General features: G+C 39.2%; 2 protein-coding genes across 7 annotated transcripts in view; both read right to left on the bottom strand.

Moving 5' to 3' along the window:
• The window catches only part of prkab1a (protein kinase, AMP-activated, beta 1 non-catalytic subunit, a), a 7786-nt gene extending 3027 nt beyond the window's left edge, over positions 1–4759 (bottom strand). For 2 of the 4 annotated variants that reach the window (XM_083568850.1, XM_083568848.1), the window contains exons 1-6: positions 4590–4756; positions 3219–3419; positions 2428–2594; positions 691–784; positions 479–593; positions 1–87 (exon numbers count right to left, since the gene is read on the bottom strand). The exon at positions 1–87 is cut by the window's left edge and continues 71 nt beyond it. In XM_083568850.1, the coding sequence (XP_083424976.1) occupies positions 1–87; positions 479–593; positions 691–784; positions 2428–2594; positions 3219–3368 (613 nt within the window). In that variant the 5' untranslated portion in view covers positions 3369–3419; positions 4590–4756. Of the gene's footprint in view, positions 88–478; positions 594–690; positions 785–2427; positions 2595–3218; positions 3420–4589 lie in introns of all 4 variants that reach the window. The other 2 variants (XM_083568849.1, XM_083568851.1) reach the window with 2 other exon arrangements.
• A 7994-nt stretch (positions 4760–12753) lies between these two features.
• phf24 (PHD finger protein 24) lies at positions 12754–51138 on the bottom strand. Of its 3 annotated transcripts, XM_083568800.1 has the most exons (9): positions 50642–51138; positions 38039–38430; positions 31542–31727; positions 21368–21446; positions 20878–21080; positions 19404–19570; positions 16005–16040; positions 14159–14251; positions 12754–13843 (listed from the first exon to the last, which is right to left on the bottom strand). In XM_083568800.1, the coding sequence occupies exons 2-9, from the start codon at positions 38426–38428 to the stop codon at positions 13747–13749; spliced, it is 1251 nt and encodes a 416-aa protein (XP_083424926.1). In that variant the 5' UTR covers positions 38429–38430; positions 50642–51138; the 3' UTR covers positions 12754–13746. The 3 variants fall into 3 exon arrangements, 2 of the variants coding, with proteins under 2 accessions (XP_083424926.1, XP_083424927.1); XM_083568801.1 differs by lacking the exon at positions 16005–16040; XR_014537869.1 differs by lacking the exons at positions 12754–13843; positions 14159–14251; positions 16005–16040 and adding exons at positions 17064–18324; positions 18490–18677 and having other exon boundaries at positions 18757–19570.
• Between the last annotated feature and the right edge of the window lie 20951 nt (positions 51139–72089).

Raw genomic sequence — 72089 nt, 5'->3', positions numbered from 1 at the left:
TCTCATCCTGTTTGGGGACGTAGGCATCCTGATGGTATGGTCCAGGAGGAGAACTTGAGAGATCTGAAGGAATATTAAGGAAAAGGCCTGGGACATCAAATAGAAATTATTGAGCTGATTATTTCACAATAACAGTAAGTTTGTATATTTGTTTAAAAAAAAAAAAAAAAAAAAAAAAAAAGACAAAAGCATCAAAGGCTGTTTAAATATTTAAATATTCAAGATATTTATTTTGAAGTATTTTCTCAGGCTTTGAATCCATGTGTCTTAAATTCAAGAAACTTTCAAGTACTTTCTAGAAGCAGAGGAACCCTGAATTATATATTAATTAAAATATTCATAATATTTTTTTTAATTATCACATTTTTATTTTTGTACTAAAGTTCAGGACTAGATTCGTTTTTTTTAAATCCAGTATCCATTAAAAAAATAATAATATCGGTTGATTAAAATCCACGATATAAATGATGAAATCTACCTGACATGTCCGAGCATTTTTGCGAATCCACCATGAGCGCATCGAACACCTCGAAGTCGGTTTTCTTCACCTGGATGATGTTGTTTATGGTACCCAGCTGATTGGTCACTACAGGCTAACGTAAAAAAACAACAACAACAACAAAAACGAATGAGGAGATTGCGCTGAAAATCTGCGTGATTTTCCTAAAAGCATGAATGCGGGTCGGTCACCTCGGACGGGTCGTGCGTCCACAGTCCGTCTACGTAGAACTTATACTGGTGTTCACCTTCAGGTAAGTCCACGATGGTGACAAAATTATTCTGGCTGGATGAAGGAAAAGAGCAGGGTCAATACGCAAGTACAGAATATGAGACACCTGTAGAAGAAAAACAAAACGTAGGTTCGTTCCTTTAATTTACAGTCGTCTTTTAGTGAATCTTCTCAAGGGACAAAACTATAGAAATGAGATTTGGATACATTTTAGAGGAGTCAATGTGCAGGTTGTGTAGCAGTACGGATTTACTGTCCTCTGAAAAATAACATACAGCCGTGCAATGTTCTATTCATCATGTTGATGTTTTTGTCTGCTTGACAGGACCATACGAATTTGTGTATCTTGTATTAGAGCAGTTAAAATGTGGTGTTTTGAGTCCAATTCTCTCATACTGACCACTGGATGTTCAACATGGCACCTCATGGTAAAAACTCTCTGAGGATTTGAGAATTAGAATCGTTGCTCTCCACAAAGATGCCGAGGCGATAAGATGATCAGTACCGAGTTACGGTACAGTGGTCATACAGAGGTTTTTCCGAGACAGGTTCCACTCAGAACAGACCTCGCAAGGGTCCTTCAAAGAAGTCGAGTTCTCATGCTGTGAGGACTGTGTCAGGTGTGGAAGCTGCTTCAAAAAACAGACGCATGAGTGCTGCAGCGTCGCTTTAGAGGTTGCTGAAGCAGAAGGTCCACTTGTCAGTGCTCATTCCAAGTCGCTTTGCAGGCCTCGCCCCAGAAGGAAGGGTTGAATAAAAATGGAAGTCACTCTGGATAAGAGCACCTGCCAAACTGATACACTGGAGACTCCTTCCATACATATTAACTTATCTATTTGTTGGTTAGTTCATCATTCTTCTAAAGCCAAGCCAAGCATTTTTATGGCAGGATCAACGTAGTAAAAGGTATGTATTGTTGAAATCGACAACAGCAGCTATACGAGATCCTTCACTTTAATACTCAATCAGAACTTTTTCTTTTGAGACATTGTGAACTTCTAAATGTATTTTCAGAGTAAAAGCAGTTTCTGGTGTTGTTCTAGTTGTTGATACGTGTTTAAATGGTCCTTTTTGTTCTTCAGGAAGCACGTGTTTGGGGTTCTTCAGAGTTTCCAAGGGAGGCATGAGTAAAGCTTTGAGGGTCCGATTTGACATCTTGTGTCTGGATTCAGAAGGGGATGTTGGGGAATTGTCTTAAAATGGTCATGAATGCACTGGTAAAATATCGAATATATAATATGTCTTGGCGGAAAACTTCTTTTCTTTTTAATATATATATATTTTTTTTACATCTTTTTAATTAAAAAGTAAATGAAAGGTTACTATAAAAATGGTAATATATATATTGTGTATATGTGTATGTGTATATATATATAAACATTATGCTCCATTATTACTTTTGTCTTATCTCCTCTTCTCTTTACTGTTTAATATTTGCTGTAGTTTGCCGTAATTTGCTGTAGTTTGCCTGTAGCCTCACTTGAGCATTGAACATGTTTGAACATGAAACATGTTTTAGAAGAACAGCATAAATATTAAGTGATTTCAGAGATTGGAGAATTGAACAGTGCTGTGATATAAACTTAAGTGTCATTAAAAACAGAGTGTGTCTTTAGATGGACTCCAGCTGACTCCACATCTCATGTCCGTGTGGCCTGTTGAGATTAAAACCGGTTTAATACCATGTCCTTGTTTACCTCCTGGTTAGAGGGATCTTGTTTGCCCAGTTGTCGAAGGATCCAGAGAGATAGACCTCTTTTCCTGCACCTGTCCAGCGAAACACTGTGGGTCGTGCCAAGAGCTCCTTATCACCAGCCTCGAGGTCCTGCCTCCAGGCTAAAAACTCCTCCTTCTCCAAGGGGGCCTGAGGTGAAAAGCAGGACAAGTGCAACACAGCACAATACATACCTTTAACACAGGTACACAAACTACCTTACTTTATCTAAAAAATAAATGCAGAAATGTAAACATATCTTTAAAAAATGTGCTAAATAAAACAAATATGAATATATTCATTATATTAGTAAATATTGAGGAAAATAAAAAGCATGCATTTAAAATTAGACAAAAAGTATCACACCAAATAAATAAAAAGTTACAATTTATAATGAATTAAAAAAAAAAAAAAAACCTTCGAACAGAATGTGGTGTGGGTGATTTGCCTCTAGAGGCCGCTCTCATACTGTAACGCAACCCGGAAAAAATATTCGGTCGACCTCTAATAAGGACATTATTCATCTGTTCTGTTCTTCCGTCAACAACTCACAGTTTTGCGCAAAACAAAGAGAAACAAAGTGATAAATAACTTTTCTTTGCGTTTTTAACAATGTTCAAGTTTAGTTTGAAAGCACAATAAAGTGTGAGAACCTGGTGTTAGACAATCAAAGAGACTTATTCTGAAAGGAACTTGAAGACTACTCAGGTTACTCTGCAACCCCTGGAGACATGATGTTGTCCTTTTTTTGTTTTGTAAGTAAACACTCAGTACCTTGAGATCCTCCCCATGAAAAATATCTGCGTCCTCAGGGCTGTCCATGAGGATTTTGGGCCGCTCCCCCTCTTTGGCACCGCGGCTGTCCCTGCGGTTGGCCTTCTCGCCATGCCCCACTCCTGACCTCTCACTGCTTGTGTTTCCCATGGTGCTTTTGAAAGTGGAGCCGTGCGGTCAGCAGATAAGACCTCGATTACTCTGTGGGTGAAAAGATAAAAAACAGCAGAAAAGACCTCGATTACAGTGTGGACAAACAGATAAATCACTTTTTAGTGCAGCTGACGCTTATATAACTTCTCTGCATTCGGTTTCCAGTGTATTCCTAGAACACGGTTAACGCCCTGATGACTCTGTGTGGCCGATCTCAGAGATCTCACACTGCTGTTAGATTCTCCATTCATCAGCAGCTTCTTCAACAGAAGCTAATTTCCTCAAATATTAGTATTAAAATTCTCAAACTTATATATAGCTGGAAAAGTCCGTTTACTGACCAAATACTTGTCCATATAGTGAAGTATAGTACAGAAGAAAGAAAGAAAGAAAGAAAGAAAGAAAGAAAGAAAGAAAGAAAGAAAGAAAGAAAGAAAGAAGACAGGCAAAAAGAAAGAGACAGACAGACAGACAGACGACAAAGAGAGAAACAGACAGACAGACAGACAGACAGACAGACAGACAAAAAGAAAGAAAGAAAGAAAGAAAGAAAGAGGGTTGATAGTGTGACATCACAAGATGAAACAACCAATCGGATGATGTGCTCATGTTTTTTTTTGTTTTGCGGATCACTTTATTTTCTCATCACTCAGGAAAGTCCAGCTCAAGGACACTGGAGGACACACACACACACACACACACACACACACACACACACACACACACACACACACACACTTCCTCCCAGGAACATCAGGGCTCGCCCCTAATCCCACAGCACACACAGTGCACTATACAGGAGGAGTGTACAGACTTATTGCACTTTGATTTGTACTTTTGCCCCTTTGGGGTGCAATAACTCATTATTTTCTACCCTGATTATTGACCTTGAATGGCACGAGCCCACTGAAGTGTACACTATGTAGGGTGTATAGGAGGAATTTGGAACACGGCCACTGCGGGCGCCTATGAATATATTAGTACATGGTTTATTTATGCAAACATTATTTTATAATGGGCACTATTTATTTTTAAATCTACAAACTCATGGTGAGGACGTGTTATAATCTAAAAGCCGTTAGTTTTATATATTTAAAAAAAAAAACAATGTTGGTAAGCAATAATGCTAACAAGTAAACTAGCATCGCGTCCTAGCATCAAAGGCGCCGTGCAACTCACGCATGTGCAAAATACATTCAATTTACATGTAAATCTTACCTTTTTTGCGTTATAAAAAATAACAGTTGCGTTTCAACAAATGTTAAATTTCATCTCTAATTTTTTTTGCATTTATTTCTATTTTCAAATCCACGTCGTATTTCGGTGCAAGACATCAGAACGGCCCCGCCCCCTGCAGCGCTGCGCGTGGTTGCCAGATTCCAGTAACAACAACAAAATAGCGCTTTATAAGTTGCCAAATCGTTTATAATCGTTCGATTTTTGCAGATGCATGTTAACATAAATATAAAATGTATATTATCTGGTTTTACATTACATTTTAAATAAGATTAGAAGTAAGGAGCATTTTTCTCACGTGTTTGATCTGCGTTTATCTGAAAATAAACTACATAATAAATGCATAACTTGAGTTGATCATTAATTATTATTAATATTATTATTATTAATATTATTATTACATAGGACATTTTTTTATCCTGTTTTTATTTTAAGTCACATGAATATAGCATTTTGTCATTTTTTGTTATTTAGCTATAACTTTTCGTCATATTCATTGCGCATGCGCAGGGAGATTAACCTGTCATTCCTCTTTGTGGACGCTAGATGGAGGTATAAAGCTGACAGAATAAAGGTAAAGGTTGTACCATAATGAAAATGAGGTCTTTTGGAAATCATTCTAACTGGATTATTGAAGGTGTAAAATAAAATCCAATGATTCTAGTCATCACATTTGTAGAATTTCTACAGGTTTATATATTAATGCATTCTAATACCTTCTCCATATTGTTATCATTAGTAACAGCTTGTTCTTATGGACTTGTAAGATGGACATTTCATTATAATCGATTAAAACGTGCATAATTGTTTGTTAGTTTGTTTGTTTACACTGTGTACAATGTTTAACGACTGTTTGACTGGTCTCAACATCTCTAAGGATACAAGGATAGTATTGAAGTATGTGTTACTTCAATACTCTTCTCTGTTCTGGGACCCTGGTGCTGGTGGAACAAACTTTCACTTGATGTTTGAACTGAGTCTCTTAAGCAGTCTTTAAACCATGTTTAAACACTTACAGTACTTTTATCAGCAGTATTTTATTTTAAATCTTGTTTTTAAAAAAACACTTTTTCTAACTACATAACCCTAAACCAAACCCTAATTCCAACCCTCTAACCTTAACCCTATCCCTAACCCTAATTCCAACCCCCTGACCTTAACCCAAACCTTAATCCTAATTCCAACCCATTGAACCTTACCTTAACCCTAATTCCAACCCCCTGACCTTAACCCAAACCCAACCCTAATTCCAACCCCCTGACCTTAACCCAAACCTTAATCCTAATTCCAACCCATTGAACCTTACCTTAACCCTAAATCTAACCCCCTGACCTTAACCCAAACCCAACCCTAATTCCAACCCCCTGACCTTAACCCAAACCCTAACCCTAATTCCAACCCCTTGAACCTTATCTTAACCCTAATTCTAACCCCCTGACCTTAACCCAAACCCTAACCTCAACCCTCTGACCTTAACCCTAACCCTAATTCTAACCCCCTGACCCAAACCTTAACCCTAACCCTAATTCTAATGCCCTGACCCAAACCTTAACCTTAACCCTAATTCTAACCCTCCTGACTTTAACCCGAACCCTAACCTCAACCCTCTGATCTTAACCCTAACCCTAATTCCAACCCCCCACCTAAAGGATAACTCCAACCCCATAACCACCAATCTCCTAACACCTAACCCTAACCCTGTAAACCTAACCCTAACCCTCTAAACCTAACCCTAACCCTAATCCCTAACACTAAACCCCCAACCGTAACCACTAACCCTAACCACAGCCGCCTAACCCTCACCCCTACTCTACCTCTAACCCCCAACCACAACCCCCTAACTCTAACTCTAACCCCTAACTCTATTCCCTAACCCTAATCCCCTAACCTTAATCCCAACCCCTTAACCCGCTAACCCCAGTGATAATTCCCTAATCCTAAACTTAATTACAGGAAATCATTCAACATGTGGATGATAAAAGTAACACCCTTTCATGGAATCACAACACTGTTGATTACTTTCGTGTTCCCCTCAATACATTTTGTTTTTCCAAATCAATATTTACTTTCACACCTGAAACATGGCTGGTGCGCTTGTTAAATCCGTTCACTGAAGGTTAACAAGCAAGAGGACCCTCCTTTCCTTTTTTTTCTTTCTCCATTAATGCACTCTTCTCCTTCTTCTAGATAGATTCCTTCTACTATAAGAGATTAAGTAATAGATTAATGTTCAGGTCATGTGATTTTCTGTTTTCACTCTTTTTTTAAGCATATGGATGTGAGTTCGCTGCAAGGGACTGGTCCTCCAAATGTGTGTGTGTGTGTGTGTGTGTGTGTGTGTGTGTGTGTGTGTTTAAGACTTTTATCATGTTTCAGAGTTATGTAACAGTGCTGCTGATGTGATGCTTCAGGGAGATAAAGTGACTGATTCCTCTATAAATACGACTCCAGTCGTAAAAGATTCTTCTTTTCATAGGGGATCAACCAAAGTATTGAGACACCTGATTTTTCCAGCCATATCTGCTCCTTAACCAAACTGTGCCCACAAAGTTCAAGGCACACAATTATCTAGAAAATCTTTAGATGTGGAAGGATCAACTTTTTCCTTCACTTGAACAAGGAGACCCGAACCTGTTCCAAAGCCGGCTCCATGAAGATATGGTGTTCTGTACATCAGTTGGCGTGGAAGATCTTCTGTTATAGAGCTCCAACCCTATTGAACTGATAGATTGGGACACGGATTGGACCCCAGTCCTCCTCACCTCACCTACATCACTACCTGAATTTGTGTCTGAATTTCCCACAAACCTCCACAAACACACTCCAAAATCTAGTGAAACATCTTCCCAGAAGATGGAGACGAAATGTGGAATGGGATGTTCAAAAAAGAAGGACATACCTATCTTATGGTCAGGTGTCCAGACAGACCACATAGTAGACTTTTGGTTGGACCATCTTCATCCTCACACAAGAGACAGGCATTTGCATAAAGCATACAATTATGGAGGACGAGTTGCGTGTGTGTGTGTGTGTGTGTTGGGGGGATGCACATCTGTGACCCATAAAGCACTATAGGCCTGGTTCTGCTCCCGTTTTTTTTCCACTTCATCCCAAATCTCAGTACATTTCCTGACTCTGAGTGCAGTCTGTAAAAGCTCGGAGAGAGAATTGTGTGAATGTTTCATGATGGCGTCCAAAAAAAACAAACAACAAAAAACAGATGAAGTAAAGAAGTATGAAGTATGTTCACTACTCTATTAAACAGTGAAGTGTGTGTGTTTGTAGGTATGAGTATGTGTGTGTGTGTGTGTGTGTGTGTGTGTGTGTGTGTGTGTGTGTGTGTGTGTGTGTGTTCACTACTGTGATAAACAATGAACACTTCTAAACACTCACCTTTTCATCATGTGTGTGAGTGTGTGTAAGTGTCTGTGTAGGTTTATAGATGTGTGTGTGTGCATGGGGGGGGGGGGGTGTAGGTGTGTGAGTGTGTGTACACTACTGTGATAAACAGTAAACTCTTCTAAGGACTTTCTTTAAACACGTGTGTGTGTGTGTGTGTGTGTGTGTGTGTGTGTGTGTGTGTGTGTGTGTGTGTGTGGGTGAGTGTATGTACCTGATGCGGTGTTATGCTTGTGTGGGTGACTCTGTAGCAAAATTCACACCTCTCCTAGAAACCAAAACGCCTGTCTTTCTTTTTTTCTTTTTTTTTCTGCTGCTGAACAAGGGATAAAAATAAACGGCAGCAACTGCTTTAAGAAGGAAGCTCTTTGAAAAAGAAACGAGACACATGGCCTTTTCAGGGCTGTTAGTGCTGCCGGGATGCACCGCTGCAGCCATGGTTCCTGTTCCGCCGAGACTAATTGGTGGACTCGGATCGGATCAGAACCCCCACGTCGTGACCTTTCGAAAAAAAAAAAAAAAACATCTCTCTGTGATACCCAGCATGCCTCTGTAGAGTGGCGATGCTACTAAAGCTGAGTCCACATTAAAAAGTGATGCGTTTGTGATGTCGCATGCTGAGCGTGTCATCAAACTGACATACTGTAAACAGTTACAAGTATATTTCACTATATACATTCACTATATGTTTTTGATCAATATCTGCTTTTTGAACATCCCATTCTACATTTAGTCCCAATTTGCTCTTAAAAAAACCTCCACTCTTATGGGAAGATGTTCGACTAGCTTCTGAAGTGGCCTTCAGTTCGCTCCAAACCTTCTGATGCCACCTCATAGTTCAGTTTTGTTTATGTTTGTTCATAGAAAGTAGCCACATTCGCTTTGGCGCTCCAATGCAAAGCTAAAGAACAATCCAAGCACATCGTTAGTGGTATTTACACGACTAGCAAAATGTCTAGGATCCAGCTCACACAGAGGTGCTTACAAACAAACTACTTTGCTCTGTAATGTTTACGATGAACAAAATAAAGCGAAGAGCAGCGATTGCAAACACCTGGACTGATTCAGGTCGACATGTGAATTTGATCCCATCCATACAGAGTTATAGCGCATCTGATATCATTTACCAATTCTTTAATTCCTGCTATTTCTATCACAAAACAGGTCATACTGGAAGAGGTTTAGGTTTCCAGGTTTCATGCTACATTACCACATGTAATGGTCATGTGTCAACAAATATTTGCTTATGTGGTGTAAGACCATAAAATATCTTTCATCATTTCATTAAAAAAATGTAGCTGGTAAAGTCATTTACAAAATAACCTTTGATAGATGAATGATGATCAACAATACACTGAGGAATAACATCATGACATTATAACATTATGACTGGTGAAGTGAATAACACTAATGATCTCTACATCATGGCACCTGTTAGTGGGTGGGATTTATTAATCAGCTAGTGAACGTCTTGTACTCAAATTCGACGTGTTAGAAGCAGGAAAAATGGGCACGTAATTTGTCAAGCTCGGATTTGAGCGAGTTTGAAATTGTGATGTCTAGACGTCTAGAAGTCTAGACGTCTGGGTCAGAGAAGAGAAGAGAAGAGAAGAGAAGACAAGAGAAGAGAAGACAAGAGAAGAGAAGACAAGATAAGAGTGGAACTTATTATAGCAGCAAAGAGTAGACTTAATCTGGAGTGTTTAAAAAGTATTATGGTTTTAATGGTTGATGTCCACAAACCTGTAGACCATATAGTGTATTTTAAGGTTATGTGACCAGTCATGGCCACCATGCGCAATCTTCTTCCACCTCCTGAACAGCAGGGGGCACCCAGACTCTTTTTTATTTATTATTTCTTCTATTATTGTGCCACACCTGGTTGCTGTTCCCCTGATTAGTTTTTCTATATAAGTTCTGTGTTTTTCTCTTGTTATTGTAAAGTGTTGTGTATCTGTTATTCTCCCAGGCTAAAGTCTAATCCTGTTTTTTTTTCCCCTCTTTTTTTTGTTCTTGGTTCAGATATTTTTTCTTGTTTATGATTAAATTTGGTCATATTAGTTGTTTATCATTGAATCACTCAGCACTTGCATTAGACTCCCCATTGGAGTGAATCTTGAAAAGTGATAATTTAATGCCATTGTGACCTCATCAGCCAAAAAGTTAGAGGATGTAACAGTACAAAGCCAAAAACACGAGATGGCCACAAATATGCTAGTGCGTTTGAAAAAAGAAGGAACCGTCACAATGGGATAAAATGATTTGTATAAATATTTATTCTACATAAGCTTTATAAGAAAGCTCAGACCCTTTGCATGAACATTTGCTGGGAGCTCCAGTGCCTCCCATTTCTCTTGATTGTTCCTGAGATGTTTCTACACCTAAATAAGAGTCTACCTGTGGAAAGGTTAATTGGACATGATTTGAAAAGGCACACATCTCTCTATTGAAGGCCTCACAGATGACAATGAATATCAGAGACATGCCATGAGGTCAAAGAAACTGCCTGCAGAGTTCAGACACAGGATTGTTGCACACATCTGGGGAAAGCTACGAAATAGATTGTTGCGGCACTGAAGAGCACAGTGGCTTTATATATATATATATATATATATATATATATATATATATATATATATATATATATATATATATATATATATATATATATATTGCTTTTAGTCCAATTTTGGCCAAATTTTACTTTTAAAATGTATCCATAGTTTTAAAAAAAAGTAAATAAATTACAATGAAATACAAATAACTTCTGAAATAATTGTTAGAATCTATTTTTTCGAACATGGCCATATTGGTATTTAAAAAAAAAAAAACATCCCCCGTCAACTATGAGTATAAAATCTGGCTGGAGGCAATCAGACACAATTCTATGATAACCCATTCTGAATAAATCAATCTGACATTCGAAACGGACATCTGATATTTAACAGAGAATGTCAGATCCAGGATGTGTCCTCTGGGAGTGAAAGACTTCTGCCCTCAGAGCAAATTACTTTACACACACACTGTGTGTGTTTTGTGAAAGAAAAGAGAGAAAGAAAAAAAGTGTTCAGCCTGAGGTCAAGTTTTTCCATCCTCTAAATCTACAGGAGCTTTTTCATATTAATAAGATTAACATTAAGCTTTTTTAAAGTGCTGCATTTGTCTGAAAGGTGTGTGTTTGAGTGTGTGAGAGAGCGCGCATGTGTGATAATATGAAAAGTCAAGTTTATTTCTATTGCGCTTTTCACAACAGACATTGTCTCAAAGCAGCTTTACAGAAATCAACAGTGAAGGTGAATGGTGTGTATTTATCCCTGATGAGCAGCCATGGAGACTGTGGCAAGGAAAAACTCCCTTAGATGTTATGAAGAAGAAACCTTGAGAGGAACCAGACTCAAAAGGGAACCCATCCTCATTTGGGTGACATCAAGAGTGTGATTATAGTCTTTAAACAAAACACTGGAACACTGAACACAGAACACTGGAGAGTGAGAACTAACATCAGCACTGGAGTGTGTGATTATGAGTGATGTTCTCTCTACAGTCTTATACAGTCATTTGAGGTTGTGGAACCAGGAGCTACTGAGCAACTCATAAAATAGTTTAACATTTGTGATCATCACAGATCCAACACCAGCTTCCCCATGCCAGAGCCTTTAAACACTCAAGGAGGTCCAGTGTCCAAACTCCACATGACGTGGGATTCAATTGGTGCTGGTACGTCTCTAGATGGTTTGGGATGTTTGCTGGGTCGGCATCTACTTCTTTAAAGGTCCACAATCTTCATGAGGTGTGTGTATGTATGCATGTATGTATAAATATATATATATATATATATATATATATATATATATAATTGTGTGTTTGAAGTAAGGAAAGTTCCAGTTTAGGTTCTTGTTAAGGTTCCTTGTTGACATTTTCTGTTGAAGTAATCAGCCTTAGCATCCTGGGCTAAAATACCTTCAGAATTTTGGGCTGATTTAAAAAATCTCAACTATTAATCCCCACTTGCTGAGAAAGAACGAGGTTGAAATGAATCACCTCAAATATAAAATAATTTTTTAATAAACATTTTTTTTTCTCATTTAACTGAAATGATTTTTCTAAGCAAAAGCCAATGGGCTAAAGTTATTCTGTGTCTAGTGAACTACTAGTTTTAAGCTTGTGGGCAAAATATACTGGACCATATTTCTTTAAATACAGTTCCTGGTCAGGTGTCTGTCCATTATTTCTATGAATAAGGTTCCTGGTTGGGTTTCTGGACATTATTTGTTTGAGTAAAAGGTCCTGGTTGTGTTTCTGGTCCATATACTATGAGTGAAGTTCCTGTTCATGTTTTTTAGGTTGAACTTTTTTTAATAAAGTTCCTTGTTGGGTTTCTGGCCATTATTTTTTTTTTTTTATGAGTAAAGTTCCTGGTCAGGCTTTTTGAAAAATCAGAGCTATGAAATATAGAAACTAGTAGTTTTCACTTGCTGGTTGAAATAAAAATTCAACTGCCAAAATTCCAAACAGATTTTTGGAAAAGTTTTGTATTTAAAGAAATTCCAGGCTTCATGTTTCTGGGTTAAAACCTCTGCGTAAAGACATACTTAATGTAAAGTGATCAAGTTTAGTCATAATTGCTAACCTGGTAATTGTGAGCCATATGAGCCATAGTTTTTGATGAAACTACTTGAAATCATGTGGAAAATCTAAATCTAAATCTAGTTCAGTTCAGTAAAAAGACGACACAGACAGCCCACACTTGTGGAGTTAATGCCATGCTTTTATTTCCAGTAGCTGCTGCAAAACTTGGATCGTTGCACTTTCGATCGACTCAACAAGTGATCACCACTGAAGCAAGAACACTGAGCCGGACCCTCAAGAATAACAACTGTAAAAGCCACGTACTGTTTAGAAGAGGGGATTGTTATAGCGAGGCTTGTTTTGCTTTGAAGTAGGGTCTAGACAGGGTTTCATCATATTGATCGTTGGGATTAAACTGGATAAAAAAAAAGAAAGATTCACACCTTTGGGAATGTTCAGGAGAATTTTAGCCAGGGATTTTAGATCATTAGTGTGCAGATTTAGGCGATAGATTCAACCCCTATCATTATAACAAAAGTCATAACAAACATTGTGCATCTAAAACCAGGACATATTTAAAACTGTGAGGTTCGGGAATAAATACACACATATAATACATATTAATATTCACATTTATATATTATATATATAATATATATATATATATTTTTTATATAATATGCAGATAGCTTTCTTTCCTGTTAGTGCTTGTGCCACTAAGTATTTTTTTATTTTTATATATTTTTTAAATGGCTTTAAAACTGGTCAAACACTGTAAATCCTGCATGGATTATGATCACAAGTGACTAAAACTGTATATTTAAAGGCAGATGGTTTAATACTGTGGTGCGTTTTTGCTATTGTATACGCAGTAAATGGCAGTGCTCCTTATAGCTTACATACAGAAATAGCTGTCAATCTTCTCACCCGACCGAGCGCTGAGCTGCGATCTGTCAGGTTACCGTGTGTTGCCAGAGATACATCATAAATTAGATTCTTGATTTTTTTTTTTCAGTGTGCTGCTATAGAAGTAATCGTGTTCTGTTTGAAACGGGGTGCGTCGATGGTTCGTCCAGCCTCCGAGCGTCGCGTCCTTCCTCAGTGCCAGGACAAACGTCTAGGGGGCGCTGTGCTGCTCTCCAGCAAACCCCAGCCTGGGTTTGGAGTGGGATTACAGGGGCAGGCGGATATGCATGGCACTGCTGTTGGGTCGAGCAGCCAGGATGTAGATGGCGCTCTCACGCAAGAACACGTCCCATGTGACCGGCCTGGAAAGACATGTAAAGAATAAGAAAAACCAAGAGGCTTTGTATGTACATAATATGGACAAATATTTGTGGACAAATAAATATATAAGAATCATATATGTTTATGAGCATCCCCTTTTTTTGCTCATTTTGTTCGAGGCATATGACATTGCACCCCAATTGCTGACTCATCAACTGTTCACGTTCCACTATCACTCTCCACAGCAGATGTTTATTTAGCGTTTAGCAGAACATGCGCTGGACCAAGAAGGAACACAACTATGACACACACACACACACACACACACACACACACACACACACACACACACACACCTGTTGTCGTTTTTCTCCATGGCCTTGTCTCTGCTCTTGTCACTGCTTGAACTGGCAGGACTGCTCTCTGATATCGGGCCTACGTGACTGATGCTGTAAGAGAGAATGAGTTACATCATCAATTACAATTTGTGTCTTGCGTGTACACACACTAGTTCATGCGTTCATGTGGACATAAGAAAAAAAAAAAAAATCATCAACATACTGGAATAATTGCCTAAGGAAAGAGACAAACAATATAATGTCAAGGGAAATTATTTATCAGGGTTTATATTTTCATTTTTGTCTTTCCTTCTGTCCTTTAACTTCTGTGCTTTCTCTCCTTTTTTTTTTTTTACAGAATAAAATACCTCGATTAGAAGAACTGTATGCTGATTTGCATCGACCTCTTCCCCTGAAGGGTAAATAAATAAATGCATTACAGTAAAAAAAAAAAAAAAAAGGAAATAAATAAATAAATAGAAAGCAGTGGACTGCACGAAGCACAAAAATTGCACTCGGGACTCCAAGCTTTTGTATTTATTCTCAAGACGATTTTAATGAGCTCTGATTGAAAGGCATTATTCATCACGGCGTGTAAAAAAAAAAAAGCAGAACGAGCGTTTAACCTGCAGCGGTTTATAAGCGCTTCCCAAAGGAGAACTAACCTCTTATTTACCCAATAATTATAGCACGACTCTATTGGATAACTAATAAACGTTATAAGGACCAGTTCCTGTAATGATGATGATGATGATGATGATGATTAGCGTCAGATGATACACACACTCACCTGCTTGTTTTGTAATAGAAATAGCAGGAATAACAGATTAACTAATATCAGATTCACTACAACTCCATATGAATCGGATAAAATTCACATGAACCTGAACCAATCCTGGTCTTTGCAAGTGCTGCTCTTTTGCTTTTTTTGTTGTTGTTGTTTTGCTTTTTACATTACAGACCAAATTAGCTTGTTTTTAAGCACCTATGTGTGAGCTGGATTAGACATTTTGCATTAGAAAAAGGTTTTTATTCGCTGTTACTGTATTATGTTCGAAACATTTCTCCAGTGGTGAAAATGGTGCAACGTTGTGCATGGTTTGCTTGACTAGCTTTGCACTGGAGCTACAAAGCTAACGTGGCTACACTAATACCTCGGTACTCGTCGGCTGTGGAACTGCTCGCGTTCTGACAACTGAAAAATGTTTCCACACTTGTCGCACGCTAGGAACTCGAATCCGACTCTCGTGAGCGATTCAGTTTCGTGGTTAAACAAACGCATGAAGAGTCTTGTGTTAGCTGGTGAACAGCGCCATAGAGTTCTCTTGTGCTTTCAAGATTAAATCATCTGTCCTGATGTGGTTAAAATGCTAACACCTACTTGAAAGTTCTAGCACTTGAGTTTTGAAATTAATTAACGACGAGTACCGAGGTATTACCGTATTTTCTAGAAACAAGCAGGCACAAAATTTTACCATGTAGCTACAATATATGGACACCTGGAGGCGTCCAACTGTATTGCACCCAAACCTGTTCCAGCATGGCAATGCCCCTGTGCACAAAGCCAGCGCAATCAAGATTTTCTCTACATGGGTTGGAGTTGAAGATCTCCTGTTATGAAGCTGACCTCAACCCTACTGGGATTAACTCAAAAAACTGACTGCACCCCAGGCTTCCTCATCTCGCCTACATCGGTATCTGATTCTCCACGAATCCAAAATCTAAACATCTTCCCAGAAAAATAGAAATTCTTATAACAGCTTATATTATATTTAAAATCTTTTAGATCTTAATATTCCACTTTTGGAAAAAAAAACATAAGTGTGGTAAGGAAAGGGTTTTTTTTGTTTAGACTCTGACTTACCCCATGTTTGTTATTGGAGAGCACATTCCCCTGAGCCTGAGTGATCACACACACATGTAATACAAGCACAATGGGAAAATGGAAGATGAATGACAGCAGTGAGACAACATGGAAGACAAAGACACACAGGCAGAATCCATAACAGCCAGGTAGAAGCCATGCAAGCAGTGAACAGAATGAACTTCTAGCGAAGTGTGAATATTATGAGCTTTCATATTTTGATGAGGCATATTATAATCATACACTATCATGGGAACCGGTCAGGCATAACATTATGACATTATAACATGACTGGGGAAGTGAAAACACTGATTATCTCTTCATCATGGCACTTGTTAATGGGTGGGATTTATCCGGAAGCAAGTGAACATTTTGTCCTCAAAGTTGATGTTGGAAGCAGGAAAAAGGGGCAATTTGATTAAGGATTTGGGCGTAAGGATTTGAGCAGTTTGACAAATTGAGACGTCTAGACGTCTGGGTCAGAGCATCTTCAAAACTACCACTCTTATAGGATGTTTCTGGTCTGTAGTGGTTAGTATCTATAAAAAATGCTTTAAGGAAGGAACAGTGGTGAACCGGCGACAGGGTTATGGGCGGCCGAGGCTCATTGATGCACGTGAGAAACGAAGACTGGTCCGTGTGGTCCGATCTAACAGACGAGCTCCTGTAGCTCAAACTGCTGAGACAGTCATGCTGTTGATGCTCGAAGGATCAGAACTGTTTTGCAGCAAAATGGGGACCAACACAATATTAGGCACATGGTCATAATGTAATGCCTGATCGGTGTATAATTTATAAGGGGAGGGTAGTGGAAAAAGGTCATGAGCTTAAATCCTAGGTATACTAAGCTGCCACTCCAGGGCCCCTAAGCAAGGCCCTTGACCCCATAGTTGCAAGCATTTTTACACCAATTGAAAGTAGTCAATCAAACTACATTGATCTGAATCTTATTGTGATGAGACTGAAAGTTGGTAAATTTATAATCTATAAAATAAAGTATCAGATTAGTGAGGATTTATTGCTGTTGTTGAAGGTTTAACAGCCTGATTACCTCGGCCAGAAGGTTTCAGCTTGGTCGTAGGTGTATTAAAGCTCTTTTTTACAATAGACTTGTACTATTAAAACGGACATAAACATTAATTATACGAGTCAAGCAATCTTCTCTGCCAATGCTTGCAACTTGAAGTGGGTTGGCTTCTAGGCAGAACTCTTCATCACACTGGCACTCATTATTATTCATGAGTGAGTTTATTAGCTTTTTTTTTACAGCAGGCTACTTGAAATAGAAAAAAAATTTGAGAAATGCTTTATTAATGCCAGGCTTTATCTCTCAATCCTTTGTCTCTATTGTTGCTTTTACTTAAACTTGTCGAAAATTCACGCTATCTATAATCTTCAGGAGGAACTTGTCAGCAATCAGTCAGTTATAAGAAAGAAAAGATGCAGTATATTGCCCTCAAATGTATCAAATACCAACTAGCATCTCATTTATTCCCTAAGAGCTAAAGACTGATTGATTTATATTTCTTACCCAGAAGAGGATCATTTTTATACTCAAACTCTTGGTAAGACACTCAGGATCTTGGCATGTCTGGTCAGATGTCTTTTTTCTCATGTATTGCAGCTCATCAGTTGGAGCTTAACCCAGCAAAATTGATCTATTGTTCATACCAGTCAGGATCATATCATCTCTATGGACAGCTCTCAGATCTCACCTGTATTCACTGTAAGTGGTGCCATGGTAACCATAGCAATCAACTGTCATTTTTTCTTACATTGCTAATCCAACTAGCTAATGTTGATAAAAAAAATTTTCACAAGGGCAACTTGTCTGGTTTTGTCCACACTGGCCACTCAGGTGCTTGTTCAGTCCCTTGTCTTCTCAAGACTGGACCTACTGCACCTCGTTTCTTGCAGGTCTGCATCTATAAGACATTTGACCTCTGGCACTGATCCAGAATGCATTTACACAACTTTCCAACGCTGCCATTCATTTCGTCCACTGGCTTCATGATGCTCCTCAACAAGGCCGAAAACGGATCAGGACCTGTCTACCTTCCTAGAACCCCTGTGCTGCATTACGCTCCCACCCTCCTCTGCTCAACTAATCCCTCTGTCCACTATCACTGCTCCACTGATCCCTCCATCCTCTACCACTACACCAGTGATTGTTCTATCCTCTACCATGGATCCCTCTTTCCACTAAAACTGCTCCATTGATTCCACCATCAATTACCACTGTTCCACTGATCTCTCCATCCTTTACCACTGTTCCACTGATCCCTCCATCCTCTTCCACTGATCCCTCCAGCCTCTACCACTGCACCAGTGATTCTTATATCCTACACCATGGATCCCTCTGTCCACTACCACTGTTCCACTGATTCCTCCATCCTCTACCATTGCACCAGTGATTCTTATATCCTATACCATGGATCCCTCTGTCCACTACCACTGCTGCACTGATCCCTCCATCCCCTACCACTGTTCCACTGATCCCCCCCATACTCTTCCACTGATCCCTCCACCCTCTACCACTGCACCAGTAATCCTTATATCCTATACCATGGATCCCTCTGTCCACTACCACTGCTACACTGATCCCTCCATCCCCTACCACTGTTTAAATGATCCCTCCAACCTCTACCACTGTTTAACTGATCTCTCCATCCTCTGCCATGGATCCCTCCATCCTCTACCACTGTATAACTGATTCCTCCATCCTCTGCCATGGATCCCTCCATCCTAACACTACACCACTGATCCCTGCATCCTCTACCACTGTTCAATGATCTGTCAATCCTCTACTACTACATCGCTTCCATCCTATACGACTGCTCCACTGCACCCTTCACCTTTAAGGGTATAAGGAAAACATGCTTCCTGACTCTTCATTATTGTGGCACAGAAGTTGTAGAAGAATCTTCCACTTAATGTCCAAACAGAGTTTCTAGCAGTCATCAAACAACATCTACAACGTCCAGATTGGTTTTAGACTGTTTTTTGTGTGTGTGTCCTCAAGAACCAGCATTAGAACTTAGTAATTAGTAAGTTGCTCTGGATAAGGAAAATCACCATAAATGTAGAAATAAATGTTTTTCTATGTGTCACTGTCATTTCTGAGGGGTTCATTAGAAATCTTGATTCACATCTGGATATTATAAAAGCAGTTCTTGTGAGAATGTTTATGTGTAAGTGTAAGTCGATCTCAAATAAAATATTCCTGAGTAAGTCAGAATTCACATTCAGACAATATAATTTCATTAAAAATGGCTCCCCTTCTCTCTTAAGGGCTCTGATGGACCACAAAGGACTTGAAATAAATGCGAAACTGCATACTTATTGCTAATTGTTTAAGTGCTGATCACAAACAGTGCATTAAGCGGCGTCTTGACCCACCTGACGTTGCATGACTGGGGCTCTTTGCTGTGCTTTTGGAACCATGAGGCTTGAGCTCGCCGACTCTCTCCACCCGTGATGACACCGTCTTTATCCTGGTCAAGACTCTGGAAGACTGCACGTGCTCGATCACGCTCTTTAGCCGTGAGCAAACGCACAAGGGAGTTCTGGGAATCAAATCAAATATTCAAATTAGCTTCCTAAATCATTTTAATTTCAAACATAGTGAATCTTAGATCATGACATTAATAGTATGCATTATGTAAGGATTAAAACACTTGGTCACATTCATGTTGCTTTTATTTTTATGATTCCTGTACCAACATGGCAACCCTTCTATAATTCAACACGATGCAAATTCCGTCTGGGCTGCAGCTCACTGGAAACAACTTTACCATCCAACAAGACGATGAGCCGAAGGGTACGTCCGAGTTCTGTAAGCGTTATTTACAGTGTATCCCATATAATGGGATAAAACATCTACTCTAACTCTAAATCTACTCAAACATCTTATTTTTTGTTTCTTAGTAACGTTCTTGTAGTTTATTTTTGTAACCAGTTTCTTGTTAATTAGAATAATATATGTATTGCATCTTCTTTTTTAACATTGATTTGAATGTATAATTTCCACACTATTTTTTTTTTCAGAGTAAACTAATTTTCCTGGTATGTACTGAAAGCCTGTTTCTAAAATGTGCAGGCTGCCACTGAGAGCAGCAGATGGATATTAACAGCCGTAGCGAGAATAAAATATGTGCTTAGCATTTAATCGTCATTGAATTAATGAAAACAGTTTCAGCTACTATGAATGTAGACAGGAGGATTTTATATTTTGAAATGTTTATTTAATATGTAAAACAGTTTACAATAAATTAAGCTGGTTTTAGAGAATAAAATGCAAAACTTTTATTAGGATTAGGAAGAAAGCCTTATTAACAAGGGTAATTGGAGCGGTGATGGGAGCAGTGTCTGTTTTAAGGAGCTCTGGATTAGTCTCAGTGTGGCAGTTGTGATTGTTAGTTTCATTAAAGGAGGTGTGGCCTCTCTGTTAGTCTCAGTCAGGGGGTGTGGCCTTTGTAAAGGAGGTGTGGCCTCTCTGTTAGTCTCAGTCAAGGAGGTGTGGCCTTTGTGAAGGAGGTGTGGCCTCTGTAAAGGAAGTGTGGCCTCTCTGTTAGTCTGAGTCAAGGAGGTGTGCCCTTTGTGAAGGAGGTGTGGCCTCTCTGTTAGTCTGAGTCAAGGAGGTGTGCCCTTTGTGAAGGAGGTGTGGCCTTTGTAAAGATGATGTGGCCTCTCAGTAAGTCTCAGTCAAGGGGGTGTGGCCTTTGTAAAGGAGGTATGGCTTATATGCCCCATGTACTGATATCACAGCTTTTCTTCATCTAAAACATAATCATCTCTACTAATGCTTGGTGAAAAGCAGAGCTTTAATAAACAAATCCACACACACAAACCATATCTTCCACTCATCTCATACCTCTGTCCGAAATTTCTGCAGCATTGACAGCGACTCGTGATACAGAAAATCTGACCATTCTATCTGTCCCTTCTTTTCTGGGTCAAGAGCAGCGAACTGAGCCAGCACCTCCTCCTCCTGATCGTCCGTTAGATCCTTATCAAACAGCTGCTTAGACACAAAGTGCCTGTACTGAAGAAGCTCATCTGAGACGAGACAGGATTCTGCAACAAAGCAGCAGAGTACTGAAGTGCAGCCGTCATCAATCCTGGCGTGGAGACACAGAGCTAATTAGCACATGCTGTGATGAACGAACTGATGTTTTTAATAAGATACCACCATCTGGGGTGCACGCTTACGCTTTCCTACAGCGCTGCACAACTGAGTACAAAGGGGTCATGACGCACGTGTGTGTGTGTGTGTATATATATATATATATATATATATATATATATATAGTATGTGTCTATGTGTATAATGTATGTATGTATGTATTAGTGTAAAGATATACCTGGGATGATCTTGCACTGCTTAAATGTCTCCATCAGGCTGTACATCTCTTCTTCAGTCAGCAGCAAGTTCACATTGTCCTGGGAAGAAAACAAACATCTGCATATAATGATTCAGATTGGAATTCATGTCTAAGATGCTACTAAATCATCTTCCTAAAGCAGAAATGTATTGATAATGTCAAAGCTTCAGGTTGATGAAAGAATATTGAGGAACCATGTTTTGGATGAGTTAATAAGCCTGGCGATTTACTCAAATCCACAACATCCACAAAAAATCTACAACGCTGAAGGGGGCTTATCTTCTACAGAGTCCTCTTAAAACCCTTTAGAGCTAATTAATTAGCATTTGAGAGGTTAAAGTGGGCAGTGAAGAGACAACACTCTCGTCTGCTGAGGACACCGCAGTCTGGTCTTGGAGTAGAGAACTTGGTGGCTAAAACGATGCTAAGAAAAACAGACATTGCACACACTGTCCGAATCAAAGTCATTATTTCATTTACACTACACTGACATATACATTTTGTGGACACCTTTTAATACATTTCTACAGTAGTTGCGTTTAAATTTGTGAAACATCAACAAAACTATTTCGTTCCTGTTACTGCTTATGTTGTAGCATTCAGGTACATCATTCAGGCGTAACATTGAGTGGTGAAGAGAATAAAACCGATTATCTCTTTATCATGGCACCTGTTACAAGTGAACATTTTGTCCTCAAAGTTGACGTGTTAGAAGCGGGAAAATTGCACGAGTGTAAGAAATGGAACGAGTTTGACAAATTGCGATGTCTAGACGACTGGATCAGAGCATCCCCAAAACTGCAGCTCTTGTGGGATGTTCCCGGAATGCAGTGGTCAGTATTTATCAAAAGTGCTCCAAGGAAGTAACAATGGTGAACCGGTGACAGAGTCGTGGGCGTCCAAGGCTCATCAATGCATGCGAAGAGCGAAGCTCGAAGTCTTCCAATAGATCCAATAGACGAGCTCCTGTAGCTCAAACTGCTGAAGAAGTTAATTCAGGTAAAACTTGATGTGTCAGGACTCTTTTAGGAGCAAAAGGGGAACCAACACAGTTTTAGCAGGTGGTCATAACGTTACAGTTCCCTCAGGTTTCCACCTCTGTAAATAAGTGAAATCTTTCTCGATCTGTTTTTACTTTAAAGACTTCCTGATGGTGGAAAAACCTAAAGTTGCCCCTTTCCATCACTGAATCCATTAAAAAAATGTTTTATCTGCTTTATAAAAATCAAGGCATGTGGCAAAAATCATGCATCACGGCCCCCAAGTCCCTGTAAATGAGCTTTTACTATAGTAAAGATAACATTAGTTGTATCCTAATGAGTGAATATAATTCTGTAATTTGAAGCTGCATTATATTCATTCAGAGCTGCTTTTATTGAAAATTCAACACCTTCTGTCCAATTAGATTCAAGAACTGAGCAGCACTCAGGCATAAATAAGAACCATATTAAATGGTTTGCGTAACAGATAACGATGAACTTTTCTTTTTTGAAGCACATGCTCTATTTTTCCCTTTGTTAGAGCTCACTATTCTCTATAGTCTTGTGAAAGAAGTGGGTGAGACGAACAGGAGATGAAGAGAGGATTATAATCACACTGATTAATTGGACTTTAAAAAAAAAGAAAAGAAAAGAAAAAAGAGGCCTGATGAGTTCATGGTCCCTGAAGGAGGAAGCTCTCGAGATCAAATGCCGCCAGGACTCTTTGATATCAAGAGCTGCTCGTATTCAGACAGACCTTTCACTTCGCCCTTACTAATGCACACTTTTAAAGGCTGTTAACACCAGAGGTGAACGAGACGCACACTTTATCGTCTCCCTTTTAACAATAGTGAAGAAACCTGTGGAGAAAGCATCAAGCGTGGTGCCATGATTAAACTTTTTATCCTTAAACAAACAGTTTTTACTAATATAGAGTTGTTTAAATACTGACTGTGGCATATATTATCTGGGTTATAATTTATCCTAGTATTTACAGATGTGATTTTTGCTTGATAATGCAAAAGCCATCACCGGACATTCATTTTCACCTCAAAGCACAAGTTGTCGTTGGTCAGACGAGCGTTTTGAGGTGTCACATGACTATATTTGCCACTATTGTTTTTATGTCAGTTTCAGTGATGTCACTACATTAACCAGCAATGACTTTCAGTGGTATAGTAACGAAGTAAATGTAATTTCGTTACTGTACTTAAGTAGATTTTTTTCTTGTGTCTGTACTTTACTGAAGTATTTCCATTTGGGGACACTTTAACTTTAATTTCACTATATTTGAAAGTCAAATATCCCACTTATTAATCAACTACATTTTGCAAAATCAGTCGTTCTTTTTTTATTTATGAAGATAAAATCTTCATTGGTCAAACACGCAGCAAGTCACCAATCCTAGTCGAGGGCAGGCTCTGTTTTGAACTTGTATTCATTGGGGCTTGGTGATATCTACTTATCACCAACATACAGTTCAACATCAGTTCAACAGCAAGTAGAACATTTTGAGAGGAATAAATGATGGAACAAAACTGCAGACTCGACTTGCCACAACACTTGCCACTTCTTATCTTCTTTATCTGGTATTGTAACTGATATTATACACTGTTTTCTCACTTCCATTGTGGTTCCTTCATCCTTTGATCATACACCTCATATACCGTTCCTCAAGGCTCTGTTTGGGGCCCTCTTTTATTTATCATTTACCTACTAACGCTTGGTCACATTTAAAAAAAATATGGCATTAATTTTTATTGTTACACAGATGATACCTAGCTCTGTTTGTCCTCTAAGCCAAATTGTAACCTTCTTTCCTCCTCTCTTTTGAAATGTTTAGATTGGATTAAATCTTGTTTCTCGCACAATTTTCTCAAGCTAAATATTGACAAAACAGAAGTTCTTCTGGTTGGCACCAATTCAAATTTGCCAAAATTCTATATTTTCTCACTTTCTATTGATAACTCTATGATGTCCTCGGGTAAAGAGTCTGGATGTCGTCCTTGATAGTACATTGTCTTTCAAAACGCATGTGAACAATATTACTCTGTCTGCATACTTCCATCTTCGAAACATCAACCGTCTTCTCATCTCTTGAATTTTCTTCTACAATCAATAAATCATTTCAATCATGTCTGCTAACCCATCAGTTCAGATAAGCTGTTTCTGATTAATCTTAACAGTTAAATAGCTGTTTGTTGTAAAAAAAATTATTATAACACTCACAGCCTTATTTTTTTTTGGAGTATTTGAACACGATTTTTTTGGAGTATTTGAAAAGAAGGTTTTGGGCTCATAATAACAAATAGATATCAATCAGTGTTTGACTCATTAATATAATTTTATTAATAGATCAGTGTGTTAAAAGTAACATTCGCATCTTTTTACATAAACTGAGTTGATTAAGAGTCTTGTGACAAAAATGATAATAGGAAAATTATAGCCATAATAAATCATAGTACTTTGGATATTTAAGTACATTTGAAGGCAAAAACATTTTAAGTGAAAGTTTAAAGGGAGCATTTTTTACTTTTACTGGAGTCGTATTTTACTGAGTGTATCTCTACTTTATCTTAAGTACATGGTTTGTGTACTTTATCCACAACTGATGACATCATGCGGCATCAATATGGTACGCAGAGAGCTTTTAATTTTGTTATGTTATAGCAAACTGCAGTTGCAGTATAGGGTTGGTCACGTGATGTCACTCTATAACTCCTTCCATTGTGCGGTGTTAAATTTTACACATCCATGTTGGTGCAGGTTTGTTTAGTTTGTAAGGTGTTTGATTTTTGGCCTTGACAAAGACTTATGTTGGTTTGACTTTAAAATGTTAAGAAAAATTAAGTTTTTGCAAAATCTTTTCAGTTGATAGCTTTGCATTGTCCTCAATAATCCATTGTTTTTTTTATTGGTCGCATGCACTTTACAGCACAGTGAAATTCTTTCATTGCATGTCCCATTGATGTTTTGAAGCTGGGTTCAGTCATGATACAGCTCCCCTGGTAGCACTGAGCATTAAAGGCCTTGCACAAAGGCCCCAAGATTGGCAGCATAGTGATACCGGGGCTTGAACCCGTGAGCTTCCAATCAGTAATCCAAGCTAATAAACCACAAAAACAAGCAAAAATTACAGTTTAAATGGTGAAAGTTATCCTGAACCAACATGGCTACCATTCTATACTTCTATACTTTAACACTGTTCATTGTATTGATTATGGAATCCGCAACGAAATCCTGCTGAACTGCTCTGGGATCAACTGGAGCACAAGAAAGAAATCTCCATCTAGTGAAGAGCACCTTTGGCAAGTTTCGCAAGAGGCACAGCAAAGAATTTCAGCTAAAAGTTTGGAGAAACGAGGATTTTTTAAATAAAGTGGAACCTATGGACATTGATAAATTAGTTTGGTCAAAGTAAATCTTTATACTGTTAAATGACAGTTTGTTGCATAGAAACAAGGGGAACATGCACATGTCTCTCAAAAACCATAAAAAGACTAGGCGTTTCCAAAATGTTGACAGGTGCTGCATCTCTTTATAAAATCTTTTGTACTAGGTGTCTTGCTTCTTTATTTATTTCACACTCAGGGGAGTGTATGTGTTCAATCCTATTCTATACAACAGACTCCTACCAGCATTTTGCAAGACAAACTTGCAGAGGGACAACAAATGATATCGGGTCAAAACTGCAGGCGGTTGATTTGGCTGCAAGTGTAAAGGAAACAAAGAATGGTGGACAAAGTGCCAAAAAATGAGCATTCTCAATGACTGACTAGATATACAAAACAACAAATATAAATAACCTGTGTATTTTTAGGGTGTTTTCCAGCTCACCATGTGACATACTGTAGCATTTTAACTGTAGCTGCATTCAATCATTCTCAATTCCTCCTCGTTATCTGTTTCCAGAGCTACGACAAAAGACAAACAAACAATACATCGATCACGATCTACCGGTCGATGACAAAGGTAATGTGGGTAGATCGCATGACAAAAAAATAGATATTTAATTTATGCATTTTTATAGTAGGTAGATCATTTTGACTTGGTCATTTTATAAGTAGCTTCCATGTTGAAAAAGTGTGTGCACCCCTGCTGTACACAAACTCCATGCATTCAGAGGATAGGGACTAGAGCCCTGCCTGGATTATTTTCTTAACCCATCTTTCGCCCAATCCTTTATGTCTTTGACGGCCCACTACCACCCACAGCAAAGGTTAAACTGGCCACTCCCACAAGATTTGCGTTGGGTCCCGTGGAATACCCATCCCAATGCAGCCCTCTAGTGGGGACCCACATTTAAACTGTGATATTAACTGGTTCTACATCAGTTGAGTGACAGTTATTTTTTATCCAGTCGACAAAGAGTCTAGTTTTACGCTGCTCAACTTGATTTGTGAACGAGTGTATACTTTTGTTATTGTTATAGATGTTCTGCCTCCAAGCCCGAGGCCCTAGGCAATTGACTGCTCTGACTACAGTTAGCACCAGCCCTGTAAATCAGACAGAAAACTACAGAGGACAGCCTGGACTGCTGCTCAGAAAATTATTGGTGCTGATTTGCCCATTGTCCACTAACTGTACAGCAACAAACAAGCATCTATGTCAGTGGTGCAAAAGTAGGACCCAAATGCAGGACGCAGCAATAAAGCAAAACAGAAGTCTTTAATACAAAATAATCAAGAAAGCACAAAAAACAAAGTGTCCAAAAACTTATGGTCCTCAGGGTAAAGTAATTCACACAAAAAAACCCCACAAGAGCAAAGTGTCCAAAACTTATTTATCCCCTGTGTAAAGTAATCCACAAAAAAACACGGAAGCCAACGAGACAATCTGGCAGCGAGCGTGAGAAAACAGTGTCTATTTATGTGATGGCAAGATGGCGGCCTGGACGGTTGCGGGTTCGCGCTACCCCGGAAGTGGAAGCACCGGAAGTGCCCGCGCCGCTGGCTGACAATAAAAAAAAATCCCCATCACACACACCCGGCTCACCACCTCCCCCAGGCACTCGACCTCATGAACACACACTTAAACTGGTGCTTTTCTGTCCACGTGCGTTACCACGTCTGTGATTACATCATGGACAGCAAGTTAGAACAACGAGCAAACATGAAATTCAGTGTGAAACTAGGCAAATCTGCCGCAGATAAGTTTGACATACGACGATGCTGCAATGAGTCGTTCGAGGTGTTTCGAGAGGTGGTTTAAGAGTGAAAGAACACCACTGGAAGACGACGAGATTCAACGATCTCAACTCCAGAAAATGACGAAACCATTTGTTAACATGTGCACGATAATCGTCAGAAAACAACATGATCTCACTTCCGCAGACACCATAGTTGCCAGATTTGGCTCCTCCTAAAGTTGAAGATTCTGCGATCAAAGGTCACCGTTCTGACACCGTTGCAATGATCCAGTCTGAAGCGCAGAAGGTTCTTGACACCGGGACCGCTGTATTAGTGTTCAAGGGTACTCTTTTGAAGGTGATTTAAATAAAGTACTTTCTTGTAAACAGAGCTTGTCTCGAAACTCATTGATACCACCTCGTAGTTTAAGGCTCTGAGTTACTCAGAGGTTTGGGGGTTCAAGCCCCAGTACAGGCGCAACTGCTGGGCCATTGAGCAAGGCCCTTAACCCTCTGTACTCCAGAAGCACTGTATCATGAATGATCCTGCGCTCTGACCCCAGCTTTCTAGCACCATTGGATATGGAAAGGAAAAAAGAATAGAGTAGAGTTTTGGTCCTGGCAAGTTACTCATTTTGTCCATGTTTTGGCCCCAGCCATAGATTTTGAGTAATAAACCCTCAGTCAAAAGCTATATTGATCTTTTAACCAGATCATATTGTGGCTCCTTGTTTATTGTTTCCTGCTTGAAAAATTTTTTTTCCACCCAATAATATTATCAGGAAATGTTTAATGGCTGTAAAATGAGGTGCAAAGAGTACATGATTACTGGTGCAGGAAGCTCTATAACAGCTTAATGTGTATTGAAAAGAGCTCTGCTCATGATAAGGGCAGTTGCATCATCAGAGGCTGGAAACCGTTTCCCGAGACGCCGGCCATTGGCGGAAAAAATCGATGTGACACCTTGGCTAAAAGTCTCCTCAAGCCAATTTTGTGTGTGTTGCCGAGTTTCATCTTTCCACCATGCTGCTGTCGTTCCTTATTAGCCTGAGGTTCATCCTGACTCATGGTGGCGCTCGGGTCTTCTCGGCTACCGTGTGGAGTAATATGCCAGAAATCATGTAGGTGTCAGTCGGCTGGGAATTGCGAGGTGGACAAAATCATAGAAAATAGGTTTTCTGATGCTTTCTTCCCCCCCACCAACACACACACAGACACACACAGACACACACACACACACACACACACACACACACACACACACACACACAGATTATCCAGAAGCTAGTATGAAGTGAGAAAATGAGAAGCCGTGAAACAACTCCTCAGAGGAAACATGTGCAAGACAAAACAACCATGATAATGACAAACTGCTGAGGGAATGCGGGATCACAGCTGCTAACAGGCTTTTGTGATCCAACCTGTTGGAAAAAAATTTGCAAACAATAGATAAGCTAGCAAAGTAGAGACATGAAACACAGCGCTAATATGCTGCCTCAACATTATCTTTCTCATTATCTGATGTATATCTAGAGAATGCTAGCAGGCCAACGAATGCATTTGTTTGCATTGTTTATTTACACTAATACAAACAAGTACATTAGCATGCTCGATAAAAGTGTTCTATTTATTAGAAACCAGTAGGTATATTTACAAATATGATAACATAAATAGTTTTCATTTGTAATAAAAAAAAAAAACTAGCATTATTTGTCATTTAGCATGCAATACTTAAAGGCTATAGCCTAGTATAAAAGTATGCTAGCTAACATTTGAGCTCATTAGTTTTTTATGCCATTAGTACAACTAGAAAGTTTGCTAGCGATGTGTTTAATATACAACTTTGTGTCTATTTTTTAGGCTAAAATAACATATGTTTAAATATATTATATAAATAAAAATGTAAATTAAAAAAGAGAAACTACTTTCGCTAGCAACTTATCTACAGTAACATTACTAAGTACTAGACCCATTTATTAATATTAAATAAAAAATCAAGTCAAAACAATAGGCCAGTCTGCTAGTAAGCTACTTTTGTGTAAAAAAATAGTTTAGCATGTGATTAAAACAAGTGGTGAATCTATTATCAAGCAACATATTTACTTTTAATTTGCTAATAAATCAAATAATTGAGAATAATTTAATCTAAATGAAAATATGACTGGATATACTACAAATGGCTAACATTTGGTTAGCTATTAGACCTAGCATGTGTGCTAGCAAAATTTAAAATATAAATGTCAGATAAAAATCTATACCATTTAAAATATAAACTAGAGGCCATGTTTTAGCAGCTAGCAAATCTAGCTAACGTTAGAGCTTACAGGCCATGCTTGCTAATCTATACATAATATAAATTATTTTAATTTTATTTAAGACTAAAGGCTAAGAAGATTAGCAAAAAAGCTAAGAAAAAGTCAACTATTATATATTTTATTATATCATTTAAAAAAGTAGCTACATCAATTAGTAGGATATTTAACACAAGGTAAACTTTTTATTGCGATATAAAACTTTGTTTACCAGCTACAAACTAGTAATTTGACGTGAGTAGCTACTGGAGATGTTTGCTAGCTATTATTAAATAATATAAACCAATTAATGACTAGAACTAGACAATTAGACAATTGGTGTGGAATTATAAACCAGTGGCCAAGTATGCTACTAAGCTAGGTAAAACGTCATAAATGGTTTGCTTTTAATGCTAAACAACATGGAACTTTTTTGTCTCGCTTGCGGGACATTATTTTAATGGAGCACTGATCTTGGTTACTGAATACCTTTTACATTGCAGGAATCAGGATCGGCAGAGTCTAACAAGTGCCTACACAGAGCCATACATTTATTCATGAATACACATAGCCCTAAGTGTGCACATGTAGACACGCTCTTTCACACTCCTGCAATTAAACAACACTCTCCACGCTCTCCGTTGCTCTTCACCAGCTGGCCAATTTCCTTAATCCTCGGCGGGCTGCGAGGCTGAGATAAGCCTTGTGTTTCAATCTGAAGCACGTTGGCGGCATCTGACATACCTCACCGCAAAAATCCAGCTCTATAAATCTTTACCAGTCAGACAAGATCAGCCTTCACAAACATCCAAACACTGCAATATGACAAGATAATCCTCACACACTTATTTCCTATTTAACCTTAAAACCCCACAGTGATTCATCTGATTGGAACACTGTATTGGCAGGTTGATTGGCTGTTGTGCAGCAGTGGATTAGGCTAATGGGGAAATATACAATCGTTTTGTTAATGTTTTTTTTTTTTGTACTAATTACAACAACTAAACAAATCCCATCATGAAGATTAAAGCGCTCACAATGTTGTTGTGAGTCCTGGATGATGTTCATGAAGATATCAATCAGGCTTCGGTTGAACGAAGAAAACAGCATCCAAATCTCTACATGCTTTATTAAGTCATAACTGTCAATTTGGGTACCAAAGTCCAGGACATGTCTGAGTGGGGATGGGGGTGGAGGGGATGGTGGGGGGGTTATTTAGCAGTTCTTCTGTCCAACTGTTAAATTGACATGTATATTTTTTTTACATTTATTCATTCATTTTCTCCCACTTATCCGTAATTCGGGTCGCGGGGGCAGCAGTCTAAGCAGGCCCCCGCCTTCGACTGCTGCCCAATCCTCACAGCACCGTCCCTTACGGTCCCTACTGCAGTTGGTGAGCCCACGGGAAGGCGGCCCCACGTCACTCCGACGTCACGGACCTTGATATTTCCCTCGTAAGGGACCCTCGGAGCATAGAGGGTTAAGGGCCTTGCTCGAGGGCCCAAGAGTGGCAGCCTGGCGATACCGGGGCTCGAACCCCAGACCTTCCGATCGGCAACCCAGCGCCTTAACCGCTGGAGCCACCACGCCCCTATTTATAATTATTATTTAATTTTGAATTTTTTTGTTATTTATTTTGGCATGAAAGCAAAGGTCACTGACCAGAGGAAAGAAAGAGCGTATAGATAGAGGGAAAATTATGAGAAAATTGTCTTGACCATTTTTAGACATATGTATTGTGAGCGCAGACTCACGCAGTAGTAGCAGCTCCAGCCCGTGGTGGTGTGAGCCGTCTCCCTCATCTCCTGCACGGTGTCAGCTCGCGAGTAACCAATCTCCTTCAGGCAGCCATCATGAAACACCCTCGTACATGTCCGGCACGGGAACAGATCGTCCGCCGTCCACACTTCGCACACCTCGCACATTTCATCGTTCACTGGCTGCAAAAAAAGACATTTGGGTCTTACAACCTGCAACGGCTGCAATAAGCTGATAATGGCTTATGTTTAAATTTTTATAGTCGATGGCCGCAGACTAAGAAAAATTGAGCAGTAAAAGGAACTTGGCCTGGATGTTTAAAGTCATTTCATTCTGACCACAAGGGAACAGGGTGTTTTAATGCCGGATAAGACTTTTTAATCTGCATATTTCAGCATATTTGGCCTCTTGACGATTGATTTGTGAAGGAACTAGTCTAGGAGGTGATGTCAGCTTTACAAAAATGAGCCTAATAGTACAAGGTGGTATCAAAAAGTCTTAAAACAAGCTTTGTTTACAAGAAAGTATTCTACAGTATGTTTACACACCATCACCTTTAAAAAGTCCCCTTGCACTGAAATAAAGCACTCCCAGTGTTCCATGCTGTTAGTTAGGTTTTAAATGAGAGCCCGCGTTTTTTCTGAGCTGCGAGTTCCAAACCGTCAATTACCATAGGGGCTGCGGGGGTGCGTCCAAAATTCACTGATTTTTGTAACTCGTAACGTCTTAAAACTTGACCCCCACGAGTCCTGGGGGACCACTGCATTTGATCCAAGGTTCAAAAACTATTCCAAAGAATGAATAAATCTCAGATGTCACTTCAAAACACTTGTTCGTCGGAAAGCTCTTCAGGGTAGAATGTTATTGTAAGACTTTTACAGTCTTCAAAGGTGTAGGTATTGATATATCATAGAAATAAACATGAATGGAAAAATTGTATGACCTCTGGAAAATGTACAATGCCAATGGGAAACAATTACTCATCTTTATTGAGATTTAATTCTAAATCGGATCCATAATAGTTCATTCAAACCAATAGTTCATTTATTCCAATGCATTAAACTATGGAGCCAGAGTACCATAAATGTGTTTAAACACTGTGTTATTTAGAAATATTAAAGATTTAGGAAGAATATCCAAAAATACAGGTGAAAGTGTATTTAAAAATTTTATTCGAGTGAAAGGATTGTTTCTTCGATGAAATTTTACTTAAGTTCAAGTAAAGTTACTGGACTAAAAATGTACTTAAGTAAAAGTGAAAAGTAGCTCATTTAAAATGTACTTGGATTGGTGGATTCTAGAGTATGTCAAACAAAGGATATAAATCTCAAACTAGTTTTTAATTGAAGAAACACCATATAGCGAAAAAAAACAAAAAACAAAAAAAAAAAAACACTACAGTCTGAGTAAAAAAAAAACTCCTGCTACATTGTAATTTATGATACTGAGAGAAATAACAAATGCATTTCCCAATTCAGACAGCGAGCGCACGCATTGAACAACTTTTGATTCTGGGTCTGTATCGTCTTTCTTTCCTGTGAGTTAAACACGTTTGTTTTCCGCCCATCAATCAGTACAGTAGTTTCCGGGGCGTGATTTCTTTCCCCTTGCTTAATTTTTTACTTATTATTCTTTTACTCAGTAACAGATATGATTTAAAATGTACTTAAGTACTTCAACAAAATATACTTAAGCCAAAGTAAAATTACAGTTTAACCACTTCAAAAAGTAGAAGTACTCAAAAAATCTACTTAATTACAGTAACGTGAGTAAATGTAATTTGCTACTTTCCGTCTCCGCGGAAATGAAATCAAACAAAATTCAATAATGAGCTAATCAGACAAGCCCTGGTTAAAAGAAAAAAAAGACATTGTGTTTACTGGAAACTAGGATGTAATATAACCTTCTTTTCTCTGACTGCTGGGTAATAAAACTGAATAACCGCTTTATTTCTACATTTAAAGGAGCCGTTGATCCGTTTAGTCTAGCTTCTTGAACCTCGTGTGAACTTGAATTTCCATAATCAAACTTCCATAATTACTCCATTAACCTTTTTCCATTTCCGAGGTTTAAATATAGCAACAATTACCCGCACACCACTAGTGTATGTAGGTACACTGGCAGAGATGTCTGTGAGAAACCTTATAAAATGCAAATACATTATTTTTCAAAAGTTTGCGGACACCAGGTCATACGTATGGTATGTGCTTTTTGAGCACCACATTCCACGTTTTACTCTTAGTTTACTTTTATAATTCCCTCCATTCTCCTGGGAAGATGTTCCACTAGATTTTGGAGTGTGGACATTTGTGTTCATCAGCCACAATTGTGTTAGTAAAGTCAGGTACTGATGAAGGTGAGAAGGTGAGGAGGCCTGGGGTGGCGTTCACATTCATCCCAAAGGTGATCAGTAGGGATGAGATCGAAGCTCTATAGCAGGCCACTCAAGATCTTCCTCTCCAAAGCATGTAAACCAGATCTTCATGGAGCTCGCTTTGTGTACAGCGGCACTGCCATGCTGGAACAGGTTTGAGTTTCCAAGTTCAAGTGAATGCAAAATTTCATTATAGCGCATCCAAAGTACAATTCTGTACCTCCAGCTTTGTGATAACAGTTTGGAGAAGAACCACATATAGCAGGAAAGGTGTCCCAATACATTTGTCTACATAGTGTCCTGCAGAACCCCACACATGGTTAAAGGTCAAGTCCGATAAACAATACAACAAGATATGCTTTGGACCAGAACGCACCAACGTTATTTTTTTCCCAACCTCAAGAGCATATTTTCATGCCGACCTCATAATAAGCACAGAAATACTTGTCTGATTATTTGGCATGATAATTTTCTTTGCACTCTCCATGCCAGAGCTGCCTGACCGTGTTAATGCCAAGATAATCAGCATTGCAATTAGCATCCCACAAGCCCCCTTGTAATCCCAGCACTCGCAATAGACAATCTGTGCTACATTTCCCTTACGAAAAACAGCCCATGTATTTAAGGTGCCTTGGGAGTTAATCCGTCCTTTCACATGCCGATAAACAATATCCAGCCTTTTCTCTCGGCGGCACGCAGGAGGGCAGGCGAGTGTAAAAGGACGCGAGTGCCAATCAGCCTCCCACGGGTGCCATCAGTGAAACAGAGCAGGATCTCAGGGTCTGAATGTGATGAGGAGGTGTGATGAGATTTCTTTCGCAATCTGGAGGGATGCAAGCTGCCAATAATGCTGAGAAACCTTTAAAGGTGTTGCCTTAGCAAAAGTTGTGTTTGTTTTTCATGGGGGAGGGTGGGGCTTTGGCCCTTAACCAACAGCCCACCTTTACTAAAGTTCAAAGGAAAGTCATTGGATTCAAATAGTCATTTCCTTTTCCAGATGATGAGGTTATTTTTTTTTTACTTTATTATGAAAATATTAAGGTGAATTTTGGCTTCAATACCCATTATTGTTACATAATATTTAGGTTTTTTCATTTTTCTCCTCCATGTACATTTTTCTGGTGATCCCTGGGTAATTTGTTGTGTTGGTTTTCTGTTTTTTGACACTTTCCTGTACAGTTTCTATGTAAGTAATCAGGGCTGAGAGACGCTTAATGTAAACTAAAACGAAACTGTTGTTTTTGATACATAAATACCGCATATACAATGTGTATATACAATGTGTATATGCGTGTGTGTGTGTGTGTGTGTGTGTGTGTGTGTGTGTGTGTGTGTGTGTGTGTGTGTGTGTGTGTGTATTGTATGCTGATCTTCTTGGACATCAGAATGATTTTTTTTATTTATTTAAAAGACCGTGATTTCAAATGTTATAGTTCGTTTCCAAGCTCCCTCGTTTTGTTTTTCAGTGAGTGCAATTCGATCCTTTCGCAATCTGTGTCATAACGAATCCATTCACTTCCAGCTCTCCAGCCGAGTGCTCCACACCTTTATCACGGCTTCACAAAAACCCATACAGCAAACAGTTGCTAAGTGAGTGGAGCCTCTCCTACCACTCTGCTCACTTGGTTCTCCGCTGAGAAAGAGTGGCTCGGTAAACAAAGCAGCTCTGTGGAGAGTTCTCATCCAACACTGTGGAACCGGTGACCTCGCTGCTGTCAGCCTTAATCAGCTGAATTAATCAGCCTGGACACTAACAAAATTTGTCCCTTCAGCTTTGAGCTTTCTCACCCAATTTGGGCCCCTTGACAACCCGCCCACAGCCGGCCTGGTGCCAAACGCGCCGACGCAACCACACAAACAGTCGCTCGCTCTTCTCATGGCTCCCGGGAGAGGTTCCCTTTCAAACTGAGCCAGAATCAAAATCCCTTATTCAGAAGGATTGAAGAATCTCCACAGCCTTAGAATTTCACCCACACTGTATCACTACAATGGGTTTGATATGTAAGTAAATATTTACAAAGATCAGAAGCCACATTTCATTTACCATGACTGACAGGCCACTAAAAATAAATAGACCACACCTCTTTTACAATGACTGTCAAGCACACAGGCAACACCTCTCTGATGTTTAGACAAATAGACCACACCTCCTTTACAATGACTGACAGGCACACAGGCCACATCTCATTGATATGAAAAAAAATAGGCCACACCTTTTTTACAATGTCTGTCAAGCACACAGACAACACCTCTCTGACATTTAAACAAATAGGCCACACCTCCTTAACAATGACTGACAGGCACACAGGCCACACCTCTCTGATATGAATAAAAAATAGGCCACACCTCATTACAATGACTGTCAAGCACAAAGGCAACACCTCTCTGACGTTTAAACAAATAGACCACACATTCTTAACAATGACTGACAGGCACACGGGCCACACCTCTCCGATATGAATACAAAATAGGCCACACCCCTTTACAATGACTGTCTGACGTTTAAACAAATAGACCACACCGCCTTAACAATGACTGACAGGCACAAAGGCCACACCTCTCTGATATGAATAAAAAATAGGCCACACCTCCTTTAGAATGACTGTCCAGCACAAAGGCAACACCTCTTTGACATTTAAACAAATACACCACACCTCCTTTACAATGACTGACAGGCACACAGGCCATGCCTTCTTGACAATAGCATAAACTGACCACACCTCCTTACCTGACAGGCATCAGGCAATGCCAAAACCCTAGAAATTGACACGAACAGAGGCCACACCTCCTTTGCCATGAATTACATTCAAAAAGGGCTACACCTCCCTGACAAAGCCTAATAGGCACTTTTCCTTAATACAATGATAGAGTTATGCTATAAATGTTAATACTGGTGCAACAGTGAATCTTTCTCACACACACAAACAAACACATGCTGGTGTTTTTGGTTGATGTTAGAACAAAAAAGTCTGAGGGACATTTTGTGCCTTGGGGCAGTGACAGCTGAGTGTGTGGAGAAGGAAAGGTCTCATTTGTAAAGGTGTGATATGAATCACCAGCACTTGTCAGGTACCTCGGCTGTGAACCTTGTGGACTAGATGACATTTATGCAGGTGAAGAGAGGCACAAGTCTGATAGGCATGAAAAGGACAAGAGGAAATCTACGATTGTTGCCATGGTAGCACTTGATAGCACCTTTGTGATTTTGTGGGAACTAGTATGTTTTGTTAGCAAAAATGCCCAAATTCAAAAGAAGTTTGAGAAAAGACGCCTATGAGTAAAATGCAGCATGTTTTCTGTCTAATACAAACCGACATAATGAGGTTTTACATTGAGGAAATATTTATATAAATTCAAATTGATCTTATTTGTTCTATGATGCAATGAAGCCCCATAGATTTTTTGCCGCTACCAAAGCTGTTCAAGATGATAATGTTTTATCATTTTACAATAAATGCTTTACTCATATCATATCTGTATTTAATAATAAAAGTTGGCTTTAAAACAAAAATTAAAGTTATTAATATAGGTCGAGGCACCAATAGTTGATAGTGCTGGAACTAACGTCAAAAATCAAAACCAATAGTTTTTCCGGTTTTCAGTCAGCTGTCATTATGAGAGCGGCCTCTAGAGGCGAATCACTGACGCCACATGCTGTTTGTTTTTACACGCGAGACGGCGCGCGGCACGGAGAGTTTTATATTTATTATTTATAATTTATTAGTTACCTAATTAGATTTATTAATATATTCATATTTATTCAGTAATGTTTTCTATTGTTTTTTATTTTCGTAATAACGTTTGGTACTATTTTACATAGTGTTTGTTTATTTTTTTCCACTATCACTCAACCTCTATTTATTAACATAGCCCAATTATTAGCCTAATTTTTTGTTAGATTTACGTATTTTCAAGTAAGTAAATGTTTAGATTTCAATAGCAATGAATAAAAAAAAAAAGGTATTATAATAGTATAACAAAATAATAAACTAATCTAGAATTAGGAGGCAAAATCATAAAATGTACATCAAATATCGTAATCAAATCTCCTCAAAAAAGATTTGGCCCTCACAGAAAAAACGTAAATATCTTAAATGGTTCTCATGAGTACGGTCTGACCTGTTCTCTCTTTCCAAGCTCGGTCTGTATGGGCTGGTCGTCATTTGGCTGCCTCTTCGGCCTTATGAATGCTGGCGGCGTGAGCTGGTGCACTTTATTTAGCTCCTCCGGCTCTACTCCTTTCCCATCCCGTAAGCGGCCCCAAGCCTCCTGATTCGCTTTGTTCTCCTCCTTGGTTAGAGCGTTGGAAGGCCCAGGTTTCCCGTCCTCCTCTTTTCGTCCAGAATCTTCCGACTCCAGCTGGTTTGGAGCCTCGTCTTTGCTCTCCGAGTTGTTTTGAGTCAGAGGGGCACTCGGTTGGTTCTTCAGACCCTCCCGAAATGCTGAGACCACCGCATTGCATTTCTGGACCTTCTCCACCTGCTGTTTCTTGGACATCAGAACGCCCATGGCTAGAATATAAAAAGAGAGATGGATTAGATGCCTGCTGAATGAGTTACATAGAGGAGAATGGAGCTCGTTATCAGGTCTCATCTGGTACAACATAAAGCTGTTTAAACTGTTGATATTATAATATCAAGCTGTAAAATGGAGCATGGCCCATCTCAAAGCAAAACTTGAAGCTCATTCATTCACCTTCATTACTGGCTTCATCCTAGTTAAGGTTGTGTTGCGAAATTAGACATAAATTATATTGAGTTATTAACTTAAATTGATGAAACTTTATTAAGTAACATAATCAATCAGAATATCACTGATATGTTTCCATTTAAAAATACATACAGGCAGCCCTCCGAGTTACAATTGTTCCACTTACGATTTTGTGATCTTGCAATGATAATGACACCAAATTTTTATTTATATTTTACATTTCATGTGACATTTTAATTTCCGTAGGATATGTTTGGAAGCTGCCTGGGTTCAGTTACCTCCCTAATAGAGCGCCTTTTTTTTGGTGTTTCAAAGCATAATGTTAGTTCTTGTGTCTCTCCTTTTTAACGGCATCACTGAAACAGAGCACGTCGAATTTACAACAGTCGACTCTGCTGAAGAATTGCCCTGTGAGTGCACTCACACAGTCATACCATATTTTACAGAAATACTAAGCAGTATATGTCACTTTAATGGTGTTATTACTGAAATTAGAAATCCTGAAATATAGTTATGGGGCAGGGAAACGCTCTGTAGTCAAGTCAAGTCAAGTCAAGAAGCTTTTATTTTCATTTCAACCATATAGAGCTGAAAAATTACACGGTGAAATTTAACAATGTTCCTCCTGAACCCTGGTGCTACATACAACAACAAAAAATTATATGAAAGTATAATTGCACTTAATTCAGCTTGAATATTAATAATCATATGTACATTTAGTCTCCAATTTATGGTGGAAATGTGTTCAGATGACACCTTCAGTCAGATGTAACTTGAAAATATCGTAAGTCGACACCTGGCCTACCCAGGAGTCTTAAATGAGTTCATACTCATAAAAAAATGTAAATAAATAAATAAAAAACAGTTGAACCTAAACAAATTCGAGTACATAATTTAGCAAAACAGAGCAATTTAGACTTCCGTAATGTATATACGCTTTATAGCATATATATATGTATGTGACGAGCGCCGGTTCACGAGTGGAGGGTGGAGCCGAACGCGCTCTGTTTTAGTGCTTGGTGAAGCCGATAAAAAGGAGAGAAAAAAAGAGCTAAAATTGAGCTCTGAAACACCAAAAACACAGAAAAAAATACGTGCTCCATCACCGAGAGAACTCGACTCTTTTGACCGCTTTCGAGAATACGGCATCTCACAAGGGTGGACGTGTACAACCGGGTAGCGTTCCAACGTATCTTATCAACATCTGCTGCTGCGTAAAATATTTTCACCCTATTTTTCTTACCGCTATCGTCATCGTAAGACCGAAAAATCGTAAATCAAACTATCGTAACTCGGGGACTACCTTGTAATTGGAAATATAGTTTCATGTGCCGTATTTTTCACGAGCGAAAACATAACCGCAAGTTGCCAAATTTCAAAACAAGCAGATAAAAAATCTTCACGCTAAAAACTATTATACAGACATAACTTCACTATCAAAAGCAAAGTTGGATTTACATGAGGAATCTGATTTCTCATTAACCATATTACGGAACCCCTTCTGTATTGTGTATAGGGTATAAACCTGGGAGTATTTTGCGACTGAGTTTAGAGGAATTTGCAACCTTATCTCTGAAAAAGAACAGTTCAGTTTATTCAATGTGGCTAGAATTGTAGACGAAATTTCAATCGATTTTGAGAGTTTTAAACCTTTAATTCAACAGGTCACGGTTTGAAATGTATTTATGGATATGGATGCCTGGAAAGCCCAATCAATAGCTATTTAGAGATACTTTAGAAATCTTATGAAAGCCTGAAAAGAAGATTCTTTTACAAAGTAGACACTGGAACATACACTGGAACATACACTGGTACATACAATGGTACATACAATGGTACATACACAGTATTAAGGATTAAAACAGATTTGGATGGGATGTTATAGGACGATAATTAGTCACTATTCACTATATTCACTATAAGTCACTATTACTTCCTGATGGCTGATTTTTTTTCCCCCTATGATCCCTAGTCCTGCAATGGTTCCTCTGATTATTACAAATAATTCCATTAGAATTGCATTTAAAACATTAAAAAATATATATTATATAAATAATAATTATAAATAAATACAAGTATTAATTATACTAAATAAATTAAATAATATAATAATTAGAATTACATTGGTTCCAGTGTCTATACCAAGAATTGACCTCTGAGAAAACCCATGCAACTACTGTAGGCGTAAGGAGAATATAAAGCTTTACAATTTCTGTAACCTCAAAGTTCAGGAACAACCCTAAGATGTGAGATAGACAACTTTGATGAATAAAAATAGAACTTCACTCTGTGCTGTCGTCTATCATTGCTGGTCAGCACTAAAATATCCACTTTCTCCCTTGGGATGGAGTTGTGTGGAGCAACTTCACTTAACACCAAAGGTGACGAAGTACTCCAGAACTTCAAGGGAACTTGTGTGTCTATGATAGACAGCTCGCAGCAGCAACTAATCTCCAACCTTAAAATATCTACAAACGATTTCCTCCTCAATGTAAACCACTGCATGATCAGATGTCTGGCTTTTAGACAACACCGAGGGAGACGGTTAATTCTGAAGCTTTGCTTTAGATCAAGCTGCATGTGGAAGCAGATGTGTGGGTGTAATGTTGCAAAATCCTTTGTTTAAGCTGGCTCAGAGAAATCTGAATTCCTAACATGGAATATCTGATCGCAATATATTACACTCGCAGCTTTTAATTCGACCTCAGAAAAATCAATATGTATAAAACAACAATTTAAGAAACAGATGAATAATTGACAAAAACAACAATAACAAAATAATAAAACATTCAAACATGTCTGTACACACACTATATTTCCAAAAGTATTGGGTCACCTTGTCATAAGGATGATATGTGATTTTTAAACATTGAATTCCACATTTAGTCGCAATTTACTCTTATAATTTCCTCCACACTTCTGGGAAGATGTTCCACTAGATTTTAGAGTGTGCTTATGGATATTTGTTTTCATCAGCCACAAGGGTATTATGAAAGGCAGGTTCTGATGTAGGTGAGGAGGCCTAGGGTGCAGTCAGCTTTCACATTCATCCCAAAGGTGATCAGTAGGGATGAGATCAGAGCTCTATAGCAGGTCACTCAAGATCTTCCTCTCCAAAGCATGTAAACCAGATCTTTAAGGAGCTCACTTTGTGCACAGAGGCATTGCCATGCTGGAACAGGTTTGGGTTTCCAAGTTGAAGTGAATACAAAATTTTAATAAAGCCCATCTAAAAACATCCTGTAAAATTGAGTGCCTCCAGCTTTGGAAAAGAACCACATATAGCAGAAAAGGTCAGGTGTAATATATATATATATATATATATATATATATATATATATATATATATATATATATATATATATATATATATGTATTTTGATTTTGTTTACGTAAATTTTGTATACGTATATATATATATATATGCATTCACTGCTGTGAAAAAGTATTTTTACAGGCCATTCTTGCCCTCCAATGTGGTTGATTTAAAAATGATGAATGGGCCAAAATTCTTCCACAGGCGGATTTCCTGTGAAAGGCTCATTGCCTGTTATCACGGATGCTTGATTGCCACCAGAGGCACAACCAGTTATTAGCTTTAGGGGGCAATTACTTTTTCACACGTGGCTGGTCAAGTATACTCAGCTTTTTTCCCTTAATAAATGAAGTCATCATTTTAAAACTAAATTTTGTTTTTACTCGGGTTATATCATTATATTGTGATATTACAATTTGCTTGATGATTTGAATCATTTGTGTTTTTCAAATATAAAAAAAAATTTAATCAAATCAAGAAGGGGACAAAAACAATTTTCACAGCACTGTATAAAACACAAACAGATCAAATTGGTACAAAATGACAATAACAGTGACTTCACAATCAGTAGACCAACATAGACGAGATATAACAATATTGACAGACAGTAACATCAAATAACTACAAAAACTAATAATAATAAAGACGGCCAACAACAGTAAAAACTGAAAGAAAATGACAGTAAAATGAAATATTTTAGGAAAAAAATAACAATTATTATGAATGAATACTAAATCCAAATTTAAAACAGAAGAGAAAATGACAGGAACAACAATGACAAGAACAGTGACAATGCTGAAATAAAAAGAAAGAAAAAACCAAAGAAGGGAACATGACCAACAAAAGTAGCAACCAAATCAATAAAGAATGAAAGAAAACTATCAATAAATTATAAATATATAAAAAAACTGAAAAAATTAGAATAACTTCAATAAAAAGAATAATAATAATAATTATAATAATAATAATAATAATAATAATAATAATAATAATAATAATTATATATATATAATTAGTATTATTATTATTAGTTTAAAAAATGTATATAATATAAAATTATATATAATTGTTTTTTATTTTCAAAATAAATAAATAATTGATAAAAAAAATTATATATAAAAAAATATATATATATATATATATACATACAGTATATATAGTTAACAATTACATTTATGGCATTTGGCAGATGTCTTTATACAGAGCAACATACATTTATCGCATTCATACAACTGAGCATCTATGGGGTTAAGGGCCCTACTCAGGGGCCCGGGTGTGGCAGCTTGATGTGACTGATATTTTAACTCATGATCTTCAGAATACGAAGTCTAATGACTTAACCACTAAGCTACCACGTTATACTTGCGCTTTTTAATGAATTGTCAGGAAACCTATATGCTGTAAAAAAGTTTGAGGTTTTGTTTGACTAGGATTGAAAAATCAGGAATTATACCCTAAATATCCTAATTCTATCTAAACATTCCAACATGTCATTTTCCTTCCCTGGCAGATGGAAGTGAACATTCTGAATCTGGGCTATGAATTTTAAACAGCAAATTGAATTATTTTCTCTTTCACTGGAAACTTTTTTTGCCAATGAATCCATCAGTGCTATCAGGAAAACTGATAAGAAGGATTGAATAACGCACATTTGTAAACAAACCACTGCTTCCTCAGTGGTTGGAAACGGAGATGGATTTAAAGGTTTTTAAAATAGCTGATCACAGATTTATGTTTTTCGCATGAAGGAGGTCATGATGACGGATGGGTCTGGCTTTCGCAGGGTCACATTTATCGAACTAAATACGAATCAATTTATTTGCAGATTGATTTTAGGAGCGTTTACACAAGGCATAAAAATCACATTATACAAAAAAAGTGTAAATTAATGACAATTGATTACAAGTAAATTGGATGAGTCTCGGTTCATATTGAGTCTCCATTATATTTGTATGGCACTCTGGAGCCAGATGGAGATTAATATCTGTCTCTGGTTGTTGATGCACTGCAGTGGCTTAGCTGCATTATTTAAAAAAAGGAAACCAGTCACCTTTTGGTTGACATTTTGTCCTTTTTTAGCACTTTTTGCTTTTGCCTTTTATGGAGTTTTGCAGCTATCACATTGCTGTGCATTGCACAGGCTTGGGAATTTACAGCCATTTAATATTTTTCAGCATTAAGCCAATTTTCTTTATGTTTGAACAATTGACAGAAACGGAAAGCTTAAACTGTTTCTAAATAATAATTATATATTATTTATGCATTTTGAAAAATGTCAGGGATTTACCGCTTCTCTTGATCTGTGTCAGCTAAAGCCTCTAAAAAAATAGTCATGCTAGCCACAAATAATGGTCATGCTTGCAAAAACAATAGTTATGCTAGCCACAAAAAGTCAAGCTAGCTACAAAAAAGTCATGCTAGCCACAAAAATTGTCCTGCTAGCCATAGTCATGCTAGCCACAAAAATAGTTATGCCAGCCACAAAAATAGTTATGCTAGCCACAAAAATGGCCATGCTAGCCACAAAAATGGTCATGCTAGCCACAAAAATAGTTATGCTCGCTGCAAAAATAGTTATGCTAACCACAAATTATCAAAGAGAAATCCCTGACCAAAAAGGTCTATAATCCACAATTCCCATATGCAAATCTCAGAAGATTAGCATTGTAAAATTAAAAAACAAAATGTGTGGTTATTAATATCTTGATGTTATTTGGAGCAGATAAGTGACAACGGGCATGTATTAATGGCAAACATGTCCACGTATTTTAGCTTTTTAGCTACACAATATCCATTACAGAGTTAAACAATCAAAGATCCTGCATGATTTGACCGATTACCTACATTTTTTTTAAATGTATGCAATGTTCATTTTTGTTCATTTTTTATTTTTTTTAAGAAAATCTGCTACATAATTCATTTTCCCCCAAGCCCCTGTGTCAGACAGACAGCTCTGGGAGCAACCAGAGCGCTGAAAATTTAAACGCCTCCAGATTAAAAAAAGCATTGCGGAGGAGAGTAAGAGAGATGACAACCTTGAAGTCAACCCTAAAATAAGTGACTGCTGTTATTTCCTCAGTGAATCAGCTGCACATTCGCTCGTACGTCGAGGTAAACACGGGCCTCACATTCCTTTCCATAAAAACAGATATTATTTAATAATGGCTTATGCTGAAATGTGATAGAAGAAGAGAAACTCTCCTGAACACTCGATTATGGAAATCAGTGCGCTGCTCTTTAATGGTATGATCGAGCTAGAAAAGCTTGTGGGCTCGTTGAATCGATGCAGAAGTCACTGCACCAGGAATGTGCTCTTTTATTTGATTTGATTTTATTATTTTATAATAAACACTATTAAATGATTATTTTCCTGGTTCAAATAGGTTCTCTGTTCTGTGCCTGTGTCTGTGCCGAAGGAGAAGGCACCATCATTGTGTCTGTAAAGTTTAATCAAGGAGGTGTGGCCTCTGTGTTTTTAGTTCCAGTTGAGGGGTGTGGCCTTTGTCAGTTACTTCCTGTAAAGGAGGTGTTTGTCTGTTCATTTTCATTGATGAGGTGTGGTTTCTATGGATACAGAAATTCCAGTGGACGTCATGATGCTTCTCTTTGAATGTTAGTTCCAGTGAAGGAGGTGTGGCCTCAGAGCTTTTTAGATCCAGTCATGGAGGCAGGTCACCCATGGCTATAGGTTCCCATGGAGGAGGCGTGGTTCCTGTGTCTTTTTGTTTCCATAAACACAAGAACCACACTTCCCTAATGGGAACTTGGACACAGAAACCATGCTCCTCTAAGTTCCCATAGAGGACATGCAGGTCCTGTGTCTAAGTTCCAATGGAGGAAGTGCAGGCCCTGTGTCTAATTTTCCATAGCAAAGATATGGTTGCTGTGTCTAAGATCCCATGGAGGAAGTGCGATTCCTAGGTCTAAGTTCCCATAGAGGAGGTGTGGTTTTTGTGTCTATAAGTACCCACAAGCACACGAATCATGCTTCCTCAATGGGAACTTAGACCTAGGAACCATGCTCCTCTAAGTGTCCACTAAGGAGGGATGGTTTCGTGGCTATTGATTCCATTGGAGAAGGCGTGGTTTCTGTCACTATAGGTTTGGTAACGGTTCGTTTCAATAGAGAGGGTGTGGTTTCTGAGCTTGTTTGATCAAACGAAGAGGAATCTCAAACATGCCTATTACTTCCAATGAAGGACACATGCCTCCTGTATCTCCAGTCATGGAGACATTGAGCTCATAAATGTTGGCTCCAATAGATAAGGTGTAGTTTCAATATCTATCAGTTTCCAAGATGGAGGTGTGGTTTCTTTTCATCGTAGTGAGAGGCGTGATTACTCAGACTTAGTTCCACTTAAGGAGGTGTGGCTTCTGTTCCTGTTAGTTACAATGATAGAGGCATGGCCTCTGTGCCTGTTACTGCAAATGAATGAAATGTAACTTCTAAGTTTGGCATTTCCAGTGAACGAGGAGTGGCGTCCGGCTTGTGACTCGCTGTGGCCTCCGTTGCCTGTTCCTGTTAGTTATTTCTCAGTCCATTTAAAAGAACTTGCTTGATAGTCTCGGTGAAGGATGTGTGGCCACCTACTGTTCAAGGGTATATATTTTGTCTGCACAGTAATATAATATAAATGAAACTGCAGCATCAAAATAGTTTTATTGTTGTATGGAAACATCAAATGCTTTTATAGGCATTAATAATAAGAATAAATAGTATCATTAATAAATAAATAGCTACACACCATTTATGTCTATATGGTTATATTTAATGATGAGAGGCAGTGTTAGTGTTAGTAATATTTCCTATTACTTTTACAAACATATAAAAAACTAAAGCCAGCCTCATTGCTGGATTGGAAGCGTTTGGACGCAACTTTTTAAATAAATTTTTATGAATTTCTTATAAGACCAGATTAGCCAATGTGTAATCATGATTAGCTGTATATATTTGTATATAAAAGCTTTTTTTTTTCCCACACTGTCATCATTGTCATTTTTAATCTCGTGCAGGTCTGCTTTTCCCCTGCTGCTCAGTACTGACTGGAATCCCAACCAGCTCTTCCTTTCATTCCTCACTCCTGTAGGGACAGCCTCTGTAAATGAGGCAGCTACAAAGCTTTTATTTTCTTCATGGGAACTGCTCACTATTGATTCGAGTCCCCTGCAGCACACGGACCGAAAACCCTGGAACTAATCTCGCTAACGAGTTCACTGAGGCTAGCTTCTGCCCATGCACCCACAGAATTCCAAACAGTCCCTCGACCCTCTCGGCCAAAACAAAAACAACGGCATGGACGAGCCGAGACAAAGGCAAGCAGCATCTCAATGAAATATATACCGTTCATTTTGTGTAAATATTTATGAACCATCTGTTCTATAATAGCCACGAGTAATAAAGATTTACGTCATTTAGATGTAATGATTCAATTCTTTGCAGGCAGCTCTCTGGATGAGTGGGACTCTTTCAGGGACATGCAGGAATTTAGATGTAAATTCCCACAGCGATCAAAGGAACGGCAAGAGAAAGAGCCCCCATGCTGGGATTATGAATTCTGCCAGGCAAAAAACAGAACAGCTTGTGCTTAGAAGTTGTGAAACACAGCAGATCGAGTTAACATTTTGTTCCCCGTATTTCACCCACCATTATTCAGTATTCATAGTCCTTCCACTAATATTTCTCTTCCCACCAATTACCAAACTCATATCCCTATACCTGATATAAACAAGGAAAGTTCGTTTGAAGACGTAAAAGGTGGGGCAGGTCTCTCCTAAAATGAGGACATGATGATAAGGACAGGATAAACGAACTGGCACAGGAAAGGAGCCAACACTAACGAGCACTGGCGAGCCAACAGACGTCCCAGGGAACCGCGCTTCCATTTTAAAACCTTCCTCTTGGACGTTTTTTGCGATTTTTAAGGATTAGCAATTTGAAAGAAGTCCAAAAGAAAGGTCAAGAATGAGCAAACTCTCAAAAAAGCATGCACTGAAAGCAGTTAATATAATAAAGTAAAGGTCAATAGCTGCAGCTTTCAATGCAGATGCTTATTCCTTTTGTTTATTTTTTTGCTAATAGATAAATTCAAGGAAAATTTCTTTCCTAATAATGTTTTTTTTTTTTTTTGGTCTTAGACTCTCTAGGACAGAGTGGAGAGACAGATTGAGATGGAAAGAAACTTGGATGTTGCATAATTATAAAATCTGATCCAACAGATAAAAAAAGTGTAAAATATATTTTTTATATGTGTATTAAATGAATTTGATTGCTGTGATTTTTATATTATGGAAACACTCTTGACTTTTTAGCGTCTGTTTCATACTTTATTGTAAGTGGGTTCTAAAGGTTGTAATTGGCAACCCTACTGCATCATAAAGCATATTTATGAATTAACTGCCATTGCTGGAAACTTTCGAGAAAGAACATTATTTTACCATACAGATCTGATTTTATGTGTCCATGAAAGGTTTTATTTTGACTCATTTTAGTGCCTTCATGCAGCTAATTAACCCATGCATTGAAAATTCACTTATTTCTCATCCCATTCAAATTAAAATTTTGAATCACCTTCCTGTTCTTCTTCTTACTTTCAATAATTGTTCTTTTTTATTCTATTTTTTCCCTGTTTTTGATTTTCGGACCGTCATTAAAAGATTTTACTTGCGATTCCCTTTAAATGCCTCTGAGTTCATGACGGCAACAGCGAAATTGAAAGTTCTTTGAGGGTGTAATTGAAATTTGCAATCACCATTGGCCCCTTTGGAGAACAACTTCCATTCAGGTTTGAACAGCACTTCTGATAACATTGTCACAAAGATTTAAGATTTCTAATGAACAAGCCAGAGGCGACAATGGAAAGGAGAAACTAATTGAGAAAACACACGTAATTTTGAGAGACTCTGAGTGACACAGTGTTATTATAATCCCTTGCATGGATTCATGGATTTATAGTCCTGCAGTGAGCACAATGCCATCTTTATTATTACCACATTCTAAAATGTACTGCAAATGAGCAAAGATTCGGGTTGGTTTTTGGTCTCTTTGAAAAAACACACTTTTTTTTCTTTTTCTTGTAAAACACCCAAGACTTCTACAGTGCTCAATTTTTACTTAGCTGGAAAGTTTATTGCTGATGCTATATATTCTAGTATAGCATATTATATAGTATATAGTATAGCACCAAATCTTCTTTGTTTCTAGGGTGATACCATCAAAAATACATCCTTCATATATTTCTTCTATGTATTTTTCACTTTTAAATATTGCATAAGTTCATAGGCATACAGACTCACCGATTACACTTGTGGTTTAAACCTTTACTACATGCACCTTCGCAGGGTAAAGATGCACACTACATGTTGAGGGAACCATCCAGCAACAAACAAAAGCACTGTTTGGTACGATTATCTCTGATTATCTCTGCAATGCACTCATTTGAAATTCGAGCCAAACTAATTAAACCTTAATGGCTTGGAAATTGAGGCAGTAAAGCAAGGAAAAGCAGCCATTTGTGAGTGTGCTTCAGAAAAGTTGGTATGAAGTTCAGGCAGTATGTTTTACTCACACACCCTTGTGGTACTGCAAGGGGGTACTTATTTATGTACCTATACAGATACATTAGTAGGTTCCTTTCACCTTTAAAGGTACAATAAATGCAATTTTTCTGGGTTATAAAGTACTCTTAATGCTACCAGTTCAGTGACAGGAAAGAGTACACTGAGTAGGAATTTTATTGTATGGTATAATAAAGATTTTCTCGCACATATGGCAAGAAAACGTCTAATACCTAAATCATTAAATGAATTGTACGAAATAAAATTTAAATATAAGCTACACACACGCCTACACATCTTTCCAGGTAAAAGATAAATCATGTGGAGACAAAACAAGTATCGGAAAATGTTACCTTCATTTCAGAAGAAAGTTGCAAAGAAAAACAGCCTGGAAATAATTTTTGTTCTGACAATATTTTGGACCTTTAGTGTATATTTTATAGAATAAAATCAAATGAATTAATAAATCATTGGACCTTATTGACTTACTGAACGACCATTAAATCTTTATCTCTTATGCAAGTGTGAAAGAGTACCATTTCAACACCAAGGGGAAAAAAGTACCATTTGGCACCATGTTCTTTCTGAGAGTGTAAATGCATGCGTATCCACAGGATACACGTGGTGATTCTTGAAAGACGTCAGAGACGACGCAGGAATATTATAAAGGAGGCTGATCAGCAACACTCAGCTCCGCAGTGGCGATTTTTACTGCTAACACACACACACACACACACACACACACACACAGACATTGAATGAACCTTGCTGCAGGGCGCGTGCATTTCAAATGCAAATAAATCAAGTACTACATTAAATCAATTCCCAGATTTTTGTCCTTTTTCTTTTTAACCCTCAGAAATGCACGCATTTGTGCACCCGGGGTGGGAATATTTCAAATGCCTCTTTTGTTGTTGCCTCTGGTGCAATTAAAGCCTATGCACGCACTCAAAAACACCCTGACCCAAATACCCCAGCTGTGCGCGCGCGTGTCGTAATCAATACACACCGCGAGTAGATTCCTGGTATTGCGCGAGGACAAAAAGTGAAACTCCAATGCAATAAATGTAAAACAAATAAACAAACAGAGCAAACAAAAATGGCTCGACAGGTTGAAAAGGGGAAAGAGCAAGGAGACGTACCCGCGTTGAGACTCGGAGCACTCTGTCTGCACTTTGTGTCGCTTCTCCTTTCTCATGCACTGCAACCCGGCATGTCAGTGCTCCCTGCTTCAAGTGTGAAAGGGTGTGTGTGTGTGTGTGTGTGTGTGTGTGTGTGTGTGTGTGTGTGTGTGTGTGTCTTTCTGCGTGTGTGAATCGTGACGCTCAGGGTGGAGTGTGAGTAGTAAGTGGACAGCTCCGGTGCTGAAGTCCTTCAGGTCTCTGCTTAGGTGATGCAAAGCAACGCAAGATTAAAAGTTGAATGAAAAGGAGGCTGCACTGCACTGAAGCGTCACTGAGTGCAGAAGATCCTGCTGATGGGGGAGAAGAAAAAAAAACTGGCAACATCCTGCACACGGTGGCTCTTCATTGGTCCGGCTGAACTGGACCAATAAGATCAGAGTGAGGTTGCAAAAGACGTAAAAATCAGCGGCTTCCTGAGGCGTGGAGTGTGGAGCTCGGTTCTGTCTCTTTAGTGTGTGTAAACATGAGCATCATCATCCTCATCATCATCACACATACACACACACACACTCAGCTTTAATTGAGTTCATTCTGGGATGGACTGATGGTGTTTTAGAGCATAGGGGAATTAGTGAAATGTAACAATTACTTACTACTACTACTACTACTAATAATGATATAATAATAGTCACATGTGGACAAACCGGGCTAAAATACATATATATTTAACAATACACTGAAAAAAAGAGAGGAGGAGGAAGAGGAGGAAGACGGAAAGAAAGAATGATGATGATGATGATGATGATGATGATGATGATGATAGTGGTGATCATTGTTAGGTAAATTATCACTAATAATTATTATAGCAATGATAAAAAGAAGAAGAAAAAAGAAAATTTTGATTGTGACTTAATGATTGTGATAAAGATGATGATGATGACAAAGAATAGATCAAAAAAGAAAAAGAAAAGAAAAAAACAAAAGAATATGAAAGAGATAGCGATGATGATAATGGCATGGATGACCCCAGAGTGAGGGAGAAACTAAAGAGAAGAACGGTGATTATGGCAAAGAAGAATGATAGAGAAGAATAGGGACAAATGATAATGCCAAAGATAATGATGATGATGGTAGTGATGATGATGATGATGATGATGATGATGATGGCAATAATAAAATGCTGATGACAAATGATAATAATGACAAAAGATTATGATAAGTTTGGTGAAGGAGGAAAAGTATGATGAGGTGACCGACCTCAGTAAAACTATTTTTTTCTTCAGTGTCTGTGCTCTGCTGCAGTCTATTCATGTTCAGATGTGAGCACTGATGAAGAGTATAAGTCTTCTTTTTTTACACCTCACTGGTGATGATGGAGTTAAGCTGGCACATCGTTATGTAAAGTTAAAACGGACTCATTAGACAATATCATTTGGATAAAACTCCCAACTGTTTGAGTTCCGCCAGTGATGTGGAACCCAGTGGTGTGGATTAAATATAATGATCTTCCATTTTAAAACACCAGTGTAACCTTATAGCACTGCTATCTTTATAATCTACCTGTAAGAAATCTCAGCAGAGCTGCAACAGATACTGTAAAAGCCAGGGGTCAGAATGTAATTACATTGAAACGTTCTTTAATTAGGACTCTTCATGAAATATGAGTCATAAGATTCCATAGGCAAGTGCTATAGATGAATTTATTCCCATAATTAAAAGACACAATTGTTCACAATGAAATAAAAAAAGAAAGAAAGAAAAAAAATTTAGAAAAATATATAAGAAGGGAAAGGGTTGCACAAGTCAGTGCGCTCTTAGTGCCGGTCCCATTGGGAGGGTTGCGTTAGGAAGGACATCCAGCGTAAAACATGTGCCAAATCAAATATGCGGTTCACGAATCAGAATTTCATACCGGATCGGTCAGCAGTGAAGTGTGCAGTAGAAACGACAGATTGGTTCAAGGTGGAGGTTGGACTGCAAGGATCGTCTCTGAGCCCTTTCCTGTTTGCAGTGGTGATGGACAGGTTGAAAGACGAGGTCTGACAGGAGTCTCTGTGAACTATGATGTTTGTGGATGATATTGTTATTTTTGGGGAGAGTAGGAAGCAAGTTGAGAAGAGCCTGGAGAGGTGGAGGTAGAGAAGGGGAATGAAAGTCAGAAGGATTAAGACAGAGTACATGTGTGTGAATGTGAGGGGAGGCAGTGGAGTGGTGCGGTTGCAGGGAGAAGAGGTGGAGAAGGTGGAGGAGTTCAGGTACCTGGGGTCAACAGTGCAAAATAATGGAGAGTGTTTTAGAGAAGTGAAGAAAAGGGTGCAGGCTGGGTGGAGTGTGTGGAGAAAAGTGATAGCAGGAGTGATTTGTGATAGAAGAGTATCTGTGAGAGTGAAAGGGAAAGTTTATAGGACTGTGGTGAGACCTAAGATGTTGTATGGTTTAGAGACAGTGGCATTGATTAAAAGACAGGAGGTGGAGCTGGAGGTAGCAGAGCTGAAGATGTTGAGGTTTTCATTGGGAGTGACGACGATGGACAGGATTAGAAATGAGTTTATTAGAAGGACAGAGCATGTAGGACGTTTTGGAGACACGGTAAAAGAGAGGCCCGATTGAGATGGTTTGGACATGTGCAGAGGAGGGACATGGGGTATATCAGTAGGAGAATGCTGAGGATGGAGCCACCAGGAAGGAGGAAAAGAGGAAGGCCAAGGAGGAGGTTTATAGATGTGGTCGGGGAAGACATGAGGTAGTTGATTTAAAAAAAAAAGCAGATGTAGAGGACAGGGTATAATAGAGACAGATGATTTTTGAGTATTGCATTCGACATTTTGTCCCAATTTGCTTTTATAATTCCCTCAACTCTTCTGGTAAGCTGTTCCAGTGTGATTGTCACTAAAGTGTCCATGTGCTGATATTAAAGTCAAACTAAAGTGTCCAGTCCACTGTTTAACAGTCCAGTGTTAAAGTGTCTAGGTGTTTTCCTATATAAACTTCTCCTAATTCTCTCTGTGTTTGCCTTCAAGGAACAGAAGTGCTTCCTTGAACGCAACAGAGAAAAGAGTCTTTTGTTGGAATAGCTGAGGTCCTTCACTATCTTATTGTCTCTGGTCCGGCACCGCTCGCTGTAGATGCTGTGGATTTGTACGTTGATGGAATGCTCATCTGATCACACGACCCTCTTTAGGGCTCACCTGTCCTGCATGGTACTGTTCCCGAAACAAGAAAGTGCTGCTACCCCTCAGAATCACACTGGTTGGATTGCAACCTGCCTTAAAAAAGTGTAATTTCCCTACTTTTACTGAACCTAACAAGCCAGGACACATTTCACCAGAATAGTGTGATCTCATTACCGCTTAATTCTGCTTTTACTGCTTCGTCCTCTATCATGAATATAAATAATGCATGACTGACCGCTGAAAGCCGCAGAGTGCGAATAGCTTGACCAAACAAAAGCCCTTATGACTGAAACGAACACTGTTCGTTGCTGTACAGAGGTCGAGCTCAGGATTGTCTAAAAAGAAAACATAGAAAAGGGTGCAGTCGGCCTACCTCCATCACCATTAGAGGCCCATCAGCAGAGCAATGCCTCCTCCATTAGTGCTCATTTGGCCAAACCCAGGGGAGGAGGCAAGCCCATCAAGCCTGCTGCCCAGAGCCGTGATGAATAGAAGAGTCTCAGTGCCAGACGCATAGCACTTATAATCCAGCGGACAACCTTACTGGTGCCAGGGCCTGTAATGTATGATGTTCGAATGTACATGCCTTGTTGAAGGGAATGATACCATATATCCTGCTTTCCCATTCCAAAGAGGTAATAAATGACAGTAATAATGTCATTTTCTTATTTTAAGCTGCCAAACTACATCTCAAAGGCAGTCATTAAAACATTCAAGGTGCTTCAGGCATTTTCAGCACCTTTTTTAATTTTCTGTTGTGTGTCTGTTGACAGAACCATCATAATTGAGAACACTTAGAATCACCTTCTAAAGGAAGCACTTACAAATACACCTGACAGCATTGTGGCTTTCCGAGGGAAATGAAGCTAATATTGTTTAACCTTTGGCAATAATTGGCAACAATTCTGTTATGCTAACATTGAATGTGAAAGAAAGATCCGTTACCCTAAGGAAGTCCTTAAGGTCCAATTGGGCTCTGCAGGATAAAGCAATAATCCACGAGAAGCTGTGCATCATTGTGATTGTTTTTTTATTGCAGTCAAGGGCGTTCTTAGGCACAGTGCACTACAATGCAAAATGTTTTTAATAAATCGTTAAGTTCATGATTTTTTTGTTGTGGCTTTACTCGGTAACAGATATCAGAGACTGCGTGATCAAGTCTGCAGTCCATGTAAGTAACCTAGGTCCAAAATATATCAAATAATATCAAAATCTGACTTTTTACTATAAACCATACCATGTAAAAAAATTTAAAAATCCTGCTCAGACAAGAGTGCTGGACAAGATCTTACAGAGCATACATACATTTATAGCCAATATCACCACTCTAGGCCTGTTACAATACAAAACAACCTTAAAACCTAAATACACAGACAAAATACACCAGATATACTTTATACTGTACATACCTCCCAGAAATGGACTGCACATCTGGAAACAAATTGCTGCGCAAATATCTAAACTCATGCCATCCCACTTTTTTTATCTTCAATACACTTATTTAAAGACACATTTGGGCTCAACATTACAAAGCGTGCAACCGTTATTCTTACAGAGCTAAATATTGCTAAGTAAACCATACGAACAAACCAGAGATGAAAGAATAACATTAATGCTATATCTTGGTAAAAAGTTAATTATTAACAAGAAGGTCCTAAAATTATAACTATCCTATTTTATTTCATTTGGACACCATTCGTCATCCATATACACAGATGAATGGCTTTCCAAATACATCTCCTACAGACAATACACAAAATCAGAGTTATACCACACAGCTCAAGCATAATATACAAAAACACACACCCAGGTGTTAACAAACTCAACTACTACTTTTTCACACCCCTTCCATACCCCTCCTCCCACTTAACCCACCATCCTGAAGTACCAGGCTCATGCAATTTTCATTGTCTTGTTTTGTCTTGTCTGGTCTATTGGGTATTGTTTAGGGAAGTGGAAGCTCACTAGATAAGACATTGGATTTCTTTTTGGAAGGTTATGAGTTCAAATCCCAGCACTGCCAATGTGCTGCTCCTGGGCCCTTGAGTAAAACCTCAACTGTTCAGGTGTATAAGTGAAGTAAATTTCAAGGGTCCAATGTCCTGTCAGTTGCATTACTACAACCATTTCTCACCCATTACCACGTTAAACACAAAGTACAACCCATTACTGTACATGTATGAAATTTAATGTTTCCATGGTACCCCAAAGATGGTGGCAGAAGCCATCAAATGTGATTTGTCGACTATATTTGGTCACAAAGGCAATTATGATCATAATTAGCCATATAATCAGTGACTTCTGACTGCAGTAGCAAACTCCAGTCCACCATCTTCATGTAAATCCTAATTAAACTCCACCATTACAGTCCACTATCCTCATGTAAATCCTGATTATGACCTGGAGATTTATTACGCATTCAAAAAGGTACAATCTGGCTACTGGGATTCTATCTTCACAACTAGCTCACTGATTTGATCATTCGAGCTTTGACTTCTTTTACCAGATATGGGATTTTGTAGAAGTGGATCATTACAAGCATTTGTTTTAAAGATGAGCTCAACCTTCTTGGTAATAGTTGAATATTCTCTGCCTGCTTTCTGGCATTTTCTTTTGCTCTGAAATTTTCTTTCAGATGTTGTATTTGCTTTCAATAGATCAGTTTTCTGCTTTTACTTGGACCTGAGAATGTCCAGGATCCGATTTCGAAACCGAGCCGAATGGACAACACGACCATCTCATACATTTCAATTCATCCAGATGATTTAATTATTATTTACAAAGAATTTTTTTTTAACAATGTAAAACTCATATTTGAAATGGCTCGAAACATCTGGAATTCACACTAGAGATAAATCAACTGGCACCCTTAGCTGTGCTCGGGCTTCTTTTTATCGATCATCTATTATATGTTCTTCTCTAATTTCAATTCTATTCAAAAGACTACGGTTAAATGACAAGGACAACGGGAAACTGATCCACTCCTCCAAAGATATGTATAGCTATAGGCTCAAATTATTCGCAGCCATTTTCTGTTGCCATTTCTTTCCCTTTTCTTTGCTCTAGCTGTTGTAGAAGATGAGTGTGTATTTGGTCATGATGGGTACTGTCAGAACGTTTTCACCTGCTGATTTTAATTCATATATTTATGCACCTTTTTGTACACCATTAGAATCAGACCCTACTTGACCTGTGTGCAGGGGTTTTGTGTGAAAATGCCAGACATGGCCACCAGGCAAAAGGAACTTTATTAACAATGACTATAACTAATACATTTTCACAAAACATGTACTTGAGTTGAAGTAGGTAAAATGTGACTTCAATAAAAGTAAAAGTGCTCCTTTCAAACATTTACTTGAGTAAAAGTGCAAAAGTATTTGCCCCCAAATGTACTTAAGTATCCAAAGTGCTAAGATTTATTATGGCTATAATGTTCCTATTATCATTTCTCTCACAAGACTAGTGAAAAGACTAGTGTTACTCCCAACACAATGATCTTTTAATAGAATGATATAAATGAGTCAAACACTGTTTTTTAAGAATATCACGAGCCCAAAATCTTCTTTTCAACCACTTCAAAAAAATCAAACAAATGAGATGTTGTGGCGAGTTCGAGTCAGGAGTTTCTTCCATCATTTATTTCTCTCTAAATGTTCTGCTTGATGTTGAACTGATGTTGAACTGTATGTTGTTGATCAGTAGATACACCAATCGCCAATCAGAACAAGTTGAAAACAGACCGTGGATGGTGACTTGCTGCGTGTTTGAAGTTTTGAAAGTTTTGAAGTTTTTATCCTCATAAATAAAAAGGAATGAGTGATTTAGCAAAATGTAGTTGAGTAAAAAGAGATATTCATTCATTTTCTCCCGCTTATCCGTAATTCGGGTCGCGGGGGCAGCAGTCTAAGCAGGCCCCCGCCATCGACTGCTGCCAAATCCTCACAGCACCGTCCCTTACGGTCCCTCCTGCAGGTGGTGAGCCCACGGGAAGGCGGCCCCACGTCACTCCGGCGTCACGGACCTTGATATTTCCCTCGTAAGGGACACCCGGAGCATAGAGGGTTAAGGGCCTTGCTCAAGGGCCCAAGAGTGGCAGCTTGGCGATACTGGGGCTTGAACCCCAGACCTTCCGATTGGCAACCCAGCGCCTTAACCGCTGGAGCCACCACTCCCCCTAAAAAGAGATATTTGACTCTAAAATGTAGTGAAGTTACTGTAAAAGTCTCCCCAAATGGAAACACTCCAGTAAACTACAGATACGTAAAAAAGCTACTTAAGTACAGAAACGAATTACATTAACTTTTTTACTTTCCACCAGTGTTTTTTGTGTTCTTGTCGATTACATTTTCGGATTTCAATGAGCTTGAATTAATTTGACAGTCACATGTTTTTCAGTGCCTACACTCTCTACACTCTTCTTCTCTAGCAATTATTCAGCACATGGCATCAGGAGGCGCAATAGAATTCGCATTTGAGCTTTTGCTCTTCACATACGCTGTTATTGCACATGCTCATTGGGTTTTCTAATCGGATTAGCCATCGTATAGACGCTCCTTTAAGCAAATTAGCGTCGTTCCAAGAGGTCCGATGAGCCTTAATGTTAAATGACGTGTTAATGTTTATAGAGTTTCAATTGCCGCTTGCCCCACCCACTGACCGGTCGAATCCAGCCAATTCGACTCTTCCCAGTAAAGACAGCTTTTTTTATGCGCTATAGAATAGGTTCTGTAAATTAAGTCACATGTTAAAGGGTTTTTGTATCAGTTTGTGATGAGTCAGTTCAGTTTCTTTCTTTTAAACATACAGTCACACACTGAATTTCCACACTGCATGTCTTTCTTTCTTTCTTTCTTTCTTTCTTTCATTCTTTCTTTCTTTCTGACGTGTAGAAAGATTTTGACGATGCTGTAAAGATATATGTGACACGTATAAAGCGTCTTTACCTTTATCCAGAGCTCCTTACAATTATTTCATTTATAAGTCTAAACAAATGAGGGTTAAGGGCCTGGCTCAAGGGCCCACCTTTGAAAGCTTGGTTGCCACCTCCTTGGAGAATAAACTCTAGCTGATTTTAGCTTGTTGACATTGTCTGGTCTTGTCATATCGCATTAGAAACCACATAAACAAATCAGTAAAGATGTTTGAGACGAGCATGTGTCTATTCAGGCAAGAAGAACCCACTAATATCAGTGCAGAAACAAAAATATCTAAGACTAATATAATATGTTTATTTTGGTTGATTTTATTCATTTAATGTTTTATATCTGCTGTGTTTAAGAAGAGATTATTCAGATCCCACATTTTTTCCAGCCTGTAATACGTCATTTAATCTGCACTCTAACTGTTGATTACGGAGACGCGAGAGGAGACCGAGCGCTATCTCAGTGCCTGGATGTGAGCCAAACAGAGGAGTAATGCAAATCACCTACTGAGAAGGGAGAAAAAATAAATAGATACAATTATAGCTGTGATGCAAAAAGTGTTGCCTAGCAACCGCCTCCATCTGATTTGAGCTCATTGGCAAAAAGATTAAAGCTGCAAAGTTTCACTGCTTTAAAACATACAAACAAAATTACGTCCCGTATGTAACTTTGCATGTCTTTCTTTCTTTCTTTCTTTCTTGCTTTCTTTCTTGCTTTCTTTCTTGCTTTCGTTCTTTCTTCTTTCTTTCTTTCTTTCTTTCTTTCTTTCTTTCTTTCTTTCTTTCTTTCTTTCTTTCTTTCTTTCTTTCTTTCTTTCTTGCTTTCTTTCTTTCTTTCTTTCTTGTTTTCTTGTTTTCTTTCTTTCTTTCTTTCTTGATTTCTTTCTTTCTTTCTTTCTTTCTTTCTTTCTTTCTTTCTTTCTTTTCTGCTTTCTTTCTTTCTTTCTTTCTTTCTTTCTTTCTTTCTTTCTTTCTTTCTTTCTTTCTTTCTTTCTTTCTTTCTTTCTCTCTTTCTTTTTGTCTCTCTTTGTTTTATGTTGTTGTTGTTTTTTTGGCATTTGTGTGTCTTCTTTCTTTTTTTCTTTTTTACTTTTCTTCTTATTGTATTTCTATCTTTCTGTCAGTTTTTTTTTTTTTTTACTTTTTGGCATTTGCCTGTCTCTTTCTTTCTTTCTTTCTTTCTTTCTTTCTTACTTTCTTTCTTTCTTTCTTTCTTTCTTTCTTTCTTTCTTTCTTTCTTTCTTTCTTTCTTTCTTTCTCTCTTTCTTTTTGTCTCTCTTTGTTTTTTGTTGTTGTTGTTTTTTTGGCATTTGTGTGTCTTCTTTCTTTTTTTCTTTCTTTCTTTCTTTCTTTCTTTCTTTCTTTCTTTCTTTCTTTCTTTCTTTCTTTCTTTCTTTCTTCCTTCAACAGAGATAAAGTTAGATGAAAGTTTTTTCTCCAATGGTGCATGTTATATCCAGTTAATGTTCCAATTAGAACATCAGGCATGTTGCATAATGTCCCTTAAATACTACCAGCATTTGATTTCACAGTCACAGTTAAAACACTGTATGGACAAAAGTATTGGGACACCTAACATTTTTCAGTTATATGTCGTTCTTCCCCAAACTGGTACCACAAAATAGGACTGGATGGGGAGCATGACATTTTTCCTTCAGGTACAGAGACTAAAACCTGACCATGACAATGCTGCTGTGCACAAAGCACACTGACTGCACCCTCACACAACATCAGTAGCTGGTTTTACTAATACCCTTGTGGCTGAATGAGCACAAATCTCCACAAACTCCAAAATCTATTGGAACATCTTCCCAGAAGAGTGGAGGTTATTATAACAGTGAATGGAGACTAAATGTGGAATGAGATGTTAAAATAGCATGTACCAGTCAAGCTTATTGTGTATCGATAGATGGATAGATAGATAGATAGATAGATAGATAGATAGATAGATAGATAGATAGATAGATAGATAGATAGATAGATAGATAGATAGACAGACAGACAGACAGACAGACAGACAGACAGACAGACAGACAGACAGACAGACAGACAGACAGACAGACAGGCACCTTCCTTTTTTTCCATTAAAAGCATGTGAACTGACAAATGTCACTCTCCAAGCAAACGTTTTTGTGTGTTTGTGTTTCCGTTTTTTTTCCAGCGAAATGTTTTTATTATACATCACAACCACGCCATTTCAAACGAAAAGACAAATCTTCTCAGATCAAACATAATAGAACGAGCGGATAATTGCGTTAAAGTCGAGGATGCTGAAATCTGATTGAGACTCCAATCAGTCCTTATTTACATTTCTTCTCCATCCCGAGCGCTCCGAGATTCGAGGCCGCAGAGGCGTAATATCCTGGACACGGACAGCTCTCACTCATCACTCTGTATATTCTGTCTTTTAAAGGAGGTTAGATCTGTAATGTGTCTGTGATTACAGTGGAGTTACACAGACCTTCTCTAACATACAGATTTCTTTACTCCATTATATTTACAAATACTAGAATAATAAGTGTTTTCTGAATAATATTTATTCAATATTATAAAAATTAGTCTTAGTCAGAGTTGCTGATTAAGCAACTTTTTTCCTATTTTGGGAAACGAAATAGCGTACGTTAGAAGATATCAGAGGCAGGTACAAGCATGAAGGATCTTTAATCTAAATTTAAGATCTCGCTAAAATTGATGAAAAACTTAAGTGATGTAGCTGAGGTCGAGGAACTGTTGACGCCAGAAATCACACACCATTCCATATAGTTCAGTTAGTAGGGACCTGATAGTAAAGTTACTAATGTAAAACAAAATAAAAACCCCTAACATGCCTACTTTGTGTTTAAATTCAAATTCAGGCAATGAGATTGTGTTACTACTAAAGTAACTGCTTTTCTAATACAAACACAATAACCTTATTTTCAACAGGATCCCATTCGATTCAGCCTTTTGTGTATGAGGACCAGAGTAAACACAGCACCCCAAAGCTAAAGCAGTCTCTCCTGGATCGCTTGTTGATGTGTTTCATTTACACACCCTAGGTGTTGAGCTTGTTTATGGACCCTATGCAAGGATACACACCCTCATCCATCTGCTTTTCGATAACGTCCGTCAAAGCAGAGTACCAAACCCAACATATCAGCAAGAACCAGAGTGAAATATATATATGAGGAGGCTTTAGGCTTTCTCATGATTGATTAAGAGGACACTTATCCTCCAGAAATAATTCTGCCAGCCTGGAACCGCAGACATCCATTAAGTGTTAAAGCGCGAGGCAGCACTGGCACCGGAGCGAGCAACTTGTTTAATTAAACATGTCAGATATTGGGGTGTAGTTATTGAACTAGCAACCAGAGCAGCGTGTCGCTACTGTTCTCAGCGTATGTCAGGGAAAAAATTGAGTTATAAAACGTTGATTATAGGCTGCTGAACGCACTCAGGGTAACAAATTATAGGTTTGGTTGAAGACAATAACAAGCTTAGAAATGAATTGGGCCAATAATTGGTTCTAAAATCGCTTAGAGAATCCAATCCCAATCAAGCCTCTCTGTGCAGCCTTTATTCTACACTATATTGTCAAACGTTTGCAGACATCTGGTCATAAATATGGTCCCAAAGTGCTCTTATTATTCCCTAAACTCTACTGAGAAAATGTTCTAGATTTTGGAGGGTGCTTATGGACATTTGTGTTCATCAGCCACAAGAGCTGTTAGTAAAGTCAGGTACTCATGTAGGTGAGAAGGTGAGAAGGTGAGATGGCCTGGGGTTTAGTCAGTGTTCACATTCATCCAAAAGGGATGATATCAGAGCTCTAAAACAGGAGATCTTCCTCTCCAAACCATGTAAACCATAACTGGCTTTGTGCACGGGGGCATTGCCATGTTGGAATTAAACACAAAATTGTATTATACCGCATCCAAAGACGTGCCTCCAACTTTGAGGTAAGAGTTTGGAGAAGAACCACATATGGCAGGAAAGGTCAGGTGTCCCAATATTTTCTATATAGTGTATGTTCACATAAGACAGAAGTCATTTATAGTTTTTTTTCTTTGTTCTAGTAGTAATAGCAGTGATCAATTCCCTGAGGTGCACAAGATTTCCAATCTAACATCCAATTTTAATCTGGGAGTAAAAAGAAATTTCATTGGTGGTCTTTTCTTTTTTTATTAATATTATTGTTTTTTCTTTTCAATCCACTTTGGGGCCATATAGGGGTGGTTGTTTAGTGGTTAAGGCATCTGAAGATCAGGTTGAATTTAAATCCCAACCACACCAATCTGTCACTTCTGGGCCCCATAGAAAGGCCTTTAACTCCATTAGCTGGATAAGGATAAGGGCGTCTGCCAAAATAATGTAAATGTAAATAAGCATTATTGATAAATAATATGATACAAACAAGAGCAACATATTCAGAGATTGCAGACAATCGAATAAAACACGGTAGAGTGGGGCAGGACGGGGTTGTTCTGCAGTGAGTGTGTAAAGATTTTGTGCACACATTACGTTGTGGTCAGAGGACATTAGTTTTTATGAATAAAACAATATGGGACTTGCAGTTACACGATAACCAATCTTACAGAAAGTGTTTCATTTAATGCAATAAAATACATTAAAAAAATCTTATTAATGGCTAGAAATAAATCTTACATTTATAGGATTTGGCAGAACCCCTTATCCTGAGCAATGAACTATTTACTTTTTGTATTTTTGTACAATGAAGCAGGTAAGGGTTAAGGCCTTGCTCAAGGGCCCAGCAGTTTGGTGGTGCTGGGATTCTAACTCATGCCTATCTGATCAGGAGTCCTGATCTTAACTACAAAAGTACCACTTTCTTTTCCCTTTTGTATACGCGTATTGTTGTAACCCAGCCATTAGGGGGGCACAAGCCAGTGTACTCTTAGTGCCGGTCCCAAGCCCGGGTAAATGGGGAGGGTTGCGTTAGGAAGGGCATCCAGCGTAAAACATGTGCCAAATCAAATATGCGGATCACAAATGAGAATTTCATACCGGATCGGTCGAGGCCCGGGTTAACAACGACCGCCACAGGTATCGTTAGCCGACAGGGTACCGGTGGAAATTGGGCTACTGTTGGCCGAAGGAGGAGAAGGAGAGGAGGAAGGCGTCTACAGAGACGGCAGGAAAAGGAGCAGTGTAGGAGAGTAGAGGTTCGGGTTGGTACTTTAAATGTTGGTACTATGACGGGTAAAGGGAGAGAGATAGCTGATATGATGGAGAGGAGAAAGGTAGATGTGTTGTGTGTTCAGGAGACCAAGTGGAAAGGGAGTAAGGCCAGGAACATTGGAGGTGGGTTTAAACTGTTTTATCATGGTGTGGATGGGAAGAGAAATGGTGTAGGGGTGATTCTGAAGGAAGAGTACAGTAAGAGTGTAGTGGAGGTGAAGAGAGTTTCTGATAGGGTGATGATCGTGAAGGTGGAAGTTGAAGGGATGATGATAAATGTCATCAGTGCCTATGCTCCACAAGTTGGCTGTGAGATGGAGGAGAAGGAAAGATTCTGGAGTGAATTAGATGAAGTGGTAGATGGTGTACCTAGGAAAGAACGATTGGTGATTGGGGCAGACTTTAATGGGCATGTAGGTGAAGGGAACAGAGGTGATGAGGAGGTGATGGGTAGGTATGGTTTTAAGGAGAGGAATGTGGAAGGGCAGATGGTGGTAGATTTTGCTAAAAGGATGGAAATGGCAGTGGTGAACACGTATTTTAAGAAGAAGGAGGATCATAGGGTGACGTATAAGAGTGGAGGAAGGTGCACACAGGTGGATTATCTTCTGTGTAGGAGATGCAACCTGAAGGAGATTGGAGACTGTAAGGTGTTGGCGGGGGACAGTGTAGCTAGACAGCATCGAATGGTGGTCTGTAGGATGGTTTTGGAGGCGAAGAAGAAGAGGAGGAAAGTAAGGTTTGAAAGAAGAATAAGATGGTGGAAACTGAAGGAGGAAGAGTGTAGTGTGAGGTTCAGGGAAGAGGTCAGACAGGGGCTTGGTGGTGGTGAAGAGGTGCCGGATGATTGGGCAACTACTGCAGGAGTGATGAGGGAGGCAGCTAGAAAAGTACTTGGTGTGACATCTGGAAATAGAAAGCAAGACAAGGAGACGTGGTGGTGGAATGAGGAAGTGCAGGAGAGCATTAGGGGAAAGAGATTGGCAAAACAAAAGTGGGATCGACAGAGTGATGAGAAAAGTAGGCAGGAGTACAAGGAGATGCGGCAGCAGGTTAAAAGGGATGTGGCGAAAGCCAAGGAAAAGGCATATGAGGAACTGTATAAGAGGTTGGACACTAAGGAAGGAGAAAAGGATTTATACCGATTGGCCAAGCAGAGGGACCGAGCTGGGAAGGATGTACTGCAAGTTAGAGCAATAAAGGATGGAGAGGGAAATGTGTTGACTAGTGAGGAGAGTGTGTTGAGAAGATGGAGGGAGTATTTTAAGCAGCTGATGAATGAGGAAAATCAGAGAGAGAGAAGGTTGGAGGATGTGGAGTTGGTGAAGCAGGATGTAGATAGGATTAGTAAGGAGGAAGTGAGAGCAGCGATTAAGAGGATGAAGAATGGAAAGTCGGTTGGACCAGATGACATACCGGTAGAAGCGTGGAGATGTTTAGGAGAGATGGCAGTGGAGTTTTTAACCAGATTGTTTAACAGGATTCTGGAAGGGGAGAGGATGCCTGAGGAATGGAGAAGGAGTGTGCTGGTACCGATCTTTAAGCATAAGGGAGATGTGCAAACCTGCAGTAACTACAGGGGAATTAAGTTGATCAGTCACACCATGAAGTTATGGGAAAGAGTAGTGGAAGCCAGGCTGAGAGAAGAGGTGACCATCTGTGAGCAACAGTATGGTTTCATGCCGAGGAAGAGCACCACAGATGCCTTATTTGCTTTGAGGATGTTGATGGAGAAGTATAGAGAAGGACAGAAGGAGCTGCATTGTGTATTTGTGGATTTAGAGAAAGCGTACGACAGGGTGCCGAGAGAGGAGTTGTGGTATTGTATGAGGAAGTCAGGTGTGTCAGAGAAGTATTTAAGGGTGGTGCAGGACATGTATGAGGACAGTGTGACGGCAGTAAAGTGTGCAGTAGGTACGACAGACTGGTTCAGGGTGAAGGTTGGACTACATCAAGGATCGGCCCTGAGCCCTTTCCTGTTTGCAGTGGTGATGGACAGGTTGACGGACGAGGTCAGACAGGAGTCTCCCTGGACTATGATGTTTGCAGATGATATTGTGATTTGTGGTGAGAGTAGAGAGCAGGTTGAGAAGAGCCTGGAGAGGTGGAGATATGCGCTGGAGAGAAGGGGAATGAAAGTCAGTAGGAGTAAGACAGAGTACATGTGTGTGAATGAGAGGGAGGGCAGTGGAGTGATGCGGTTGCAGGGTGAAGAGGTGAAGAAGGTGGAGGAGTTCAGGTACCTGGGGTCAACAGTGCAAAGTAATGGAGAGTGTGTTAGGGAAGTAAAGAAAAGAGTGCAGGCAGGGTGGAGTGGGTGGAGAAGAGTGACAGGAGTGATTTGTGATAGAAGAGTATCTGCAAGAATGAAAGGGAAAGTTTATAGGACTGTGGTGAGACCTGCGATGTTCTATGGATTAGAGACAGTGGCATTGAGTAAAAGACAGGAGGTGGAGCTGGAGGTAGCAGAGCTGAAGATATTGAGGTTTTCGTTGGGAGTGAGGAGGATGGACAAGATTAGAAATGAGTTTATTAGAGGGACAGCACATGTAGGATGTTGTGGTGACAAGGTGAGGGAGGCGAGATTGAGATGGTTTGGACATGTGCAGAGAAGGGACATGAATTATATTGGTAGAAAAATGCTGAAGATGGAGCCACCAGGTAGGAGGAAAAGAGGAAGGCCAAGGAGGAGGTTCATGGATGTGGTGAGGGAAGACATGCAGGTAGTTGGTGTAAAAGAGGCAGATATAGAGGACAGGGTGGTATGGAGACGGATGATCCGCTGTGGCGACCCCTAATGGGAGCAGCCGAAAGAAGAAGAAGAAGAAGATACGCGTATTGTTGTAATTGTAATTGTTTTATATGTCTACTGTTTTCTATGTTTGGTCACTTATTTGTGTTAAAAGTCCACCGATTGATCAGTCGGTCGATTAATCGGCCAAATCTTTGGCATTTTATAATGATCCGGAATCTGCTGATTATGCAACAAATTAGTTTGAAAATTATTTGGCAGGCGCATCTGACACACCAAACTGTAAACCTCATATATTTCATTGGTTATTCTGTATATGATGCTGCTTTTCGAGAGAGAATGAGAATAACAGTTTGAGAGAGAATGAGAATCTGAATTGGAATTGTATCAGCTTTCAGCCAGCTGTGGTTTATGCCAGCGATCCCCAACCTTTTTTGCGCCACGGACCGGTTTAATGTCAGACAATGTTTTCACGGACCGGCCTTTAAGGTGTGGCAAAGAAATACAACAAAGTAAAATGATACGACCATAAAAACTGGTATTTTCTAAATATAATCATAAATGTGAATCCACTGTGTGGTTTTTTGTTCATTTTGCTCGCTTGGGGGTTTAAATTTAGCAGTAATGTATTATGTGTTAGCGGCCGGAGCAGCACCTTTAAGAAGGTAGCGGATGGAGGTAAGACATGTGACCGAGGCATCTTCACATGCATCAAGAGTGAGTCATAGACAAATGTGGTGGAGGGAATCCATTAATTTTCCAAAATAAAACATCGTTCAGAATCAGATAATAAATAAAACGGAAATAATGTAAGTTATATATTCTTTCTGTGCGGCCCGGTACCAATTAACCCACGGACCGATGCTGGTCTGCGACCCAGGGGTTGGGGTTTAGGCTACAGATAGGCACAAATACCAAAGCCTTTTTTGTCCAAAACATGACAAAATTAAATGCCTGTAAAAGTCATCAAAAAGAATAAAATCTTCATAAAATGCCCAAAATAGCCGATGATAAAGCTGTAGCTCTGGCACTATATACTGTACTATCTGTAATAACCTACTTCTCCTGTATAGGCCTCTGAAGACCTGCTGGAGTCGATTAATTATGAAATGAAGCGACAGCATCAACGGAAGGCAGCATGTAGCGCTCGGTTAATTGGAAAAAAACCTCACCTTGGGTCGGTAATGAAAACACATGACAATTTAATGTAGTTAGAATTATATTAGGCGTGATGAATCTCACGGAAGCACGCAGTCACGGGCAAAATCGGATCAACTCAGCACCGGGATTGAGTGAGTCGAGCTTACTAGTGTGTATGTGGATGTAAGTGTGTGTGTGTGTGTGTGTGTGTGTGTGTGTGTGTGTGTGTGTGTGTGTGTGTGTGTGTGTGTGTGTGTGTGTGTGTGAGTGTGTTCCCGTACCTGTCACAGCGATGATAAGCAGCCCATCTTTAATTCATTACAGTGGCACTTTATCAAGATTGAGCTATTTTAAAGTGGGATGCCTTTTAGACTTTTGAGAAGGTAATGAATAGAAAGTGCATCAGGGCAGACGCCGAAACGCGGAGCGAATGATGGAAGAGAGGAACAAACATGAGAGACCTCCATCAAATACGATTATGACTTAATGCCAAAGTTAATAGGGTTTACGGTAAGAGGAAGGCATCTCTATTATTTATTGCCCAAATGAACAGCGGGTTCTCCATACAGTCGATGTACTTAAGCGCCAACTTATTTTCTTTCCCCCCCCCCTTTTTTTGCTACTCAGGAAAGTCTAAAAGAAAGTAGGTGTACGAAACTGAGAAAGAGTTTTACACAATGCTTATTTTCAAGAGTCACTGAACAGATGTACACAGACTGCTCTGATATCAGTGCTGATGATGATTTCTCAAAGGTCCCAATTTATTTTTCAAGATTAAAATCTACATTGCTTTACTCAAACCTTTACTTTCTTGTGGTTCCCATAGTAACTGCTAAGTTACAGAGACTTCATCATATCAACAAATCAAAAAAAAAAAAATGTTTTATTTATTTTACTACAAGGTGACTTTTATTAAGTCTCCAGTGTCAGCACTTGTCATTTGAACTGACAATTTCTGCCCAATTACTGCCCTATTATTTTACCAATTACTGCAATATTAGTTTACCAGTTACTGCTGATTTCTGCCCAATTACTGTCAACTACTTCCCAATTCCTGCCAACTACTTTTCAATTACTGCCAATTACTGCCTGATAAATGCCAATTAATGCCTGATTACTGCCCAATTACTGACAATTACCATCTGATTACTGCCAGATTACAGCAGATTACTGCCCGATTACTACCAATAACTGCCTGATTACTGATTGATTACTACCAATTGCTGCCTGATTACTGATCGATTACTGCCTGATTACTGATCGATTACTGCCTGATTACTGATCGATTACTGCCAATTACTGCCTGATTACTGATCGATTACTGCCTGATTACTGATCGATTACTGCCAATTACTGCCTGATTACTGATCGATTACTGCCAATTACTGCTGATTCCTGCCACTTTGCTGGCAAATTTCAGCTCAATTATTGCAGATTGCAGCTTGCTTTCAGTCATATTGTGATAATTGAGTGTAATTTAGTGTTTTTTAAGGGAATGTGTGTTTACAGCTGCTACAGGACAATCAAAACATTCAGCATAACCAAACATTGTACAGAGTGTTTCAAAATAGATTGTAATTAAGTAATTTCTTTGTTTGCTTGTTCACCTCCTGTCCTCATGAGGCGTCATCATAACCATAACAGTAGGTGGAACTGAATTTAGCGCTTCTCCATTTAGGTTCCATCAGATTTCATTCTTCACAAGTTTTTGTGATATTGGTTTCATCTTATTTTAGGGGGAAAAAAAAAACCCTACACAAGTCACACCCCCATGCAAACATCTATTATTACAGAATTCTGAAGGACCTCAACACCCAGCCCATGTTTTGCCTTCGAGACATCCGGAAAGTTAATGTGCATGTTAAAAGAAATAGGGAAAACATTTCAGTCAGCTGCGCTCTGCTATTAAAGTAGCCATTTCTCCACCAAGCCCAACCAGCGGAAAATTCTCCATTATGCTAATGTGATTAGCCACCTCCGCACATCCTCGACGATTACCGCACGCTTGTCCCAGACAATAACTCGCCACATCCGTTTACAAGGTGTGCACACGTGGACAGGAAATGCTGCTAGAAAAAAGAAATGGAAAAAGAGAAAAAAGTTCAAGCGTTAGATATTGTAATTTATGACAGGAGTGAATTTACTCTTTTTACTGTGACCTTATTGAAATTTTTGAAATCCTGTACTTTTGGCACATTGAATGACCTGCTACAGAGCTTCGACCTCAACCCCAGGCCTCCTCACCTCACCTACATCAATACCTGACTTTAGTTACAAACTCGTAGCTGAATGAATTTCTCCACATGCTCACTTTAAAATGTAGTGGAACATCCTCCCTAAAGAGTGGAAATTATTGGGGAGAATTATTTGGGCAAATGGGGAGTAAATGTGGAATGGGATGTTCGGTAAGCGCATACCAATCTTCTGGTGAGGTGTCCTGAATACAGAAAGGATCCAAAAGATGGAGAACAGTTCATCAGCGCTGTATTTGCTGGGGTAGTAGATATAAATGTTGTTGGGGTTTTGATGTTGTATAAGAATATGTATTTTATTGATGGGATGGTGTCATGTGATTTTTCATCAGTTTTTTTATTAAAAATGGCACAGTGTACTCTGTATCCCTAAACCAGCTAGTTTGTGTTATTCAACAGTCTTATAGATAAAAAAAAAAGGGATATCTCTGAATGTTCCAAAACACTAGCACCGGAGATTCCTTCTGTAAACGTCTTAGCTGAACATATGACAAGAAAAGCAAAATACAATAAAAAAAATTAAATATGAAGGAGTTAGAACTTTTAGGGTGAACCCTAATACACTCGATACGGGGTAATTGAGACAGACTTGGCAACAATGAGACCGTTTCAGTCACTATAACCGAATCAGACAATCACTGACTTTACAAAGTGGGATTTATTGCACGTGTCATCGTCAGGCCACTCGATTCCGCTAGAGCATTATATACACGCCATACATCTTTGTAGAGCGTGTGATGGATGGTGAACCGATACACGGTTACAGAAACTTTGAGCTGGGAGAAATATGTTTCTGCCAAGGACCTGAGAAAGCCAAGACTAATGAATGTGTCGTATGATTACCATATAACTGTCAGGGATTCACCCTGCCACACCCCCGTCTGTAGCTGTCAGAGATTCACCCTGCCACGCCCCCCTCGATAGCAGTCACGCTGCTTCCCAAGATTACCGACAGCTGTGGCTCATGAAAGATCAGACTACATAAACTCACGTTCTTGAGTCACAGGCTGTCGGTCGTTATATTGTCAAGCTGGATAATCGCGTGGCTGCTCGACCGCCGGCTGTATATCCGAATTCCACTTCCGACTTCGGTTACTCATTGCCGAAGGCTTTATGGATTATGCTTGGGACATTCGCGTTTCCGACCGCGACGGATCGGCAGCTGAACCCGGCTTCGGATTTCCTCCGGAAGCTTAGTGCCGCTCCTCGCGGATCAGATCCACAGAAGCCGGATCATGAGAGCGCGGCTGCGCCACGCCCCTCAGAGTGCGCGAGGGGATTACCGGCTCGTTACTCGGGGAAAAAAGACGAATTGGGCGGATTTCTGCAAGGCATCGGCGAGTATGTGGCTGTTAACATTTCCCGGTTTCCTTCCGAACGAGCCAAAATTGCCCTCTGTATTTCCCTCCTGTCTGGTGAAGTTCTTGCCAACGCCAGCTCACTATGGACCGCCAAAGGGGGCAAATTCGGCTCACTCGCCGAATTCAGCGGGCTGCTTCTGGGGAAGTTGGGGATAGAGGTGGTGGATCTCCACTACAGTCCCCTTGAGGAGGAAGGTGCTCCATTCCAAGGTTCTCAAGAGCACGCGGCTCCGTGCCGGATCTCCCATGGGCCTGCAGCTCAGCCCCAATGTTTTAATGAAAGGGCTGCTTCATCTCAGGGTCTCTACCAGCGTGCTGCTGTGTTCCGGGGTTCTCGTGGACGCACCACACCATCTCCGAGCGTCGGCGAGCACACCATGCCGTCACAGAGCTTCTACAGGCGTGCCGCTCTGTTCCGAGGTTCCCGTGGGCGTGCCACGCCGCCACAGTGTCTCCAGGAGCGTGCTTTCCCGCCACAGAGTCTTCACGAGAGCGCCTCGCCGCCACAGAGTCTTCACGAGAGCGCCTCGCCGCCACAGAGTCTTCACGAGAGCGCCTCGCCGCCACAGAGTCTTCACGAGAGCGCCTCGCCGCCACCTCCGGTCACAGAAGGCGAAGTGACTCCTCCGAGTCCCTCTCCAGACGACGCCACATCCCAGAGCCCCTTCCAAGGCGACATCTCGCCCACG

This window comes from Silurus aristotelis (assembly GCF_946808225.1).
Source record: "Silurus aristotelis genome assembly, chromosome: 18".
Classification (NCBI taxonomy): Eukaryota; Metazoa; Chordata; class Actinopteri; order Siluriformes; family Siluridae; genus Silurus; species Silurus aristotelis.
Note: the sequence above shows the minus strand (reverse complement) of the source record. Positions and strands in the feature narration are given on the sequence as shown.

Bases quoted from the DNA above. Each gene is read 5' to 3' on its own strand.
- phf24 (XM_083568800.1), bottom strand. From the start codon at position 38,428: ATGGGCGTTCTGATGTCCAAGAAACAGCAGGTGGAGAAGGTCCAGAAA. The intron at 31,728-38,038 runs GTCAGACCGTAC...CTTTTTTTGCAG, and splicing joins AGCTTGGAAAGAGAGAACAG to CCAGTGAACGATGAAATGTG. The intron at 16,041-19,403 runs GTGGGTCAAGAC...GTGATCACTCAG, and splicing joins CCCCAGTCATGCAACGTCAG to GCTCAGGGGAATGTGCTCTC.